This window comes from Limanda limanda, chromosome 3 (genome assembly GCF_963576545.1).
Source record: "Limanda limanda chromosome 3, fLimLim1.1, whole genome shotgun sequence".
In the NCBI taxonomy this organism is placed as follows: Eukaryota; Metazoa; Chordata; class Actinopteri; order Pleuronectiformes; family Pleuronectidae; genus Limanda; species Limanda limanda.
This window is the reverse complement of record NC_083638.1, coordinates 32996996-33068480: the sequence shown is the minus strand read 5'-3', so window position 1 is coordinate 33068480 and position 71485 is coordinate 32996996. Positions and strand designations below refer to the sequence as shown.

General features: G+C 41.6%; 3 protein-coding genes across 3 annotated transcripts in view; all 3 read right to left on the bottom strand.

Annotated features, from left to right (window-relative positions):
- Nucleotides 1-10752: 10752 nt before the first annotated feature.
- On the bottom strand, nt 10753-34298 carry tpcn2 (two pore segment channel 2). Its single transcript, XM_061068718.1, has 25 exons — nt 33999-34298; nt 26893-26948; nt 25789-25865; nt 24978-25155; nt 24694-24810; nt 23563-23669; nt 22667-22739; nt 22349-22448; nt 22189-22254; nt 21456-21520; nt 21049-21140; nt 19360-19441; nt 19144-19233; nt 18933-19052; nt 18409-18468; nt 18048-18176; nt 14314-14363; nt 14160-14226; nt 13902-13973; nt 13593-13666; nt 13295-13400; nt 12975-13057; nt 12809-12890; nt 12259-12350; nt 10753-12139 (listed from the first exon to the last, which is right to left on the bottom strand). The coding sequence occupies exons 1-25, from the start codon at nt 34147-34149 to the stop codon at nt 12064-12066; spliced, it is 2265 nt and encodes a 754-aa protein (XP_060924701.1). The 5' UTR covers nt 34150-34298; the 3' UTR covers nt 10753-12063.
- A 1200-nt stretch (nt 34299-35498) lies between these two features.
- nadsyn1 (NAD synthetase 1) lies at nt 35499-45992 on the bottom strand. Its single transcript, XM_061067905.1, has 21 exons — nt 45787-45992; nt 44366-44426; nt 43764-43880; nt 43616-43669; nt 43320-43409; nt 42985-43036; nt 42736-42824; nt 42527-42644; nt 40674-40805; nt 40283-40354; nt 39967-40091; nt 39823-39871; nt 39639-39741; nt 39104-39272; nt 38791-38926; nt 38249-38355; nt 37686-37817; nt 37336-37405; nt 36623-36751; nt 36031-36207; nt 35499-35879 (listed from the first exon to the last, which is right to left on the bottom strand). Exons 1-21 carry the CDS (start codon nt 45869-45871, stop codon nt 35844-35846), a joined length of 2103 nt encoding a protein of 700 aa, XP_060923888.1. The 5' UTR covers nt 45872-45992; the 3' UTR covers nt 35499-35843.
- A 9678-nt stretch (nt 45993-55670) lies between these two features.
- Nucleotides 55671-71485, bottom strand: part of dok4 (docking protein 4) — a 22949-nt gene continuing 7134 nt past the window's right edge. Inside the window, exons 2-8 of the mRNA XM_061068659.1 lie at nt 60762-60869; nt 60163-60277; nt 59360-59479; nt 58795-58984; nt 57584-57722; nt 56928-57045; nt 55671-56453 (exon numbers count right to left, since the gene is read on the bottom strand). Coding sequence (XP_060924642.1) covers nt 56320-56453; nt 56928-57045; nt 57584-57722; nt 58795-58984; nt 59360-59479; nt 60163-60277; nt 60762-60869 — 924 coding nt within the window. The 3' untranslated portion in view covers nt 55671-56319. The remainder of the gene's footprint in view (nt 56454-56927; nt 57046-57583; nt 57723-58794; nt 58985-59359; nt 59480-60162; nt 60278-60761; nt 60870-71485) is intronic.

Below are 71485 nucleotides of genomic sequence, written 5' to 3'. Positions count from 1 at the left end.
ATGGATGGTGACATCAGCAAATGTCCCTACTATGCTGCCAAAATGAGTAGGTTTTTAAACTTCTCTTTGTATGCATCATGCTTCTATGAAGAACTGTTGTGAGGTTGTTGTTGTCAACATTTGTTTTTCTCTTTTTGTGCATCCAGCAGCCTCGAGTGGAACGGCATATGCCAGTCAACTTGCCATGGCCGAACTCCGACACCCAACGGGACAGGTTCTGTTTGCAACTTGGATTGCTGCTCTGGCTGGATTCGCTGCATGGTTTCTGATGTGATCCCGCCTCCAGCCTGTCATTTTGCTGCTGAGAGAGGGAGAGGGGGAGACAGAGGATAAACAGCTGTTTTTCAAGACATAGCACACGTACACTTTGACAAGTGCATATTTTATTAAAACTATTTCATATAATTGAATGTCTACTAATGCATATTGAAATGATTTAATTTTTTGCTTTGGGTTTTTAAGCTATATTATGATTAAGGTGTAAACAGAGAAGTTTGAGAAGGAAATTTTCTTCTTCTAATATTAATGGTTTATCTAAATTCTTCTAATAGACCTGTAGTTTATCTACTTGACGGTTACTTATGTTCGAGGTAGGTCTTTTAACATCTCATTTGTTTTGAGTACACAAGTATCCACCATCGCTACAACTGGGTACCCATCATCCATATGACTTTGACGTAAGTTTTCTCCTGTTAGTACAAAATTATTATAATATAAAATTAATTACACTGCATGTGTAATGAATTTTCATCCTGACACAGTATGCTTGTTGCACACAGAGTATCAAAGGAGATGTGTTGATAGTAACATTTAAACCAGGATGTTGTGCTCTCAACGCATACTGCATGTGACTATGCAGTATTCTTTCATTAGCAAAGCTCATTCAGGACAACAGCTGGAGTGCAGCTGTTTGGTCACAGCCATGGAAACCTAAGTAATGATACTGATGTGTTATGTATTCTCGTTTCTCAGGTTCCTGCTGCAGAAAGATGGCAATATAGTATGTTGGGCATGGACCGCCTGATATTGTCACAGTCTGCTCATCTCCTGTCTGCTGGTATTTTTCCACTCCTCTGTCTCTGCTCCACTCTACCTGTTAGCCACGCCCCCTCATCAGGCCAACTCTCCACACCTGTGACAGCCCTGGCTGCATATAAGCCTGCTCCTGTCTCTGCTTCAGTGCCAGATTGTCTTGCGTAAATGCCTGACCTCCAGCATTTCTCTCTCTGGCCTGCTACCTGTTATCTGCCTGCTACCTGCTCCGGCCTGCTACCTGCTACCTGCCTGCTACCTGCCTGCTACCTGCTCCGGCCTGCTACCTGCTACCTGCCTGCTACCTGCCTGCTACCTGCTCCGGCCTGCTACCTGCTATCTGCCTGCTACCTGCCTGCTACCTGCTCCGGCCTGCTACCTGCTATCTGCCTGCTATCTGCCTGCTATCTGCCTGCTACCTGCCTGCCACCTGCTTGCTACCTGCTTGCTACCTGCTCCGGCCTGCTACACAGCTCACCACTGAACCTGTCTGCATCTAGGTAATCCTCCTGCTGTGGACCTTGCCTCCACTCAGCAACACCAGACTCACTCCTTGCCGGATCTCGCTGAAGATCACTGGGAACAAAGACTTTTCACCCTGCCACTGTTAAGAACTGTTTTAGACTGCAGTGAAAAATAAAGTTCATTACCAATTAAGATCTCGTCTGCCTGTGCTGCATTTGGGTCCTCACCATACCCGTGACAGTACAATCTGGCCAGACATGGACCCAGCGCACACGCCGATGGATCGCCTGGAGAAGGTAGAGGCGATGCTCCAGCACCACGAGGCGCTGCTGCTTTCGAACTCAGCAGATGTTCGACTGGCGGTGACTAAGCAGGAGCAGGCGTTTACCTTGCTAGCCTCGCAGGTCCAACAACTCGCCGCAGCTTTTGCTCAAGCTGTCCCTCTGCCTCCAGAACCAGTCCAGCCTCTACCAGTCCCGGCTGCCTCTGCTTCCGCCTCGGAGCCTCGTGTGGGGGTTCCTGAACGCTACGCCGGAGACGCGGAGGGCTGCCGCCCGTTCCTCACGAACTGTTCCATCCTGTTTGCCCTCCAGCCCCACACCTTCGCTTCGGAAGACGCCAGGGTGGTGTTCACCGTGAATCATCTGACGGGGCGCGCTCGGCTGTGGGGAACAGCCGAGTGGGAGCGTCGCACTCCAGCGTGCTCCACTTTCCAAGCCTTCGCCGCTGAGCTCCGCAAAGTGTTCGGAGAAGCTTCCCGAGGTCCGGACGCTTCTGGAGGGCTTCTGGGTCTGAAGCAAGGGTCTCGTTCAGTGGCCGATTACTCCATCCACTTCCGCACCCAGGCTAGCTCCAGTGAGTGGAACCAGGCTGCCCAGTGCGACGCATTCCTGATGGGGCTCGCTGACTACATTAAAGACGAACTGATTTCATACGACCTTCCCACCACTGTCGACGGCATAATTGAGCTGGCGTCCCGCATCAACCGTCGCATTCAAGCGAGACAGCGGGAGAAACATCAGGGGCTCGCAGGACGACGCCAGCCCGCCCCTTCACCAGCGGCTTCCGACGTATCGATGCTTTCTGGCTGCCGGTATTCAGGGGAGCCTGAACCCATGCAGGTGGGTCGGGCCAGTCTAACTCCAGAAGAGAGGAGGAGACGCCGCGAGGGGAGCCTCTGCCTGTATTGTGGCCAAGCGGGACACTTTATTTCCAGGTGCCCGCTAAAAGGTCGGGCTCATCAGGAAGGAAGGAGTTCCTGGTGAGTCATACATCTAGCTCCTCCTCCAGCCCACGATCCCTGTGCCAGGTCCGCCTGCTACTGCCTGAGGGATCCCAGACCCTCGCCACCCTCATTGACTCTGGCTCTGATGCCAACATTATGGACTCTAACCTAGCTCTGCAGCTGGGTGTCGGTCAGATTCCCCTGCCAGCTCCAGTTTCCACCAACGCTCTGGATGGCCGACTTCTGGGAACTGTGACCCACCTGACAGTGCCTATACGGATGTTAATTTCCGGGAACCACCATGAAACACTCCAGTTTCACATCCTGCACTCTCCTCGTCATCCTCTCCTTCTGGGGTTCCCATGGCTCCGACGTCACAATCCACACCTTGATTGGACCACAGGGGCGATCCTGGGGTGGAGTTCATCGTGTCACCAGGTCTGCCTCAAGCAAGCCGCCACACCACGACCTTCTGCCACGACCAGTTCTTCTACCGATGTGCTGGGGGTCCCGGCTGAGTATCTGGACTTCAGGGAGGTCTTCAGTAAGGCCAAGGCAACCTCCCTGCCCCCACATCGGCCCTATGACTGTGCCATCAGCCTCCAGCCCGGTGCCACGCCGCCCAGAGGACGCCTGTATTCCCTGTCCGTTCCTGAGAGGGGGGCGATGGAGACATATATCAATGACGGTCTAGCGGCAGGCATCATCCGCCCTTCCTCGTCTCCGGCTGGAGCAGGTTTCTTCTTCGTGGAGAAGAAAGACAAGACACTCCGCCCCTGCATTGATTATCGTGGATTGAATGACATTACCATCAAGAACCGGTACCCCCTGCCTCTCATCTCCTCAGCTTTCGAGCTCCTAGAGGGGGCCACCATATTCACCAAGCTTGACCTGCGCAACGCCTACCACCTGGTCCGGATCCGCGAGGGGGACGAGTGGAAGACGGCGTTCAATACCCCCACTGGTCACTACGAGTACCTGGTGATGCCCTTCGGCCTCACCAACGCTCCTGCTGTCTTCCAGGCTCTGGTCAACGACGTGCTCAGGGACATGCTCAACAAGGTCGTCTTCGTGTACCTTGATGACATTCTGATCTTCTCCCGCTCCAGAGAGGAACATGTACATCACGTCCAGAAGGTCCTCCAACGTCTGCTGGAAAACTCCCTGTTCATCAAGGCCGAGAAGTGTGAGTTTCACGTCTCGTCTGTCTCCTTCCTGGGGTACGTTGTAGGGAGAGGGACCGTGGAGATGGACTCAGCCAAGGTTTCTGCCGTCACCACTTGGCCCGCCCCTGATTCCCGCAAGCAGCTGCAACGTTTCCTGGGCTTCGCCAACTTCTACCGGAAGTTCATCAGGGGCTACAGTTCGGTGGCGGCCCCCCTCACAGCTCTTACCTCCTCCAAGGTTCCGTTTCTCTGGTCCACGGCCGCCAATGACTCTTTTCTGGCCCTGAAGACACGATTCACCTCGGCCCCCATCCTCCAAATACCGGACCCTGAACGGCAGTTCGTGGTCGAGGTGGACGCTTCCGACTCGGGAGTGGGGGCTGTCTTGTCCCAGAGAGCAGCCTCCGACCAGAGGTTGCACCCCTGCGCATTCTATTCCCGACGTTTGACCCCGGCAGAGAGGAATTATGACATTGGAAACCGAGAGCTCCTCGCCGTCAAGTTGGCTTTAGAAGAGTGGCGACACTGGCTCGAGGGGACTAAACTGCCGTTTCTGGTATGGACTGACCATAAAAACCTTGAGTACCTCCAGTCCGCCAAAAGACTGAACTCCCGCCAGGCTCGATGGGCACTCTTCCTGACCCGCTTCAACTTTTCCCTCTCCTATCGACCGGGGTCCCGCAACGTCAAGCCCGATGCCCTGTCCCGTCAGTTCTCGGAAAAGGAGGGGGACAGGACCGACCCAGACACTATCCTGCCTTCTTCCCGTCTGGTGGCCACACTCACCTGGGAGATAGAGGAGAAGGTCAGGGTCGCCGCCCAAGACCAGCCCGGACCAAGTGCTTGCCCTCCCAACTGTCTGTTCGTCCCGCCTGACCTCCGGTCCGAGGTTCTACAATGGGCCCACAGCTCTCAACTTACCTGTCATCCAGGGATCCAACGGACCAAGGACATGGTGCGGCGCCGGTTCTGGTGGACGTCACTGGATGAGGACATTCGGGGGTTCGTCAATGCCTGTCCCACCTGCAACCAGCACAAGCCGGCTCATCATGCCCCTGCCGGTCTTCTACATCCTCTGCCTGTGCCTCATCGTCCCTGGTCGCACATTTCTTTGGACTTTGTCACCGGTCTACCACCATCCAGCGGCAACACTACTATCCTGACGGTGGTAGATAGGTTCAGCAAGATGGCACATTTCGTGCCCCTGCCCAAACTCCCATCTGCCAAAGAGACGGCTAAACTACTCCTCCTCCACGTCATCCGTCTCCATGGCATCCCAGTGGACGTGGTCTCTGATCGGGGTCCCCAGTTCGCCTCAGTATTCTGGAGGGAGTTCTGCTCGCTCCTGGGAGCCACCGTCAGCCTGTCCTCGGGGTACCACCCCCAGTCCAACGGCCAGACCGAACGCAAGAATCAGGAGATGGAAACGGCACTACGCTGCATGACGTCTCAAGACCCTACTTCTTGGTCCGAACAGCTTCTATGGGTAGAATACGCCCACAACACCTTGACCAGCTCCGCCACCGGTCTCTCCCCCTTTGAGTGCACCTATGGGTTCCAACCACCGCTTTTTCCGGCACTTGAGAAAGAAACATCCTGCCCCTCTGTCCAGGACTTCATCCGCCGTTGTCGCAGGACTTGGACCCGAGCCAGGGCGGCTCTACTCCGGGCCGCTGACCGCTACACCGCGGCCGCCAATCGCCACCGCTCCAAGGCCCCAGACTACCAGCCGGGTCAGAAAGTTTGGCTTTCCACCCGTGATCTTCCCCTCCGGGTGGAATCCAAGAAACTGGCTCCTCGCTTCATCGGCCCGTTCGAGATCCAGGAGATCGTCAACCCAGTGGCAGTGAGGCTCAAACTCCCTAGATCCATGCGGGTTCATCCCACGTTTCATGTCTCCAAGGTTAAACCGGTCCAAGAGAGCGCCCTGGTTCCTGCCACGCCACCTCCCAGACCACATCCTCCGTCGGAGTCCCCAAACGACAGCGACGACAGTCTCCCCGGGACCAGGGTCTTGGAGATGGACACTGGGCTCTCGGACGAGTATTAGCCCTCCTCCAGGCCCCCGCCTACCACCCGGTTTGGTCCATTCGTCTTGGGACGTCGAGAGCCGTCCCTTGAGGGGGGGGTTCTGTCACAGTCTGCTCATCTCCTGTCTGCTGGTATTTTTCCACTCCTCTGTCTCTGCTCCACTCTACCTGTTAGCCACGCCCCCTCATCAGGCCAACTCTCCACACCTGTGACAGCCCTGGCTGCATATAAGCCTGCTCCTGTCTCTGCTTCAGTGCCAGATTGTCTTGCGTAAATGCCTGACCTCCAGCATTTCTCTCTCCGGCCTGCTACCTGCTACCTGCTCCGGCCTGCTACCTGCTACCTGCCTGCTACCTGCCTGCTACCTGCTCCGGCCTGCTACCTGCTACCTGCCTGCTACCTGCCTGCTACCTGCTCCGGCCTGCTACCTGCTATCTGCCTGCTACCTGCCTGCTACCTGCTCCGGCCTGCTACCTGCTATCTGCCTGCTATCTGCCTGCTATCTGCCTGCTATCTGCCTGGTACCTGCCTGCCACCTGCTTGCTACCTGCTTGCTACCTGCTCCGGCCTGCTACACAGCTCACCACTGAACCTGTCTGCATCTAGGTAATCCTCCTGCTGTGGACCTTGCCTCCACTCAGCAACACCAGACTCACTCCTTGCCGGATCTCGCTGAAGATCACTGGGAACAAAGACTTTTCACCCTGCCACTGTTAAGAACTGTTTTAGACTGCAGTGAAAAATAAAGTTCATTACCAATTAAGATCTCGTCTGCCTGTGCTGCATTTGGGTCCTCACCATACCCGTGACAGATATACCCCTATAGTGTCCATGTTTAATTAATTTTCATGCCAGTGGGTTTTTTTTAAATGCTAAAAGTGTTTTTGGAAATACAGAAGGGACACATACTTGAATTTCAGGGACGCAGGTTGAGTAAAACTTAGTGTTAGGTGGGGAGGAATAATTGTTGGTTTTGAATTCTCTTGCATTTTCATTAACCCCAGGGAATGTTTTTTGAGAGAGGATTCCAGATTCATTCACTAGACTGGCACACTAGAGCTCAACAGGGCCGTACAGGTTCATCTTTGATCCATGCAGCTTTCTTCTACCAAGTTTTGTGGTTATTGGTCCAGTAGTTTATTACATGTTGACTGACAAATCAGAGGTGAAAACATAACCTCCTTAGCAGATGTAATAAAACCTCCACAGATTTATCAAGGAAATGTCACCAACATTACTAATAATTAGAAACACAACAGGAAATTAAAAGTAGAATTAAATGATTAATTTATTAAAAGCTCATTTCCCCTGCTACTTAGTCTATAGGGTTTTTATATTGTGTTTTATTTACATTGTATATATTGGATATTTTTGTCGTGCACTGGTTGCTGGTTGTACATCAAATTGCCCTTGAAGGATAATAAAGATTTTCTTTTATGGACAGCTTTAGTTAATCACAAGCTGCACAAACCAAGCAAGAGCAGCAGAGGAACCCAGCAGCCAGCAGGGGGCAGCCTCAGGACATCACATGGAAACAAGCAGCAGCAGACTGTGATTCTTGTAAGGCGTCAGAAGACAAGTTTGGAAACTACTGGGTTATTCTCTAACAATAGGTTTTTAAAGCATGTTAAATCCTCCAGTATCTAAAATCCCCAAAAATATTTTTTCTGAAGTGTGTATAAAAAGCAGCATAAACACATACACGGACACACACACGATAATTTGTCCATCTTCATCACGGGAGTCAGCAGGCTGTTTGGCCTAGTGGGTAGAGTGGTCATCAACACTAAGGTCGCAGGTAATCCCCAATCTTTTTTATCTGCGTGCCAGCAATATACTGAACTCTTAAAATCGGCAGGATTTCAGTCACCTATTAATTCCAAAATATATTACACTATGTAGATTTAAATTAATTATATAAGAAAAAAGAAAAATTAAATGAATAAAAAAAAAAACTGCACACGCAAATTGTGCTCAATGGGCTTCTGCGCAGGATGTGCGCAGTAGGTTTCTTCGCAGGATGTGCGCAATAGGCTTCTGTGCAGGAGGTGCGCACGCAGTTTTAAAAGTTTTTTTTTAATTAAATTAAATAAAATTTTTTATTTAATTTGATTAATTAAATGTTTTTATATATATATTTAATTTGAAATGGTTATGGTTCATTTTTGTTTTTAAATTTACATATTATTCGATTTTGTGCAATGAATAGGTGGTTGAAGTCCTGCCAACACGACAGCCTGCCATACTTAGCCATGAGTTCAGATCCAGCTCCTGTGTCCACTGGTGTCCTGGTTCCACCCATGGCAGCGTAGTGGCGTGGGGCTGGCTCATCCCTGCGACCCAGGGAGCGCATTTCTCCGCACTGGTTCAGGGGTAAATGATACGTGTCTTTACAGGTGACTGACCTACGCAAGCCTGTAGCCACCCCCACCCCCCACAGGAGATTATGTGCTTGTGTGTGTGTGTGTGGCCGCGGCGCTTCCTGGTTCTTCCCGGCATTAAGCTGCCGGTGTGAACATGGGCGAGTAAATGAGGCGGACCGCTTTTGGCGGCGCTTCTACCTCCGGTGCGTCCCGGGGTTAGAGGATGATGGTGTGACGTTAATACAATGCTCAAAAAAAATTTAAGGAACACTTTGAAAACACATCAGATCTCATTGTGAAAAAAATTATGTTGGAGATTTATACTGATATGGACAGTTTAATGTCTTAGGAACAAAAGGATGCCACATCTTTGATGGAAATAAAAGTTTTCAGCCTACAGAGGGCTCAATTTTATAGACACCCCGAAAATCATAGTGAAAAAGTGATGTGGCAGGCTTGTCCATTTTGCCAAAATTCAATTTCTGCAACTCAAAATGCTACTCAATATCTTGTGTGACCCCACGTGCTTGTATGCATGCTTGACAACATCACGGCATGCTCCTAATGAGACAACGGATGGTGTCTTGTGGGATGTCCTCCCAGATCTGTCTGAGGGCATCAGTGAGCTCCTGTAAAGTCTGAGGAGCAACCTGGCAGCGTCTGATGGACCGAAACATAATGTCCCAGAGGTGTTCTATCGGGTTTAGGTCAGGTGATCGTGAGGGCCAATCAACTGCATCAATTTCTTCATCCTCCAGGTACTGCCTGCATACCCTTGCCCACATGAGGCCGGGCATTATCGTGCATCAGGAGGAACCAAGGACCTACTGCACCAGCGTAGGGTCTGACCATGGGTTCAAGGATTTCATCCCGATACCTAATGGCAGTAAGACTGCCGTTCTCTAGCCTGTAGAGGTCTGTGCGTCCCTCCATGGATACGCCTCCCCAGACCATCACTGACCCACCACCAAACCGGTCATGCTGAACGATGTTGCAGGCAGCAGAGCGTTCTCCTTGGTTTCTCCAGACCCTTTCACGTCTATCACAGGTGCTCAGGGTTAACCTGCTCTCATCTGTGAAAAGCACAGGGCGCCAGTGGCGGACATGCCAATTCTGGTGTTCTATAGCAAATGCCAATCGAGCTCCACGGTGCTGGGCAGTGAGCACAGGGCACACTACAGGACGTCGCGCCCTGAGGCCACCCTCATGAAGTCTGTTTCTGACTGTTTGGGCAGAGACATTCACACCAGTGGCCTGCTGGAGGTCATTCTGTAGGGCTGGAGGTCATTCTGTAGGGCTGGAGGTCATTCTGTAGGGCTGGAGGTCATTCTGTAGGGCTCGGGCAGTGCTCAACCTGTTCCTCCTTGTACAAAGCAGCAGGTATCGGTCCTGCTGATGGGTTGAGGACCTTCTACGGCCCTGTCCAGCTCTCCTAGAGTAACTGCCTGTCTCCTGGAATCTCCATGTTCTGGAGATTATGCTGTGAGACACATCAAATCTCCTTGCAACGGCACGCATGGATGTGCCATCCTGGAGGAGTTGGACAATCTGTGCAACTTCTGTAGGGTTAAAAAATCGCCTCATGCTCCCAGTAGAGCTAAAGCCAACACTAATGGAAAACCAGTCGAAGTGATCAAGAGGGAGAAACTTGAAATGGCCTCCACATGCAAAACCACTCCTATTTTGGGGGTCGTCTCATTGTTGCCCCTCTAATGCACCTGTTGTTAATTCCATCAACACCAATGCAGCTGAAACTGATTAACAACCCCCTCTGCTACTTAACTGACCAGATAATTATCAAAAAAGTGCAATTGAATTCATGCCATACCCTGATGAAAAGTGTTCCTTTAATTTTTTTGAGCAGTGTATATTGTTTTACATTGCATGTGTCACGTCATGATAATTCAGTCTCTTGTGCCGCCCTCTCTGCATTTTTCACCCTAGGCAACTGCCTACGTCGCCTGTACCAGGAGCCGCCCCTGCATCACTCACCCACTCAACTGGCACTTTTCAACAATGCCATCTGGACAAAGGTATAGGTTAAAAAGGTGTAACAGGGCTTCTAACCCCCTCTAACTAAATTCTGTTTTAAAACCATTCTTTTCTTATAATACATGGATTTTTATTTTATTTAATTAACATTCAATCAAACCTTGCAGCACAATTTCCCCTTTTTTTATACTACATGAATGAATATTTATATCAGTTATATTGTAGAAACGAAAAATACTGTGTGAAAGATGATGAATAAAATTACGTTATAATGAACTCAGGTCTGTGTTGTCACTGGAATTTTTATTTTCAGAATTTGTCTTTCTAATGTGATATTGTGTGGACTTCAGTAAATTGCTACTTAATCAACAACGGCCGTTTCTTAGGCTTCTGCTCCATGTGACCTTTGACTTCCCTATTGTTTATCAGGTTATAAACACATCTATATGCAGCAAACATTTAACACCACACAAGTATAATAAATAGTAAAATAGTAAAATATTTATTTAAAATTGTGGGACCATTTTTCACAAACAGTTGATAAAATGCAGAATTAAGTACAATCTACAAGTCACATATCAGAACATTTTCTCCCAGTGTCTTTTACATTCAAAATACAAAAATAGTATATAAATAGCACAAAGCACACTTGATCTTATCCCTTTTTATACGGAGAGACTGTCACATATTAACAGTCACATTGATAGACAAAAGGCACAATGTCCCCAGACATGAAATACTGTATATGTAAAAGACATAAACTGTATGCAAAAACATTTTAGTATGAAACATAAATGTACTTGCATCCTGATATTTGTTTTTATTGGTTCCGAGTGTTGCACTGTCAGCACGGTGTACCACACACCTGTTATCAGATTTCAATATGATGTGTGTGTTTGTGTTTGTGCATCGCAGGTCAACAAAAACATTAAGATCACAAATCTAAGATAATGATCGAGCACAACAGCATAAACTATAGCAAGTGAGCAAAGTGGCGATGAATTTAATAACAAGCAAGCTAATGGGATATTGTTTGTTAACATGGTTTAATGAGACTGAACAGCCAGTGGGTTTCGTGAAGCAGTCAACCTCCAATTAAAAATTGTAAAATGAGCAAATCGCAAAAAATCTAACGCTGAGAAGTTTGAGAATTTCTGTTTGTGTGTCATTGTTGTTCTTCAGCAGTGCAAAGTAACAAACACCCTGGACCACCTGGGATGATCCATCGTGTTGAAAAAGTTTAAACAACTATAACATGTGCCACATTGGAGGGAAGTCGTAGGTTGACTGTGCTCAAGTCCCTGGATCAGGATTTAATTGGATAAAAAGCTGGTGAAGCTTCATAATTTATGACTTAAGATAAAATCCCTTTTGTGTTTGTAAACAAGCACCCGATACGCTATTGTCCTTCTAAAGAATCAGTACTCAAGATAATCTTTGCTAACACATTCACCAGACTTTGATGAGACAAATGTAATGCCAAATCTAAAATATCAAGCAAACAATAGCAATAGCGAGTCCTTAACAATGAGAAATAGCAGTAGAGTAGTGATACACACAAGGAGCAGTTACATTTCCACACACCGATTCCTGCTTCTCTGACCCCTGCACAACTGAAACTGCAGCTCACAGTGGTTCTACTCATGAAAATATGAAAACATACTAGCTTCAGTAGTAGAAGAAACATATTCATATAATAAACATTCAATTAAACAAGTAGAATGGAACATTGACCTCTCAGTGCTATTCACTGCAGATTGGAGCTGGTGCTGTGTGTGTTTGTGTCTCACTAGTGTAGGTGCAAGTGGGGATGTAGGTGTAGTTGACAAAGTAACTCTTCCTCTGTTGGCTCCTGGATCTGCCCCCTGCAGAGAAAAGGGGACAAATCATGGAGAAAAGAGGAAAGTTGGAAAGGACGTTAGCTACAGCCTGAGAGGTTGATTTTTCCGTTATAGAATTTACAACGAGAGCAGTGCCAACTTACTTGAATATAAGCTGGACGGACGTTTCATACCGGATTCTTTCAACATCTGTTACAGAGCAGCTGTGGCTCCGGTCCCACTTGTAGGTGAAGTTCTGTTAGAGAACAAGGAACATATATGTTGTTAAATCTTTAATGAGTAGTTTACATATTAAAAGACACACCTTATTCTACATATCTGATTTCCCTACCTTTACCATTATTCTTTAGATGGATTTTGTTTTAAACTCCTCACAATATATATTGTATAAAAACAAGGGCTAATCAAAGTGAATAAAATATGTTTCTTGGGAGCTGCTTTTGGGTAAATATTAATCCTCAATGACAGCTCTTCCCTCATTTATGTATCCCTTCTTTTATCTCTTGCATGTCTTGTTCTGTGTAGGAAGGGCCTGTATTAAGCTCAGGTGGAATGATACCTGAGCTGGAACCCCCACTCTGAGTCTCCCTCCAACCCATCACCAACCACTTCATTTAAAGTCCATTCATTTTTCCTCAACATCCAATATATCAATTTCCATTCAAACCTTGTGGTCCTTGAAAGTGAACTGACCTCTAAGATGAGCGCCACAAACAAGTTGACCCACATGACAGAGGAGGTGAGCCACCAACACACAAAGTAGACCTTGGCCCAACTGGAAAAATAAATCATAATTATCATCATCATCATCATCATCATCATCATCATGATCGTGCATTTAAATTGTACTTGTTCTTACTCTGTGGTGTATCTACTGTATGCGTCCATGAAGGCCTGCCAGTTGTTAACTATCATGACATTATACAGCAACATGATGGATGCCTAAGAGAGAGGGAGGGAAAGATACTCTCTTTATACCACACTCATCTTCAGCCTTATTCTGATGTTCCTGGATTTTATTTTAATATAACAATGTTTTCATCACATATACATATATATATATATATACATATATATATATATATATCCGTAAAATATATTTTGACCTCAAATATCAAAATATGTGAGGTCTTGCTGAAAGGGAAATAGTAGCGAAACACACTTTTTCTTGTTACTCACAGCAAAGTCATCAAAGTTGTTTGGCCAGTATTCAAGCTGTTCATATGTGCCACACTCCATACTGAAGTTAGAGGTGATGTTATCCATGGAGGTATTGGAGATCACACTGGGACCCAAACACAAATTGAAGACATTTCCTAAGTGTGTTCCTGACATACTGTGTTCACAAAAATGTGATCGACGGTCAATCCAAAAGAATAATGACATTAGCCAAGGCTGACATCCACGCAGGGTAATAAAATCTTTATGTCATGAGTTTTGTCCTGTTTTGACAGACTATCACGTGTTCATACAGTACCTCATCTCTGGAGGAGGTTTAATGGCTCCTTCAAACAGCCAGATCCCAAACACAGCAAACACATAGTACACCACCTACACAGAGGGCATAAAGAGAACATCAGCCTTTCCCCACATTAGACCTGTAACCTTTCCATGTTAATTTACTAGCACAATGAGCACATCAATCTTGGTTGTACACGCTGAATGTACAACAAGAGTGCATAGATTTATTCAAGCACGAGCATGTCAAGGCAAAATGTGTTGACAGTGATAAATACATGACAAGTGTGGAACAGCTGGTTGAAGGAAGTATGCAGATGGCACTCACCACCAGTATCCCTGCAAAGGCTCGAAGATTTTTCACCAGGTCCAACAGAGTGCTTGCAACCAAAGCCATGAGCTGGAGAAAAAAATGGAACACATAAAAGATCAAATGAGTAAGTTGTTGCAGCAGCATATGTCTGATGTCAACCTACACTGATTTTACTCATTTGCTGAAAATAATTCTGGCATAAATTTTCTGTGCTTTAGTTTGAAGGCTGAAGTTGAATCAGCTGAACACTGTGCTCCTGTGTCTGCTTTGTACCTTGATATCTGGGATAATGCGCAGGAAGCGGAAGACGATCAGCATGTTGACCAAACGAATCATCTCCCTGTTGTGACACATGCATATAAACATTGCATGACATAGAAGCTGCAGCTGAATACAAAAACTCATGTTAAAATAGTTGGAAACCCACCACTTTGAATGAGGAAGCCAGTAGGTAACAAAAATAGTGATCTGTAGAGCCTGATGGGGAAAAAAATAAAAAACAAATGCTTAATACCGAAAGTGATAAATAGCAATAAATAACATGACATTTCACTTTGTGCACTTGCGATTAAAAATTGTTAATCTGTTAAATTCTATAATATTAACATTGTTAGTATGATCATTGTAAATAATATCTTCAGCACCATGTGATGTGATGTTAAACTCTGTTCATATCTGATTTACTAGGGACGGCTTCCCACTGGCTAAGTCAAGAGTTAAGTGATAATCGAACATGTAATAAATGCAGTGTATTTGCCATGAAGGAGGTGAGGTACGTCATTAGGATACAACATAGAATCTAAGTTGTTAGCCAGTCCCCACTACAGAGAAGTTGTTGGAGAGGGACTTTTTGGAACGAAATTCATAAACATTAAATATGGAGTCGTTTGAAAGATTGAATATTAGTGGTGCACCGATGTATCGGCCGTATATCGTTAGCGGCCGATATTCCCCTCGTTTACTGCCATCGGCGCATCTGTAATAAACCTGACTTTCATTGATGGCATTGGCCGATGTTTATTGGTATTGTAATGTCCCCGCCTCACAGACGACACAGAACTTCCTCTCTTATTTGTAACTTTATTAAAGTCAACACGAACATGTCGCACTCCTTGTTCCTTCTCTGACACTCCTCACATCAACAACCGTCTTCAACACTTTCTTCCTCATTCACCCCTGACCCCCAACAAACCAGCCAATGAGAACCTGTCATCCCACACAACCCCACCCCATTGGTCTAGAACTGTCACATGCCTCACCCCGACCTGTCCATTGACCCTCAGGATATCTCAATACAAGGTGTCTTAACTGAACATAAGTCATAACAAAACATAAGCACTCAAACATGTCAATCTGAGGAGGGCTGTTTTAGACAGGGTAAAAAGGGTGCTGTTTTAAATTATCCTTGTGGTATTTTGACCAAAATATGTTACAGACATTTCATTAAGACCCCAAGGAACCATATCAACTTGTGGTAAAATGGGCATAATATGTCTTCTTTAAATAAAGTTTAGTTAAACTAAAGATTGTTTCATGAATCTGATTGAATTTGTGCTCATTAAAAGATAAGAGTGATAAAGGGCTGAAATAATTTAAAATCGTGCCTTTTAAATAATTATTTAATTATTTTCCTGGCACAATAGAGTGAATGAATAACAACAAAAACAAATATCGGTATCGGCTAGATTGTTGTTTTAAACATCTGTATCGGCCAAGAATTTCCATATCGGTGCATCCCTATGGAATATCCATTATATGAAACTTCTGGTAGTAAATTTAAATATATTTCTATATATATGTGTGTGTGTGTTTGTGTGAGTATATAAATATATGCCACGATGACAAATTTGTTGGGCAATATATTGTTATTATCACAATGAATAAGACTAAAATGGATACTAATAACCCTTACTACATAAAACCAAACAATAAATAAGATTGACTCGCTGGCTCTGCCCTTAATAAATATGAAACAATTGGCAGGGGGATGTATGTAACCAGCTCAGTAAAGGATGGATGGTTATGATTTAGATGAGCTTTAAGGTTTGTATTTTGTTCCCTGAAGAATCCCTGTGTGTGAGTCTGTGTGTGTTTGTGTCTCCTCGTCTCTGTCGGATTTCAAACACAAACTGAAAGTCACATTGGGGATAATACTGAACCTGACGGGAACCTGACCAAAACGTTTTCACTTAATCTCATTTCATTCTCATGTCTGTTTCTCCCTGTGAAGTGTGGGCGTGGCTGGCCAAGGGCATGCGTGTTTGAATATATACTCTGCCTCGCTCCGACAGAGACGAGAAGAGTGAAGCAGCTCAACTCGCACCTCTCTGTTGCATACATACATATACAGTGGGGCAAAAAAGTATTTAGTCAGCCACCAATTGTGCAAATTTTCCCACTTAAAAAGATGAGAGGCCTGTAATTTTCATCATAGTTATACCTCAACTATGAGAGCCAAAATGAGAAAAAAAAAATCCAGAAAATCACATTGTCTGATTTTTAAAGAATTTATTTGCAATTATGGTGGAAAATAAATATCTCAATACTTTGTTATATACCCTTTGTTGGCAATGACCGAGGTCAAACGTTTTCTGTAAGTCTTCACAAGCTTTTCACACACTGCTGCTGGTATTTTGAACCATTCCTCTAAGCAGATCTCCTCTAGAGCAGTGATGTTTTGGGGCTGTCGCTGGGCTACACGGACTTTCAACTCCCTCCACAGATTTTCTATGGGGTTGAGATCTGGAGACTGGCTAGGCCACTCCAGGACCTTGAAATGCTTCTTACGAAGCCACTCCTTTGTTGCCCGGGCGGTGTGTTTGGGATCATTGTCATGCTGAAAGACCCAGCCATGTTTCATCTTCAATGCCCTTGCTGATGGAAGGTGGTTTTCACTCAAAATCTCACGATACATGGCCCCATTCATTCTTTCCTTTACACGGATCAGTCGTCCTGGTCCCCTTGCAGAAAAACAGCCCCAAATCATGATGTTTCCACCCCCATGCTTCACAGTAGGTATGGTGTTCTTTGGATGCAACTCGGCATTCTTTCTCCTCCAAACACGACGAGTTGAGTTTTTACAAAAAAGTTCTATTTTGGTTTCATCTGACCATATGACATTCTCCCAATCCTCTTCTGGATCATCCAAATGCTCTCTAGCAAACTTCAGACGGGCCTGGACATGTACTGGCTTAAGCAGGGGGACACGTTTGGCACTGCAGGATTTGAGTCCCTGGCGGCGTAGTGTGTTACTGATGGTAGCCTTTGTTACTTTGGTCTCAGCTCTCTGCAGGTCATTCACTAGGCCCCCCCCATGTGGTTCTGGGATTTTTGTTCACCGTTCTTGTGATCATTTTGACACCACGGGGTGAGATCTTGCGTGGAGCCCCAGATCGAGGGAGATTATCAGTGGTCTTGTATGTCTTCCATTTCCTAATAATTGCTCCCACAGTTGATTTCTTCACACCAAGCTGCTTACCTATTGCAGATTCAGTCTTCCCAGCCTGGTGCAGGTCTACAATTTGTTTCTGGTGTACTCTAAGATGAGTGTCCTAACTCTAAACCTAACCATAACCCTGGTCTTGGCCATAGTGGAGTTTGGAGTGTGACTGTTTGAGGTTGTGGACAGGTGTCTTTTATACTGATAACGAGTTCAAACAGGTGCCATTAATACAGGTAACGAGTGGAGGATAGAGGAGCCTCTTAAAGAAGAAGTTACAGGTCTGTGAGAGCCAGAAATCTTGCTTGTTTGTAGGTGACCAAATACTTATTTTACTGAGGAATTTACCAATTAATTCATTAAAAATCCTACAATGTGATTTCCTGGATTCTTTCCCCCCATTCTGTCTCTCATAGTTGAAGTGTACCTATGATGAAAATTACAGGCATCTCTCATCTTTTTAAGTGGGAGAACTTGCACAATTGGTGGCTGACTAAATACTTATTTGCCCCACTGTATATATATAAATGTGTGTGTACACATTAAATCTTTATGGGCAAACTTTAGGAGAATTATTCAAATAAATGAGTGACACAATAATAAAACTATTGGAATTTATTTGCTGTGATACTATGTCAACTTAATAAAATAATGCTTTTCCAAAGTAAATATAAAATTCTAAAAATTGAAATAATGCAAGTTTGAATGCAGAGCAGTTTTACCAGTAGCAGGATGGTAAGGCAGCCATCAAAGATGTTGTTCTTGTAGGAGAGGTACCCTCTCCAACCGAAGGCAAAGATCTTGACACTCATTTCAAACAAGTAGTAGAGGATGAAGCACAGGTTGATAATCTGATCGTTGGAGAGTGGAAAAGTCTGTTAGTTTCTGAAGCAGTTTCAACGATGTAATATTCATTCTATTGTATTCACTGTATAATGTTTAATTTTCATTTAACAGCACAAAAGCACTAGATCAAACGAGTGACCCACTGATGGTCCTGCACCTTTTGAATACCAGGACAATGAATCTGACTTTATTGAAGAGGTTGTCACAAATGTTTCCACTGGGTAAATCTATGCTCACCTCCAACAAGAAGGTGTCTCTCTCTGCTGTGGACATTTCAGAGTTTAATACAAGGACAGTCTGAAACAAAAACAAAGGTTATCTTAGGAAACGCTGGCCAGTGTGTGTGGGTGTTCACTTTCAATATATTATTCCTGAAATTTTAGCGACAAACAATATTATTGTCATGATTTCAAGACCATTTTATACCACTGATGTAATGATAAAAGCATAACAATGCAAAAACACCCTTTTCAAAAAGCAAAGAACTTTAACTTCCTAAGAATATTCAGTTTATGATTTGAATTAAAATTTAAAAAATATACAGTATATATATCCCAAATGAATAAAACATAAATAAAATACTAAGTGTGTTTAAACACAGTAGAGAGTTCCGTATTGGGACAAAAACGAAGTCCCCGTAACATAAATCACTTTACGGGGATTTAAGGAGTAATTCTCCAGTAAATTTGTCTAAGTCCATGTAATGTCTTCTGAAGTCACAGAGATACAATTATCTGTGTGTGTGTGTGTGTGTAACTTACACATATGCACATGACATTGGCTAGTGCCACTGCATTGCCAAGTATATTGAGATAGTAGTGACTGAAGATCAGCTGGAGCTTCTGCAGGACTGGAGAGTTGTACTGAGGCAAGGGAGGGTGCTGAGGACAGACACACACACACACACACACAAAGATGTAAAACAGATGTCCAAGTATAAAGCGATGATGAATGAAAGGGACACAGATTTACCTCCTTGATTCGATCTTTATCCAGCTCATCAAATATCTTTCTGAACTGCTCTCGATCCATCTGGCCGGCTTCTGCATACTGCTGTGCCTCCTGAGACGTTCATCAGATAAGATTAAAGAGTGGAAGGACCAGAGGATGGATGGATGGATGGATGGATGGATGCATATCTCCCTCCCTGAGTGTGTATGTGCAGAGTTGTGTTGTGTATGTTCTGACCGTAGTAATGGCTGCTTTGTAGTAGCTTTTCATCTGGACTCTGGACATCACCTCCAGCACCGAATCAACACCAACATGCTCCCTGACAGATCAAACACACAACTATGACATCTTAACAATAAACAAGTACTAGTGAACAGACTAAGTGACTATTTGTGATATCTGCAATGCACTTTTCAATGTTTTAAGGTCTAAAGCAGATGTCTTTAACAGGGGGTCCGCAGAAGTACTGCAGGGGGGTCGGTTTGGTTGATTATTATTTTTTATATATTTTTTATTTTGTATTTGTTTTTCCAACCCATTTTTCCCCACAAATTGAAATGTCTTTAAATACAAATTCACATGAATCCGACATATTGTAGCCAATGGATAAATGGCGGCAGAAGACGTTATCTTTCAGTGTATTATTTTAATAGCTTAGTATTGAATGCACAATAACAGGGTAGCTATGTTTATACATGGCACTAGGCCCAGTTTAATATGAAACACAATGTTATACAATATATATAGTAGGGGGTCCCTACTCTATCTCTACCCCTGGTGTAAAGGACTGAGATTTGTACCGAAATTCTTGGAAACAGTTAAGAATTATTATTAGATTACAGACCTTATTGTAATTATTATGTATTATATGAGACAAAAAGAGAGAGCAAGAGAATGAGAGCAGGAATAAGAGAGGCAGGAAGAGACATCAACATCCTATCTGTACAGAGCTATCAGCCATAAGAAAAGCGGAACGCAGCTTGAAGTCAGCCGGACACGAAGGCACAAGAGACCACTGAGCAAAGTTACGTCTCAAGCTGAAAAATCTACGTCTTGTGTGTGTCGTGTTGAGAGAAACCACCTTGGTAACATTTGAGGAATTTTTGACCATCCTCACACATTACTGTAAATGCCACTATATATTATGTATATATAGTATATTACATTATATCTGTACGGGAGAATAGTGCCTGTCTAAATTCCACAGATACTCTCTTCTCTCCATCAGTACCCAAGGTCAGGTTAAAGATAAAGGGCCAACCACAGCACATTGTAGTGTCTGCGCTCATGAACTTTATATCTAACTCAGATGCCCCAGACAGACAGACACCAACTTGAACTCTCACAAACTTGAACTCTTTTGCATATTTCACCAGTGGCAAGACGTAAGGACAAAATGTGATTTAGGAGACTTAACTATCCAATAGGATGCGAACACCTACATGTAACATAGAGAGTGACAGCAATTCAAGCCATTCATGGATGTGCTGTTAGAATGGGTGATGGAAGTAGGGGGAGATATACTGGGATGCAGTGGGAGACATCTTCAGATGTGGGGGAGACAATTGCTTATGCTACTCTGTTGGCGTTTGTATATTGTTCCTTCTGGTCTCCTTGATGCATCAAGTCTAGATTAAAATATTCTGCATAAGAAATCAGCTGCTGCCTGAGGTTGTACAAATGGTTTGAATGTGAGTTTTTTCAGTCTAGATCTACTTTTAACAAAAGAGTAAATATTTCTCAAATCTGACAGTATGAAAAATAATTGGAATCATGTCCATTTTTGTAATAAACATAACTCCAGGTACGTCGCTAAACACTTTGTCAAACTTTGGGCGTAAACCTTTTGCTTTACACTTGAATATATATATGTGTGTGTGTGTGTGTGTGTGTGTGTGTGTGTGGTTGTGGTTGTGTGTGTATTACTCAGTGGACTGTTTGGCTCCTTGGCAGCTGAGGACTTGGAAAGCAGCTCGGATCCCAAGTCGTCTCCTGATGATTGATGTTTGGACTGACATCTGGACAAAAACATAAACAGAAAGTTTCCATGGCTGCAGACTAAAACGGTGAATGTAGATCACCTATCACCAATATAATCCTGAAGGAACCTTTTTTTTTAACCAGCACTGTGACTTGGGTAACTGCTAATTCTGTTTCATATTATGTATTTCTCACACTGTCTGATACAGAGTTTGTTGATGTGAAAGTTGTGTCTGCTTTTAAAGTAGATGTAGGAGAGATGTATCAGGTTTCAATGCATTAAAAACAGATGAGTTTGAATGATATAGGAATTTACCAGGGTAGAAACAAATGCATGTGTGTGTGTGACTCACGAGTAAATATCCCCTGAACTGGTTATAAATGATAGCTGTCAGTAGATTCATCAAACAGTAGGTTCCTGCCAGGACACAAAAAAAATGTCCTTTGAATGATCTGCCTAAAACATTTATTTAAAAGGTGACATATTATGAAAATTCCACTTTTGTAGTGCTTCTACACATTAATTTGGGTATCTGGCATGTCTACCGTCCCAAAATCTCTGGAAAAAAACAACTCCTGCGATTTGTTGTGGTTCCTCTTTGTCAGAAACGATACGCTAGATGGCGTCGAATGGGATTAGAGGTAGAATTTACGTCATAGTCTCGCTACATGGCCCGACTCCACCGGCCCGTCTCTCCCCGGAGCCAGGCTTCGGCCCACCTGACTCTGGTTCAAAAGGATATGGTTGCAAGATTGTATCTTCGTCTCCAGTAGCCATATTTCTAAAGAGGTAATGGATAGCTAAAAATCTGGGCGCTTGTATCTCGTGGAGGAGGGAGGAGGGGTGAGGGCACTCAAAACAGGTCAATCTGAGGAGGGCTGCTTTAGACAGGGTAAAAAGGGTGCAGTTTTAAATGATTCTTGTGGTATTTTGACCAAAATATGTTTCAGACATTTCATTAAGACCCCAATGAACCATATCAACTGCGGTAAAATGGGCATAATATGTCATCTTTAATGGTCAAACAATAATGTTCTATCACGTCCCCTACAGCTGTCGCACTAACACTGAGAATAGCTTCTTACCGATTACACTGAACGTGACAAAGAAAATGGAGTATCCTCTGTTCAGAGAGTAGGCAGGAATCATCACTATAGAAATGTAGAGCAGATGATCAGACTTAAAAAATTACAGTTCAATCACCAAAATGTATAGCATTAACCAACAATAGGACTGATTGTGTACCATCTGGGTTATTGGCTGTGGTGAGAAGTACCAGCAGAGAGGTAAGAGACGTTGGCAGGTTTCTGAAATATATCTCCCACTCCCCGTTCTTCTTCGGATCCTGAACAGAAACACGGAAGTGACACACTGAATGCCTAACCCTAACCTTACACACGTCTTAGTCTTAACCCTCAAACAGCCCTTTGAAAGTGGGTCAGAAAGTGAGGACCGACAAAATGTCCTTACTCCGTAAATTCTAGGCTCCAAATGGTCCAAATTCTAGGCTCCAAATGGCGTCACAAGTGTGTATTTACCAGGGAATGACTACAATGAACTCACCTCAGTTTTAGCAAACAGCAACATGCCGATCATGGTGAAGAGGCAGAGGTGGAGCGCCAGCAACAGGATGACACTGCAGAAACAGGGACAACACATACACATTCAGACAGGCGTCGAAAAGCCTGTGGAGCCAGTGATGAGTAAAAATCTAGCTTTCCAGGTTCCCTACTTATTCAAGATACATTTCATTTAGTTAAAGAGGCACTACTGTGGGCGTGACTCAGGATTTGTGCAGGTCGTCCACTAACCAGAAGGTTGTGGTTTGTTGATCCCTGGCTCATCTATTCCGCATGTCTAAGAGACCACTGAATCCTAAATTGACCCCTGAAAACGAATAATGATGCTGCCAATAGTAGCTCTGTATGAAGGTGTGTGTGAATGGGTGAAGGTAACTTGAATAGTAAAGTGCTGTGATCATCAATTCTAGAAAAGCTGCTGTATAAATGAAGTCCATTTACAGTTTTTAGAACAATGTTCTCTCCTGCATCTTTCTATATAAAACATCATAGGACACATTGCCAAATGTTAACTAAACATTTGTGCACTTTTGTATTTGCAGTTACTGGGGCACACAGTGATTTTAAATATTGGTGGATGATCCTTGCAAACATGTTTCCCCCTTCCTTTACACATTTTAATGTTTTGAAATTGTATTCATTTTGGACATTTTAATACACTAGTGCAAGCACTGAATGCACTGACACACTAAATTGATGCAAACAATCAGCCAGGCTCCCTGCCCAATGGACATATAACTGTTTTGCAAGAGGATAGGGCACAATTTTTTTGACTAGTAATTACAAACCCTCACTCAGAGTGCAGATAATAAAGATAATACAGCTCTTTTTAAACCAGCATATCTTAGGTATGTCTGCCAGTGGAATGGATTAAAATACCTAGCAATCTCAGGCAGAGTCCTCTTGATGCACTTCAATGTCTTTTTCATCAGGGAGGAGTTTTGCAGGAGGAAAAAGGGCCGGAGGAGTCGTCGCACTCTCAGTTTCTGATAAATAATGACAATGCAAGATCACATTTTAAAACATATTGAGTGTGACTTATTGATTATCTGTTTGAATTCAGTTGTTTCTCATTACACACATTTAAATATTCCATTGTCACATCCAAAATACCAGTGTAAACTGCAGTTTGTTACAGAAAATACTGAATGAAGAACAGCAATGGTGAAAAGAGATTTCTTCTCTTGGGTCGACAAAGAGGTGGAACAGTTACTCTGCTTTCACCATTAGTTGAGTCTTGAGTAATAATAACCAATCAGAGAGTAGATATTGGCGTTTAAGTCAAAGTTTTTAAAAGTTTCCATTTTAAGCTTGTTTAATGAGCAGTATACTGGCACAACGAGCGTACTGCTATGGCTCCTAAATTCTGGAGGATGAATGCTCATTGTTTGTAAATTTAAGAACTTTTTGCTGATAGTAAAAAGAGTAACGGTTGGCAAGCAAATTTCAACCCATTATAATGCCTCCTGCGGGGGAAAGCCAGTGGGGGATTCTCTCAAATTTGGTAAAAATTTTCACTTGGACATAAGGATGAACTGGTTAGACTTTGGTGCTTGGAGGTCAAACAAAAGGACCTCACTTCCCTGTGAATGTGATTTATTAGGACTGCCTGTAGGTTATTTCATTATATCTGGTTCAATTCCCGTGGAATCACTGATTAACTGATATGATTTTGGTGGTCAAAGGTCAATGTCACAGTAGCCTCATAAAAAGTTTTTGATAATGAGATCACAAGACTGATTGAGGGAATTTCTTCAACTTTTGATCAGTTTACATTTGGACTAAGATTTTAAGATAAAGTGATTGAGTTTCAGAGGACAAAGATGCCAGTGATCTTATATGAATCTGGGAAAAAAGTGGTTGGCGGAGGCATACAACGGCAGTGCGGTAAATCTAGTTTTCTTTCTGCATGGGTTTTTATTTGACTTCTGTATTAGTAAACACTGCAGTATAATCAAGTAACCACTGAGCACGAAATGCTTCAAGAAGAATGAGAGAAGACTGCCTCACCTCATCACACACCATGCTGACAGACAGCATCCAGTCGATGATGGAGACTGAAAGGACAACAGTGTAGCCAATTAGCCATTTGTTCTTCCTGAATTCCTCCCAGCCAATCAGGTAGCTCTAAGGACAGAACAAATATTGTGAAGAAATGGTTCAATAGTGGGAAATAAAAGTTACGAGGTTATTAGAAACATAACATGGCAAATTTCATATGGAAAAGCCTTTTTTTCCTCCAGATAGCAGTCAATGTCATCTGAGTAAAAGCTTTCCACCCTGGCTCTGTTTACCTTGACAGTGAGGTCAAGAGAGAAAATAATGAGGCAGACCATCTCGAAGCTCTCAGTGAAGCCGCAAGGAGGCTCCCAAGACGGGGAGCGATGTCGGGGGTCTGAGGAGACAGACAAAGAGGAGGGACGCTCCACGAAGGCCAGCAACAACAACACTGCAATTGTCAGGCCCAAGCCCCTGAGACAGAATAAGATGGGTAAGTGGATGGACAAAAGGATGTAGGGGCACCAGAATAATGATTTAAACAATATGAAATTCACAGTATGAATAAGTTTCACTTAATTTTATTGAGAGATGATGTGCTGTACGAGATAGTTTAAACTTAGGTCTAGCCCCCAAAAAAGCCAAATTAACTGTGTGTATTTCACATCACGTATCATCTTAAAGTCCACATTGTTAAAGGAACTGTTTTGTAAGTACATTTATGCACTTAGAGTGAAGTGAGAAGATTAATATAACTCATGTCTGAGCCAGCATCCAACTAACTTAGCTTAGTATAAAGCCTGGGGGCAGCGTTAATGTCCTGGAAAACATACAAAAGTCATTGACATTGTCAATATATGAAAGGCTGAACAACGTATTCTTCTTATTGCTAACTAAATACCCATAGTTGGTATTGTAGGACATAGTGCTGAAAAGAATTAGGCACTCCTGGTTATTGTATCCGCTCAGTCAATAGTTGAATAGTGCCATGACAGACATTCTAGGTGCAGAGTGAGCACCTAGAAACGTCTTCATTCAAATGTAAACTCAGGTACATTTGAATTCATACATGATCTGGTCTCAGCACGCTAGAGTGTGAATACTTACCACTGGCATATACGGGAGTAGTACCATCGATAGAGGCAGAGTGAGCTGGCATCTACTCGGTGGTTGATGGACCGGTACTGTAAGCCAGTAGAGAAATATAAGTATGTATGACATAACTAAAAATGGAGACAGTAGCCAACTGTGATGCTATTGATTTAACTGCACGGTCAAAGGAAGTGTATTTAATGTTGATCAGATGTCGTCACAGCCAAAAGTGTTGCATCACTACATCTCTGTCCTTGAGTCTAGGACCAACAACTGCACTTGACCTTGGAACATCCACATGTCCACAATCCTCTACCCTGTGGGCAGAGTGGTCAGTACATTGAACACTTAAATGTTCAAAACAACATTTTTAAATCAATCCTAAAAGTAAGAGGTAACCAGTAGAGAGACACTCAAGCTAGTGTGACTGAATCAAGTGTTTAATTTTGGAGGACAACTAAAGTTACCGTCCTGTGGTTTTATGTGTCCTTTAGACAAAGTTTCAGTCCATCCAGGTGTTCCAGACATATTGCATTTCCAATAATATGAGGTGACTGTGACCTTTGATCACTGATACTTGAATCAATGTGTACAGTATGTTTGTACAGATGAAATGAGATTCCCGATTGGTGTTCATGATATATCCCTTTCACAAGAACATGAGGTCACCGTGACGTTGATCTTTGACCTTCAACTACTAAATCCAATCATTTCGTCTTTGTTTCTCAAGACGTTTTCCACAGTTTTTTGCCTTTTACAAATGCACAGGGAATGCACAGTGGGAGGTTATCTGCACATAAGAGAACCTCCCACTGTGCTTTCACCAGCACAGAGTCATAAAACACTGGCTGAGGTCTCCTGTTATAAAACGCTGAAGGATAATTTCCAAATCCTTACAGTCCTTATGTATCTTACTTTTACAATTCTTACTTAGCTAGAAAAATAAGAAATCAGGTAAACATTTCAACTTCAACAAAATTAAAAAACATTACACGGGACATAAAAAAGAAGTCTCTATGGTCAAGTCCTACCCAAATAGTATACTGCCTTTGCAGGTTAATTTACCTTTTCTTTTTATATACCTAAACAGAAATAAGAGAGGAAATTCCTTGCACTTACTTGTATGGCATCCTCAATGAAGACAACAGCTTGTTGGGTGTAGAGCTTGTCATCCTCTGTGGACAGTGAGAAAAAAGAGCGTAACAGGACCATCTGAAATGTTCCTTTGTCTCAGAAACAGACTAACAAAGACCTCTACAAATACCACAGGTGCTCTGAGCAATGTGAGGTTCAGTGTCCTGGATCACCAAGCGTATCATCACTGTGCATAAATATACAAGGATCCTGTATGGATCAGAGCCAGACTAACAAAGACAACAGGAACAGGAACGATGAGGAAGTCTGTGAAACAGGTTGGACTGGGAGCTGAGCTAAAGGTTTGTTTTTCTTTCTTGAGGCAAAACTAGGAAAACATGGGATCCGCCTTAGTACTGTGGTGAGGGTGTGGTTTACAACCCTAAAAATCCAAATTAAGAAATTACAGGCTGACAGCTTCATCATATCCAACACGAGGGGAGCCCCAGACAGAAGAAACACAACATACTGAAGATGTTATCATTTGACTCAATAAGATGAGTTAGTTTGTTAGAATAGGTTAAGTTGAGGCACTGATGATTCAATGACGCTTCCATTCAAAGGTTAGACATAATTTGCTGAACCCTCAGGGACATGAGCAATGTGAGGAGTTCGACATTTAAGCCACAGCCCAAATCTTAAGTCACATGATGCCCTGGGAACCAGATGGATTTTTCAAACCTACAAACTCATCACAGCCTTATTCAGACCTGATATTATTGCAAAGACCAAATCATATTGTTCTTAGTCATATGCTACTTGGGTCCGTTATCGTGTTTGTGTGTTTGTGTGTGTGTGTGTGTGTGTGTGTGTGTGCGTGCGTGCGTGCGTGCGTGCGTGCGTGCAGAAGAAAGACAGAGAAGTGGATTCTGAGGCGTCTACAAAATGTAATCGTAAATTTAAGATGAACCTCCTACCTGTGCATCATGCGCTTGTTATATAATATGTGGATATGTCAGGCAGACATATTATCTTATTTGACCCAGGGCTCTAACAGGGGTTCAGAACTGGATTATTTGATGGAAAAATTGTGTCGTGTTAAAAAAATATCAGTGAGCACAATACAGATTTCACCATTTTTTAACTATTTTAAAATTTGGAAAAAGCTGAGTGGCCACAGATGTCATCAACACTGGCTTAATGTGTTAATGAGAGACTTGGACTAATGTCTATCATACAGTACCAGCATGTTCTACAGCAGTCCGATGATTGAGTTCAGGGACTTTCCACCAAGAGGTTACAGATACAGACATGATGACTCAGTTGTGGCCGCGCACTCACACCCTTTTAGTGCTGATGGCTTCACAGGAGGATGTGTCATGACGGTTGTGGGAGATACTGACAGGGCAACACTGCTGAATCACTATAACACACACACCAGCGGAAGAACTAGTGTGAACCACATGGAAAACTAAAAACTGTCAGAAACTTCTGCCTTGACTCAATAAAGACTATGTTTGAATGTTGCTTTTATCTGTTACTTTTTTTTATTATTTTTGGAAACAACCACAATTCTTGCATTACATATGGTAAAGTGTAAAATTAATCTTATGCTGTTAACAACAACAACAATATTAGTAAAATCCCTTGCAATTTGTAAAAGTTACCTACAATCAATGTTCACAAGATACAATGTCTCATTACATCCCATTTGGAGAGTTATAAGTTTCAAGCTGCACGTTAGGGTTGCCATGGTAGTCAGTGTTACAAGTGTAACACAGTGTTAAGGCATACACCTATCACATAAGTTGCCCCCTGGTTACAATATCTATTTAATTTTGTATAGTCTTAAAAGCTCTATAGTTAATTTTCACGTACTCATCAAATTAACAAAATCCTGTTTGTAAAATTGGACTAAATCTAAACTTAGTCTGATGAGACAGTTTTAAACTGAAAGTGTGTGCTCCGTGCAACAGCAGAGTCACATCACAGAGTGGAGTCTTATCACGTGATGAGAAGAGAGTCGGAGGATTTGGGGGTCACAGTGAAAGAGCTAGAGTGAATATCTGGCATCATTTCAGATTGAAGCTGAAGTCAAAGGGGAACCTGGTAACAAAAATAAAGCCAACGGCAGTCAAGTACAACAATGTACACATCCCCCCTCGCTACTGTTGGAAACCTGGTTTGAAGCTTTGGAAGACGTTGGCATGTCTGCCTGCCCTGCACTGTCATTTGGAAATCTGGACTCAGGACCTTGGTTTACATGAACCTAATCTAAAATAACATCCAGTCTGCCAGCCTGATTTCATTCAGTTTTACCTAAAAAAGTTCAAAATTTTCCATCAGTCACTCATCTCAGAATACAGACATTTACATTGACTTGTGTGAAGCAACTTCAAATTGAGGTAATCAGCATTAATAGTGACAAAGGTCATATAAGTAGAAATCTACCACCAATACTCTGTTTTGGACTAAATATTAAAAACTTCCATGTGAAGGTTGTGTTTCCTGTAATTATATGAATAAAGCCTGAACTGTCTACATCTGAAACAATTGATGGAAAGATTTGCTGTATTTTCCTGTCTTTTATAATCGGAAAGTAAGTATATCTGAGGTTGAACAGTAGAAACATGACATTGGAAAATATCACCTACAACTGAGTCATGTCTACCACTGGGCCCCAAAGGCCCCAAAAAATGTATACAGTAGTTTTACATGTTTTGTAGTCAGAACTAGGTTGCAAAGGGGCGGAAAGTTTCCGGTAAATTTCCGGTAACTCTCCAGAAACTTTGCATGGGAAGTTAAGCTCGGGAATTTGGGGAATTTTGAAAATAAACAAAACTTCACAAATTAAACGCTGAGCAATAAAAACATCATTCAAAACTCTATTTTAAAGATGTATGGAATGCAGAACATGCTCCACGTTGAATTTCAACCCTCCACTGTGCATTCTTCCATCACATGCACAGATAACTCCCAGCATCCTGCACACTACAGCAGGGCTATTGAGGCCTGCTGTAGTGTGCAGGACTAGTCAGCTAAGTTTCAATGATATTACTGGGAAAATATATTAGCATGCTGATTGAGGATTGTTCATCTGTTAATCTAGCCTATTTCCATTCATTTATCCATCAATTGTAAAATATGTTTACAGACTATTCCAATAGTTTGGCTAACTATTTATATCTCTGGCATTGCATTAGTGTTTTTTTACAAACTTTTTTCTCATCTTATTCTACAGAACAATGCCACGTGCACTATCTCATGTGTGGAGGCATTTCACCCCATCCAATGTAGAAGGAGAGGCTGTGTACATTTGCAAATACTGTGCAAAGACCTATGTTAAGAATGACACAACGATGCAGAAGCATAAAGTCAAGTGCCCAAAGTTTCCTCAGGGCTCAAATCAGCCTATGACAAAACAAAATGTTTATATTTATGTCTGTATATGACAAGGTAAATACAGTTAGTATAAATTAACCACAACATTTCCAGTTTATTCCCGTATATTCCCGTTAATTCCCATGGAAAGTTTCCAACTTTGAATATTCCCGGAATTTTGCAACCCTAGTCAGAACCAAAATACATTTTATGTTTGCGAAATCCTTCATTCGTTTTTCCTTCATTAATTGAAGAATAATGATAGGCAGATAGGTTATGAGGATCACTATTAGTATGACATAAGCAGAGAGGAAGGGTGGGAGGTTATACTACATGCATCTCTTTATGGCCGATCTACATTTCTCAGCCATGGTGACACCGAGTCAAGCATGGTTATTATTATTGTTGACTTCTCACAAACGTCTCGCATGTGATGTTCCCATTCAAGGCTAAACATTAACATTATCTGTTGTCAGATGAAGCAGCTTAACGTACAGGGATGTTTAATTGGTATGCATGTTAATTTATCTTAATGTGATGCAACATCTAATAGTAAGGTCATTTTAGCAGATATTTGACCAATCTGGGAACTAAATCCTTACCAAGAAATTTCTTCACAATTGTGTTTAGGAAGGTGTGTAATATCATGTCTTAAAATGTTGAAATTCAACTCCCGTGGGAAACCTCCTAAAAAATTGCTCAAAGTTGGGGTACCTGTAACCGATTTTTGAAAAATCGAAAATGTTAAATTTGGCTTTAAGTAACTTGTGAGGGGTCAAACTAGGGGTTTTTCATGATCCTGAGTTGATTGCAAGCATTCGTTTTTCACCAAAACCACTCCTTAGTGCAAAAACAGCCACCCCCACTTTTCCCACTCACTGCATTTTCAGCCATAGTTAGTAGCTAGTGCTAGACATGCTGAAGCCATTTGCAACCGTCTTCGATGTGCGTCGTTGAGAGACACTACTTCTTCTGTCTGATATGTAAGAATTGTACATCCTTTTTTAACAACTTGAAATAATTCATGTCACTACATTGATAGGCTACTATGCAAGTAACATAAAAGTTGGCAACCTAGCTCACTTAGTTGGCTAACAGCAAATAACATGGTTAGCTATCTAACGTTAACTCCCAAATGGTCTAAGCCTTGTTAGCTGGGTAACTGTAAATAACATGGTCAGTTAGCCAACTCTTATGTGTGTATTAGACACTCCAAACTGCATCTGATGGCAAACTGCACCATTTTATTTTCTTGAATGCCTGCTGACTCCCTGATTAGCTATATAGCTAGGTTACAGCGGTGTATTTTCCTAGAGAGGATTTTTGCAGTTAATTTTACTGTAAAGCTGATCTCCTGTTTTCCTCTTCAATATAATATATTAGAGAGAAGTTATTCCTGCACATGACAGAGTTGTTTTTATTGTCACAAAAATACTTTACTACGTAATATTTAATATTTAATATAAATTATATTCTACCATTTTTTACTTTGTAGGACATTATAGTCTAGCAGTATGGATGAAGATGTTGCTCTTCCACCTATGCTCAATTGCTTCATCTGTGAAGGCCCAGAGACGCCAGCTCAGAGGCGCACACAGGCAACTCCTAAAGGCTACTCTACTTTTATGGAACATGCAGAAGCAGTTGGAAATGCTATGATTTTGGAGTGTATGAAAGAGGCTCAAAATGTAGGAAGACTCAGGTACCACATAAAGTGCAAAAATGATTTGTACAACAAGTTTGTCGAGGTCACCACAAAGTCAGCTCATGCATCAAAAGGAGAGAAAGAGTCAGCAAAGATGAAGAGAAGACGCACTTGCTCTGACTTCAGTGAATCTACTGCATGCAGTTCTACAAGTTCTCAGCCCATTCAGCTTCTGTATAAGAATGTATGCATTCTTTGCAACTAACCCGCCCATCTCTACATAAATAACCCAGAGGCTGCCAGAAAGAGATATAGAGTGCCGGATAATTTGACTGCAGATAGACTAAAGAAAAGCTTGCTGAAGACAGCACAGAGTCGTGGGGACGATTGGAGCACTGAAGTAGTTGGACGCCTGGAAGGGATCAATGACTTGGTGGCAGAGGAAACTCTGTATTATTTGCGCTGTAAAGTTCTTTTTGAGACAGGTAGTCATTACTCTTTACGTAATGCTGGTGCACCATAGCTCAAGCACAAACCATCCAATCTACTTGACCACATCTAAGGGCTCCTATGATGTCAGGAGGATCCGAGAAGCTCTCTCTGAAAGACAAAGATGCTACCTGCTCTTTTGTCATGCCTTTTCTGGTTGTGATACGGTTTCTGCAATCGCTGGCCATGGGAAAACAGCTCTATTTGACAGGTTATAATAATAATAATAATAATAATAATAATAATAATAAAAATAATACATTTTATTTCTATTGCACTTTGCATGTGAAACAAATCTCAAAGTGCATTTTTTGCAGGTTTTGTGCAGGGGATATTGATGAACACATGGACATCTTCCTTGACACACAGGCTTCTAAGGATGCAGTGATTCAAGCTGGTACAGCCATCTTTCCAAATTTTTGCACAGATTTTGGCTTTTAAAGGCTGTGGTCTTAAACTTTTGATCAGCTGATGAACAGCCTATTTGAGTTAAATTGTTGTTTTCAATAAATTGCCTGCTCACAACTTTTGGTCTCTTGTTCCCATTTTTTCTTTTTGCATTTTGAAGCTCTACTTAGAACCTTCCTAAGATCCAACAGTGCAAAATGCAAATTCATGCAATTTTTAACTGGTCTTAAGATTTTGATCAGGAGCGTATATACAAACCCGGGACTGGATCTTTCTTAAGAGCATGTGTTTGGACCCTAGTGACTAGGTGGACATTAGGTGTTCAGGGATATGAGCCAGTTCCAACACTAGACCCCATGGCTCCTGAGGAGCTTCTTCAGTTAACAGTCTGCAATTGCAATGGAGATTGCAGTGACCGCCGGTGCAGCTGCAAGAAGGATGGTGTCAAGTGTATCTCGGCATGTGGAGTTTGCAAAGGCATTACGTGCAAGAATTGTGTTCATGATGATGTTCAGTTTGGAGAAGACTCAGACATTGACACATGAAGCGTGTGGCAGAGTGGATCAGTATTATGCAAGATACTGAAATAAACAAATAACGCTACTTTTTTTTAAATTCAAATGTCTGTTTTTCCACTAAGGAGCAGTTTTGGTGAAAAACTAATGCTGCCCTGACAATTATTACCTTTCCATGAGGCTATTGCTTCAGACAAATAGAAAAAAGATAGAATTTTTCATGGTGTTAACTGGGTTATTTTTTTTTTTATTGTTTTTGGGGAGGCGGGGGGGTTTGGAACCCTTTATCCGTGAATAATGGCTGAAAATGCAGTGAGTGGGAAAAGTGGGGGTGGCTGTTTTTGCACTAAGGAGTGGTTTTGGTGAAAAACTAATGCTTGCAATCCACTCAGTATCATGAAAACCCCCTAGTTTGACCCCTCACAAGTTACTTAAAGCCAGATTTAACATGTTCGATTTTTCAAAAATCGGTTACAGGTACCCCAACTTTGAGCAATTTTTTAGGAGGTTTCCCACGGGAGTTGAATTTCAACATTTTAAGACATGATATTACACACCTTCCTAAACAAAATTGTGAAGAAATTTCTTGGTAAGGATTTAGTTCCCAGATTTTCATATGTTGCCCTCACTATAACCAGCAGCCGCTAATAAAGTAGTTTCAATAAGAGCTATATAAGCAGTGACCTGTGTGCACGTATCTCCCCTCCACTCACCTGCACCACTGTCAACGCTGCACGCCTCCCCTGCGACAGAATACGACATCCGTCTCCTGCCAGGGGCCCCTCCGTGCTCCGAGCCCGAAGAGGAGCCATAGTCCGCCCCGGCTCCGTTCACAGACCCGGTCACCAGACTGTCCGTCTCCATCCAGGAAATGAGCAGCTATGGCCTCCTGAAGGCTCCGCAGGTTAGAGTTAAGCAGCAGGCGTGGAGCTGGCTTCGCTCCGTCTTTTCAGTCACTGACGGCACAGAGTGGAACTTGTGTGCGACAACATAACAAACTTGGTTCACAGCATTCGGACTGTCTTTAGGAAGTAGCTGCTCGCTGCCCCCTCCCCTCCTGGTCTCCAGTGTCACTTTACACAGGAACACAAACTCCACCTACAGCTCGACGCTGCAGCTCACGCTGACAGCACAGGAACCTGACATGCGTCCGCCTGAGAGTAGAGAGCAGGCAGAGCAATCTGTACAGAAAGGGAAACCGCAGACCTAAGGTGCACAGACAGCGGTGGGATGTAATGAAGTACAGCTTTACATGTATCTGTACATTACTTAAGTAGATTTACTATCAGGTATTTCATATTTTTAATAAACTACACTTTAACAGCAGTATGCTACATGCTCACATTGATTTTAATATTTACACAGGTAATAGACGCAGCCTCATGCAGCAGCACCACTCGACTGGTGAAGACACAATTCAAATGGATTTAGGGGTTTCGTGGTAGATTATTGCATCAGTGAATAGGCTACACTAAGCAGGTACTTTCACTCATGTTTTGTAGTTTATTTAGTACTTTCACTCATCTATTTATTTGTACTTTTATTTAAGGTATGGAGTTTTGGGAGCAGAGGTCCCTTTCATGACTTATATGTAGCGTGTTTACTTAAATTCTGACATAATTCAGATTTATATCTTTTTTCCTTAAAATTCTGACTTTAAATTTAATTAGTAAATTAATTTCCCCACACAGAGGGAAAATTCCACTCAAAGATTGCTCTTCAGTTTGAGAGACACCCACAAACACACACAAGAACCTGAACCCAAAATGCTTCCCCCCCCCATGTTTAAAAATTGTTAATTTGTCCCCACCCCCAAATTACCTGAATTGTAAACTGAATAGTCACTATGAAACTTTGAAGGATTAAGGAGGTACGTTGTTGTGCAGCTCGTACACTATTTCTGGCAGCTCTGCATGAGGTTGGTCCAATATCTCTTTCCCACCAACTCAGGTTCCAGTTCCGGGCTGGTGCTCGTGCTGGCATTGTGGCCCTATTTTGTTTGCACATACAATACATCAAAAATTATCTTGTGTGTTAATAATGACTTGTGAGATTTTGGTCTCCCCCCCGCAAAGCTCACTTAATGATTACAGCCTTGATATAAATACAAACCATTTAGCACTTCTATTGCTGTATCACAATCTGTGGTTAAATAAACGACCATGGTTTTGACAGTGTGTCCTGTTTATAATACAAGACATTGAACACCTATGTGAAGATATATTCGTGCAATATTTATTAGAAATATACTTTGTGATTACAATTTAGAAAACTCTGAAAACCCTAACAGTGGATTTAGTTACACGGGTATAATCAGCTTAGGGTTTTAAATAGATTTGATAGAAAAAAATAGATTTAAGCTAGGACCAATCAAAGTTAAGGTCTATTTAATTGCACAATTGTTTCCTTACCACTTTTAAAATTAATTATATTCAGTGAACATGTAGTCAACTGTCACAATTGTACAGATTTTTAATCATGACTTGAGGAAAAGCTGTAGACAATCACAAGGAAAAATGCTGGATGGATCTTCGCTAGTCAGTCCGAACCTCAGGCTGTTATTGCTTTGGGGTATTTTCGGCCATCTGAGACACCTGTAAGCAAGAAAATTAAAAAAGCTTCTTAAAGATAATTTTTTTCCCTTTATGTTTATAATCATCGTCTTTCTCTTTTTACTTAGTTCAGTTTAGCCAACCTTTCTAATGCGAGAATGAAGTGAAGCAAAGTTTCTGCAATATTGTCTACCTGGTTGTCGATGCACCTGAACTGCCAGGGCCAGCGTGTGTTATAGAGGAAAGGTCGGAGGTCAAAGCGGTTGTCATCCGGACTGTAGCTCTCTGCGTGGTAAGATGGTGTCACCGTGGTCATCTTGTGGCGGTTCACTGAGTACATCCTGAAGAAGTGCTTCACTTTCTGGGCTACCTGGAGAAAGACAACAAAATAGTGCTGTTACTGACCATTATATGTTTACAACGTTTTTTTTATTTTCAGATCAAAATAAAAAAACAATTCACTATAATAAGCTACTGCTAAATGCACAATATTTATAAATAATACTGATAAGACATACATTATTATTCTGTACCTTCATGCCAATCACACAATTAGGAAAAGCTAGTGTATATATTCTTTGATAATTAACTAACAAGGGAAAAGCCAAAATATTATTACTGATTTATAGAAAATCTGGATTCTCCTTTGCATGGGAGAGCTTGTTGTAAACATAGACACCCTCAAACTTAAGAATGTATACACAAAATTCCTCTGACGGGATTCCACTGTCCTACAGCAGAGGAGAAGCAGGAAAATCTTCCACATGGCGAAGGAGCTGACTGACCTCCACAGGTGAGAGAGAGTCCTTCCACGTGTGAATGAGTTTACAGAACATGCTGAAAGGGCCGCACTTGGAGATCTTCCTCAGGCGCCCAATCACAGATAACTCTGAGTAGGTCATCCCCATATCTGCCTGAGGAGGGAGCAGTCATGGTGTTTAGAGTAGAGGAAAGAAAACAGGAAATACAGGAAATGGTAATTTACTAAAGAGCCCATGCAAAGAGTTTCTGAGCTGAACTTGTTTTGTTTGAACATACAAACATTGTATGTTTGTATGTTCAAACAAAAAAAGTTATGCATTTGGAAAATGTAATGCTGCTATCAAGAGTCAAGAGAAATTATCAAGAGTATAAAGTTTGTGTTATACCTGAAACCTGATATAATAGCATCCAGGACCAACTTCAACTGACAGTATTAAATCATAATTTAATGTCACATCTTTGAGGAAAGGGATAGTTTGCCCCATATGCTTGTTTTTTATGATATTCAGGGAGATCACATAGTAGAAGGGCGAAATGTTTTATCACCCATTTGGCCTTATCCTAATATTACTCTTGTGCAAATACTGCTTGAGTATTAGTACTGCAGTTTAAACAATATTCCCACCCTCAAACCAAATCAGGACCTACTGCAGTTTGCGAAGTCCAGTGAGTTACGTTTATGTAAAAATGCTAATTAGGGGAACAATATAAGTCTGTAGACAGTAGTCTGTCCTACCTCATCTGTCTGGGACACCTGTCCATCTGTGAGTGGCTCCAGTTCAGCTGTGGGTGGAGCAGCAAGGATTCTGCACGGAAAACCAAAACCCCTGGTAAAATGAAAACTATACAAGGTGCTCCTATTCCTTTTAGTAGTATACACAAAGCTTCACTGAAACAATGACTGCTGCATGAAACCTAAATACATGGTGTTTTCACATATTACCCATCAATGCTGGTGTAAAGTTGACAAGTTTTTTGGGGGAGAGGCTACATTACTGGGACTAATTTCTGCCTCAGACCTAAAGTCCTCCTTTCTGGTTTGGGGTTCTCAGTAGAAACAGATATGTCACCCAGCAGAGCCCTTACCCTCTCAGAGCAGTGAGCTGGAACTCCTCAACACAGTGAAGCAGGAAGCCTTTCAGGTCTGTCTTGCTGATGCCTCCTATTGGGTTGATGTCAGCACTGGAGCAGTCATACTTGGTGAAATAGCCTGTCAGGCTGAGCAAGAAACAGTGATTAAATGAATTTGCTTTAACTTACTAGATATGGTCCGAAGAAATAGAACATGTCTCTTTCAGTAGTTTGTGGCTGCAGTTTTGCCAGTGGACAAGTGAATTACCTCCATAAAGTACCATACCAAAGGTTTGCATCATCATTCGTGACATTTTACATTACCAACAACCAGAACTATGACAAAAGGCATATATCCAGATGCAATACTATTATGATACTTGGCATCCAATTAAAATGTTTAAGTATTGCACTGGCCAGTGTATTCTGCAGCATTTTGGTCAATAGATGAGTGTAGCTGCAGACTCATAGGAAGAATAAGGTCCTAAATTTCTGATTCAATTAGAATTTCAATGCAGGCTTTTCATTCATGTTGGTATAACAGCCAGTCTGTGGTCAGGTAATTGCTCCAGTAATACCTCTCATCTACATTGGCTGAGCCCAGAACCAGCAATCCACCTGGCTTACCCCTGGACCATAGACTCAGCTGGGCAAAGAGGTAGGCCAGGACCATTCTGACACGAGCCTGGTACATGAACACACAAACACACTACAGTTTGTACTTCTGTCTTAGTGAGGACACTCATTGACATAATGCATTCCAAAGCCCGGTGGTCCTCACAAAGATATAAGTACAGGAACGAACACGAACACGAACACACACACGAACACGAACACACACACGAACACGAACACGAACACACACACACACACACACACACACACACACACACACACACACACACACACACACACACACACACACACACACACACACACACACACACACACACACACACACACACACACACACACACACACACACAGGAAGCAAAGTCAAAACTGTCCATCTCTGCTGAGAAATGCTGTTGTGTTACTGATGCATCAGTGTGAAGACTGTGGTTAAACTGTCAGAACGCATGTGTGATGGTTAAAAAAACTGTGTGAGATGTTGTCTGACCTGCACGTTCTGCAGAGCCAGGTTTTCTCTGTGGCTTCCTCCATTGGTACGAAACTGAGGCCACCTTCCAGTGACTGCAGAGAAGATTCCCAGAATGCCTTTCACTGCCATGTCGATGTTAATATTCATGTGTGTGCTGCAAAGCAAAAAATAAATTAAAAAGGGATGAAAATTGACATACTTGAAATGAAATCTTTAGGTCATTTTGGTTTAAAGGAAATGGCGTCCCCCGTCATGTGCCTTAAATGTGCCTACTGGTTGTTGTTAAATTTACAGAGCACATAGTGACGTAGAATCTCCTGTTGAATACTACCTTCCTATCTGATTGGCCAGGTCTTTGGCCCTGTTGCAGGTGTCCTCAGAGGAGTTCTTGCTGGCCATGTAACATGTGGTGAGGATGCGACCACATAGCTCATTTGCATGTTGGGGACAGTAGGAATCATCCCCAACCACCCTTCGAATATCTTCAAGTACCTGGATGTCTGACAAACGGAAAGACAAACTGAGACAGGAGAGGGAGTGGAGAAGGAAAGTAACTAAAAATCTCCCGTTTTTTGCTGATGTAACTCATCATCATGTTTTATACATTTCATGATACTTTCCAAATTTCAGAGGCTTTCAGCTTCACAATGAAAATGTAAATCTTTAAAACCACTCACAAATATAGTTTTATTGATAAAAAGGTGCGCTGAGATTTCTTAACAGCTGGTCGCTGTAGTTTTTAACAAACAGTAGGATATACAGTTGTTGAAAAATTTGTGAAGGACATACACACAGTACTTGTTAGGGGGATACATCATTGGTCACAGAGTTTGTGTCTACAATTAAACCAACTGAATTATACTCACTGCCGTCCTCTACAGCCTGGCACAGCAGCACACACATAGAGTGGACAATACAGGCAGTGGAGGAGCTATCGACGCCTCCACTCAGAGGCAACAAGAAACCAGCCTGGAAGACACATTATCACAAACATCAATGTCATTTCCACACAGCACTGCAGCATTGTTTTCAGTGTACGCTCGTCCTCACCTGTCCACTCCTCCTCAGGTAGTCCCAGAGCCAGCAGGCCGGCCCTAGACTGAACAACACAGGTGACACCTGCTTTACAGTGGACTTCAATAAAGATCAATTCTCTTATTTTAAAAGGTGTAAAGAATAATACATATTATGTACCTGATCTCTTCTTCTGGTGTATGAAAGTGCCATTTTAATGGTTGGTGGGTAGGTAGGTAGAGATCATTATCAGTAGATAAGGAGAAGTCAACTTTGACCCTGTGGTAGGGTTTGTGTTCACTTTCCTACAGCAGAAAAGTAAGAGAAAACAGACAGGCACTAATGTGACACGCTCTAATGTGAAACAGCCAAACTATCAATCAGTAATTGTTATGCAGTCTTATACTTCAGATATGATTAAAAGCAACCAAATAATCAACCAAATAATATTGGCAACTTTATGCTTTAAAATGGCTGGAAGGTGGTGCTGTCTCACCATGTGTGGCTGGCATATTTCTCCTCTGTAGCTTCGCACATCTTCAAGGTCAACTGTGGCTATGATCACCTCCTACACACACACACACACACACACACACACACACACACACACACACACACACACACACACACACACACACACACACACACACACACACACACACACACACACACACACACACACACACACACACACACACACACACACACACACAAATGTTTATCTTTAGGCTCATGAATGACGTCTGCTTGCTCTCACACAGATCACCTGCCCAGTAACACATATCCAATTCCCCTGTGCACATTGTGTCTAGATAATCGGCTTTTACAGTAATGTCACATTAGTACATTTTGAGCTGGGTCTGACTCACTTAATGGCCTACACATACCACATCGTCAAGGGAGAACTGGGCTCCCTGTGCCACAATGTCTCCGTTGATGGCCACCATAGCACAGCCATCATAGTAGACACGGTCTCCATCACAGCCCCTCTGGTTGGCATACAGGTAGATACCTCCACTCTGAAACAACAAACACAAATTTGCGGATTAAGTCAACAGCAATGTTGAGTGCTTTTACTTTGAAATGGGTATTGAAAGCATTGTAACATTTAGGTTTGTGACACAACTGACAGATAGAAATATTGTAACTGTGGAGAAAGATAATTTTCCCTGTCATTTTGGCTTTGAACCACATGTGGCACGCAAAGATAACAATAGGGGTGGAAATTGGCAAAAATGTGACAATTCAATAGTATTGCGATATTTTGGCCACGAATCAATATTATTGCGATTCTTAACATATTGCGATACAGCAAGTATTGCGATTCGATTCTGCGATATATTGCGATTTATGTCCCCCATATTATTCAAAGGCATTACAAAAAATGAGGAAAATAAGACTGCTCACCTCACTTCAAATGTCACTTTTAATTCTGTGAACAACATTGTCTTCTACACATTAACTGAAGTGCAAAAACTTTGTCCTTGAACATTCAGGTCACAGGACCTTTGTAATTATTTTCTGAATAGGAGACCTCTCACATGAACGCTGAGCTCCCAGCACATAACTTAAAATTATTTAAATACAATACAGTAACATAAAGCAGACATAATAGAGTGACATAAACCTGAGAATAATCATATAAATAAGAGTAACCTAGAGCTTCAATCAAATTGAGAAAAATAAACAAATGTGTACTACTAGAGTCCAGTCCAGTTGGCTGCAAGGTCATGACCCAAAATGTTAAATTCATTGGGGAATATTGGCATTTTTGTTCAGAAAAGGAGTTGGTCAACATGCTCAGATGTTAAAGTTCCTCTAGGCCGTTACTATATCTCCTGCAGTGGAGAACATCCTTTCAGCAGACACACTAGGTATCTTTTAAACTCTGAAACTCTCCTCGTCATGCTTTGCCAGCCAGGGCCTGTCACATATATAATTAAATATTGCAAAAATTGTAAATAAAATATTTAAAGCAAAAAATGCAATACTTTGTGCTACTGTATCGATATAATCGCGTGCGCAAAATATCGCGATACTGAACAGAATCGATTCCCCCCCCCATTAGTAAATAGGCAGGACCCTGACTCTCTAGAAGACCAACGAGGCTTTTACACCTGAGACACGAGGCTCACAGGGTGCAGCCGCTCTAACCTGATCAAATGGGCACTGTGGCCGTGTACCAGGGTAATCAGTGAAAGAGCTGCCACAGCGAGAAGCTGACTGACATATGGAGGATCTGTGACAAAGATGAGTGGCACAGAGGCGGGCTGAGCGGGGACCTGAATGAGGTTATGTTGTTGGGGAATTTATCCTTGATTTTTGGAAATAAAACTTAAGTGGTGACTGGCTGTTGTGTGTGGAGACCCCCACGTGGCAAAGCCACAGGTGCCTATATGAAAAGCAAGCCGCTCCTGAGTGTTAAGTCACCACCAACTGTTATGGCGGTAATCTGTTCTACATTTGTGGTACAACACTGCCCTCTGGTGATCTCTATTTTGGATTTTCTGTGTCGGGTCAAATGGGTGACAAAAAAACATTTGTCTTGCCAAGGTGATGGTAGCACAGGACCATTTTTAAAATATATGTAATTGCTTGCTCTGATTAACATTGCTACTATGTTCTACACCCTGTGATAGTTTTTTTCGGAAAGAACATGCATCTGAACCAAGCATAAGCACCAACATATATCTTTCTACATGAACAGATGAAACCATGTCTGCTCCTGGTTTAAACATACCTTGGTGGTGGCTGACTTGACCAGGTTGACTCTTTGATCAGCTTTGCGCAGCTCATGGTGGCTAGCAGACGAATTGGTAAAGATCTCAACGCCATCGAGACCCATCCCTATATGAGGGCTAAGGAAAAGAGAAAGCATTCCGTCTGATGAGTTTCAAGCATTTTTGACATTGCGCAGATAACTACCCACACAACCCTCTGTTGCTCTACCTTCTGGGGCTCCAGAGCTCTGCACACATTTCAGTGCCAATACAGGTGTCCTTTGTGGAGAGCACACACTCACCAAATGGGACTGTATCCTGATGAAGACAAAAAAGACTGAACATTAAAATCACTGCCATTTTCTGTGGAGAGTAAATGTTATGTGTCCTCCTTCAGATGATCAGCAAAACACAGACTAATGATTTATTTGCACAGCACTTTTTAAAAACACACAATAATGACAGAGTTTTGTTTTACCTGCCCTGTTACCTCCTGGATCATTCTGGGCAGGAAATATTCCTCCACTTTCCTTAAGGATACAAACAAAAAGACAATCAAAAACAAGTGCATCAGGCTGCATGATGCTAATACAAGATTCTGTGATTTTTGCAGGTTGACTCATATCAGGAATCAAACGCCAGGATATGTTGACCTCTGCTGCACACATTTACACAATCTGTCTCTACAACTTCCTCCGACTTTTTGGAAGTGCAATATGAAACAGTTTGTATTCTCATAAAGATAGAGACATAACAATAATAAGTGGTTATAAAAGACTTTAAAACATCCATGACTTCTAAGTAAATACAAACCTTAACTGATTCCAAGGTGAGAACCAGCGTATCTCTCTGTAGTTCCCGTAGTTGGCCATGAGTATTTTAGGTCTGATCAGCAGTATCTTTCTACACAATGGAAGAAATACATTAACACACACACAAACACATAAATATCATATATATCTCAACATCAATATATGTTTATATGAGCCTGTATGTGGTATATCTATGTATCTAAATATTAATATATGAAAATGTTTGTGTGTGTGTGTGTGTGCGTGCGTGCGTGCGTGCGTGCGTGCGTGCGTGCGTGCAGCGGACTGCTGAAATACCTGTTGAGGAACAGAACCCTGCAGTTGTAGCGAACATTATGATGCATTACGGGCCTAAGGGTACAGAATACAAAACAATTAGAGAATTAAACTGAAAAAAGACTAATACTGTGGCTGGTCTGACTAACTATTTGAAGGTGATACTCACATTCCGACGTCACAGATGATGTCTTGGGTGATGGGAGATTCCAGAAGTTTCCTTAGGACCTGAAAGCTGTGGAGCAACGTGTCTGACTCATAGAAGTGGTCTGCACAGCCATACCCACTGTAAAATTGTAGTGAATTAGAAAAGAGATGCCAGGCGATTAAAACCGGAAACGTGAAGTTTTTAGCAACTTGTAAAGTACAAGTCACTTACAGAGTTTTTCTGGTGGTAATCCACTAAACAGTATTTTGGAACAGATTATTTGGCTGATATGCATTCGTCAAGCCCTTTTCTAGTCTTAACTATTCAATGGACTTACATTAGCAGTCACATTTGCTTATTCACACACCCTCCATACAGTACTACTATCTAGTGCTTCTCAATCAATCAAACATTCACACAAATCAGGGACAGATTAGGATTTAGTGTCTTTCCAAAGGACACAAGCAGACTGGAGGAGTCAGGGATCAAACCACCAACTTTCCAAATAATGGATGACCTGCTCTACCACCTGAGCACAAGCCAACCAGAATATGATCATGCTATAATGGTCAACTATAGGGATATACTAATGTTAGATACTAATAAATGCTTTCCCATCATACCATATCTCCAGCTCTGGGCCCAGTCTGTATTTGGCTCCACGATTCTTCGCAATCTCAATACCTGCAGTGAAACACACAGACAGTATTTTTTCCCCACATGAACAGACCCATATATATATATATATATATATATATATATATATATATATATATATATATATATAATTGCCTATTAAAAAGGCCTATATTAGGTGATGGCAATGCACAAACTTGGATGGAAATCCATGATAGGCTAATACTTCAAATATTCAATAATGGCATCTCATGATCTTGGTGATGAGAAAATAATGACATTATATTTACAATGACATCCAAGCCATCAATAAGTCTTGATAGTAACTTGATGGAATACCCTGGGATATTGATATTGTAAATTAATAAAAAATCCTTGACGTATAGAGAAAAGTTATTTCACTGCACCTATAATGTAGGCAGTGATATGATAATACGTAATGTGTGATATGAAAAGAGCAGTGTATATAAGGGCTATATGAGTGTGTGAATGGGTGAAATTAACTTGTACTGCGAACCGCTGTGATTGGTTGATAAGACTTATAAAATTACAGTCCACCTATCTTCATCTCTATGCTGGAAAGTCATCACATCAACACAATCTGACAAAATTCTTCTAAGATATAGGATTTTGCCAAGAGGAATTATTAAGAAAACATTGGATAACGTTCACGTAAGATGCTCTCAGAAAAGTTTGGTCAAAACTGGTGCTGCAATTAGATGTAACACACACACATGTTAATCCCATTTGTTTTGTTTCATTACTTTATAAGTTTATTCCGTGTCCCTGTGACATGCACAGACAAGGAGTTCGAATGATTGACTTCATTGTGTTGGAAATATCTGCTTGTCTCTTTCCAGGATGACTAATGTTTTTGTAAGTGTTTCTCTAATCAGCCTAAACTTGGCTCACATGCAAATGACTATCTTCTTAACTCACAAAACCTGAAGTGGGTGCAATGCGCTGCGAATGGAGGAGGAGTCAACTAGAGCGCAGGACATTTGTGCAGCAACAACACAACTGTGCACAGGTTTGAACCATAGGAGCAGGGGCAACATTTGAGTTGTGAAATCCGGCTGTAGATTCATCACTGAGAACAACTAAGTTAAAGTGTTGTCACAGAGTATCAAAATTACTCTCAAATAGTTGTACCTGCACAATCAGCCAATCAGCATGGTTGTCTTTCTGTTCAGGTGCTGTCACACTGATGTTGTCTGTTCATTTTGATGAGGGAGGGGAACAATGTGACAACAACGATGTGAGGTTTCCCTTCTGTCCACTAGTTTTTGTTTAAGATTGGTGGCACTTCATTTGATGGTCAGTGACATGACATATGTCATGGAAAATGCAGCAAAATTTACGAATACCAGTATTGTATCAGTGTAGTATTAGTATTAGTTCCACCTACTCTTCAGGATTCTCTCCAAGTTGCCTTCAAAGTCCAGTGCCCATTGATTTAACGAGCAAGTTGCCACAGTCACCTTCCGTCCCATTCTCGTGTCAGTGAGCAGATAGAAGACTGAGTGCACAGAGTAATGTCAACGATGACAAAAGGAGCAGTTGTACACTGCGGTTCTATTTGACGTGTGTACGCTTAAAGTAGAGTCTGCTGCCTCGACCCCTAGCCTACACTGTCTTCTTCTGATGTTGCTATTGTGCGGTTCTACCTGAGCGGGTTGTACTGCCCCCTGCAGGAGAACAGCCACATTACAACTACTACTATTACTACTACTACTAATACTACTTCTAATTTGGGGTAATCTGGGACACTGGTAAATGTGGGACACTTCAAATTCAGTCTGTTGTTTTCCTGCTGTAACAACAGGACCTTTACTACAAGTTAGCAGGGACATCATGTGACTGAAATCACATGACTTCCGGGGGCGAGGTCACAGAATTGGGGGGTCTGCAGTTGATAGGCAGGAGTTTATGGTAAATAGACTCTGTCCCTGTCTGTTTAAACTGATTGTCTGGTCAGATAAGCAGCAGATAATCAGTTAGTTCTCTAGGACAATGATGATCCAAAAAGCACAGAAGAGTCGGTCCTGTGATCTGCAGCCATTGGTTTCACCAAACATGTGGAGAGGACGATGGGCTGAGCGATAATGATGAGTCTCTCAGCTGCAAGGAGTGGACCCAATAGTATGATGAATTACTGTGTAGCCGAAAGGAGAAACCTAAAAGGACAGAATAGCCCTTTACTCCTCAGCAGGAAAAGGAGGGGCGAGGGAGATGATAAAGGTGACACGCCTGTGAGTCAAGATGGAGGGAAACTCAAACAAAGGCAGCATGGAGTGGAAGCATGTGAAGCACAAAACAGATAAACTTGTTTCTGGAAAGTTAATCCAATAACCAATTACTTTACCTTTTCCTTGGACCCTAACTCCCCTCTACAACCCCCCCCCCCCCCCTCCCCGCCCACACACACACACACACAAACTCACACTTGATCTGATATCGAAGTATACTCATCATGAACACTTAATGTAAGCTTCTTTCATATGTTTATTGAATGGACGGTTAATTGTTCTTATTTGGAAAAAGAATTTGTTTGCATTGATTACTGGATATTATGGTCAAAAAGAGTTCTTCGTCTGTTTAGCCATCATAACTATTTGATTTGATTGTTAACTTGATTGAATAATTCAATTGAATATATATTGATTAACCGAATTGATTGTTTGTGATTTGTTTTTCTTTGATGCCTTTTGTAGTTAAGTAAATAAGCTATCCGGGTTAACTCTCGCACCGGGAGATGTTACAATTTTTGACAGGTTAAGAATCCCTGTCTGGATCCCAACTCTTTTATTTTTTCAATTTAGAAAACCTACGCTACAACTGAATGAATAATCTGTTATTGTTGCTCGTGTTTGATATAATTTTATTTGTTTCAAAAAAGAGATTCACCTTTATTCGAACTTTTTAAATTAATTTCATAGTTTCTTTATGTAGGATAGGGTTCTTTATGAAAAAAAATTACTTTTACATTTTAATATGAATTCATTAAATTTTTTAGTCCTTTTTGCATCATGGTAATATTCAGCGTGACATGCATAAAGCAAGGTGATTTAGACTATGCAATTTTGTATACAAGTGTCCCAGGCTACAAAGTGACCTGTCCCAGATTGTCAAATCAGGCATAACTTTCTTTTTTTGGCACAAAGAACACTAAAAAGCTGTGTCATGACTCATGTCTCAGAATTATGTAATCTCCATTCTTTCTCCTGTTGTGGTTAGAAAATGTCTTAAGGAATACAGAAAGGTACAACATGTTGATCCAATGTGTAAAACAGATATCGTAATCAATCACTGAATGCCTCCTCCTCCTCCTTTTTCTTCTTCTTTTTCTTCTTCTTCAATTAATATGAAATCTATATTGAAATGTGATTCGTATAGTAAAGGCATTTTGTTTGTAAATTATCTATTGGATTGCAATCCCTTTATCGCTAATGCAGTTAATCCTGAACACCTCTGTGTATTGTAATTTTATATTTTGTATTGTCAAATTTAGTAAGCTAAGATTGTGACTTAAATATTCATTAAAATAATAATTAAGTACTGCTGTTATATATGATTATACCTAAGTGTTACAATTTTACAAAATAGAGACCCTGTATAGTATGGATACTTTTCCTAAGTGTGATATATGGCCTATTTCCCACAGGGTCAATGAGTCTCACTTTAAAATAATTCCCAAGGTTTACCCAGTGGCAGAATTTCTTTAAAAAATTGTTTAATTTTGAGGTGGACCTTTATACCTTTTGAAATAATATATGTTACATTAGAACACATGTTGTTTTCAAGCCCTGTTTTTTGCAAACATAATATAAATTGGTTATCACTTAAAGTAAACAACACTATAACCTATTTCTATTTGGATAATTTAAATTCATCTGCTGACTTCTATGACTTGTTTAACATTATAATCCCTATGGATGAATGATATAGCCATTGTAGTAAATGGAGAAATTGCTACCCCCTCTTTTGAATGATTTATAAATGATTTTAATTATTTTCTGCATCACTAAAGGGAATGCACTGTGTCAGACATTTGATAAGGAAATATGTAAATCCTTATTTTGAGTCATGCAGGTCCCCCCTTTTAGAGGTCTAGTGTGTGGAGGTTGGTAATCATGAGTGTGTTTTTAAGTATTTGCTGTCTAGTTGTGTGTGTGTCTGGTTTCCTATATATGTCTCAATGTGAGTGTTTTGTATTTTTTTTCCAGAAAAAAAACTTCTTCTCTTCTGTCACAGTTCTCCTCCTCACCTTCAAGGCCCTTAATAATATATGACGCCATTATACCTTAAAGAGCTGTTAGAACCTTATCACCCCACTAGAGCACTGCTCTCCCAGAATTCAGGCTTATGTGTCGTCCCTAAAGTCTCTAAAAGTGGGAGCCAGAACTTTCAGCTATCAAGTTCCTCTCCTGTGGAGTCATCTCCCACTTTCAGTTCGGGAGGCAGACTCCCTCTGTAAGTTTAAGAGTAGGCTTAAAACCTTCCTTTTTGATAAAGCTTATAGTTAGAGCTGGTACAGCAGTCTTGGACCTCCTCTTAGTTATGCTGCTATAGGTCTAGAAGGTCGGGGGACACATGACACACGGAGCTTCTCTTTCCAGCTACTCCTTCCTCTTCTCAAATCATATTACTGTCTTGACTTCTTCCCCGGAGTCCCTTTGCCTTAGCGTCCGCAGATCAAGGGCGGCAGCTGCGGCCACATCAACTGTAGTGTGAAACAGGTCATTTATGAAAAGGAAATAACATTTTGTCTTTGCTTTGTCTTTCATAAAAACAAGGTTTTGTTAAATGTTGCCTTACTTTCCCTTATCCTTTCGCTTGTCATATAAAGCTTTTACACCCAACCCGTCCTTACATTACTTCCTAATTAACTTACTTCCGGTTGAGAGATTTTTATGTTGCTGAATCAGCTTCCTCACTCCCCTGTAATACAGTTTACCGAAAATTACACTTGTGTAAATCTGTATAGGGACTCAAATTCTGCCCCAGGTTAAACCTCTTAGAGTCTATGCTTAAAGTGCGTAAATGTGGATTCATGCCCCACAATACTCAAAATATGTTTCATTTACATTTTTCCACATAGCATCCTGGATATATTCTCTCCAGCACATCTGACACCTTGGTTTCTGCTCTATACTGAGCTGCTATATGTCCTATTCACCGACATTTGTAAACATCGCAGTGGTATGGTTTTCAAGGGAAACTCATGTATCCAGTCAATACTTTCTCTTGTCCATTGATTCAATCTCCAATAATTTGGAACTGACATTTTTATGTAGCACAACCATTGTCAAAGTCATTTTTTTTTCACCTATTCACTAAAATGGCTTAAATTTACTATATGAACTGGCACATTTGGTTCAGACCTTCATTGTTCCCAGATGATGTATCCATCTAACTATGCTGATCCTCTCCAGTGCCTCCAAGATCTGGAAATGTGTTAAGTCACATTTCTTTACTTCTTTTGTAAGGCATTCCTGTTAACACTTGTTAGTCTCTGTCAGTATCATTGTTAGACCTCAATTCAATTTTTTTCCAAACAACAAAAATTGAATACCTGCAACTAAAAGAATCCATTAGCCTAAACTGTACTTTATTTTGATCAGTAATAAGCTGGCATGTTAGGATGACACCCAGAAATACTTAAATAAATTGTGACGTGCCTTTCATAGTTTTACAGACTTTTTGGATCCTTATTTCTTGTTTTATTTTGATATCACTTACCTTATGTATCTTTTTTTGGCTTTATTGCCTGTCCTGACCTTCAGTTGTCTGCCTACACCTGAGGTTTCACATGGGTCCTATAATCCCTATTTCCCTTGTGTATGTAGTGTGCGCTTTCCGTCCTCCTGGTTAGCTCATGTGCTCAGCTCTGTAGTGTAACCAGCCAAAGCAACTGTAAGCCTGTGCACTATATTAAATTCTTCTCTGCACCTTCTTGCCACCTATATGAAAGCCTCTGAGTCCAGTCATCATCAAATCCATAAAAGAGACAAAAGGTGTGAAGGTATTTAATCTGTTCTTCCACCATATGAATGATATGACACTTGTACAAACCAAGTAAAGTAGAATAATTCAACTTAACCTTTGCTCTTGAACTGCAAATAATCTTATTGTGGATCCTCTTTCATATATAGGTTTTATACACATCACACAATATCAGTTTTGCCAAAACATTTCATAGGGTGGGATCTGTGCTTGATGTTTCAGGACCTTTTAAAAGTAATGTACTAAACCAGATTAGACTTGGTCTGATTTCATTAGCTCTTTGTTGGTTCAATAAAACAGCTTCAAGCTGGTTCTGTTTGTTGTGCTCATTCTAAACAGATTTTACACATTTCAAGTTTTCATGAAACAACCATATGAAGGATTCTTCCTGCGAAAATGTTTGTCTTATACAAAGAGAGAAAAATGGCAGCATGGCAGAGGCAGAGCAGGGAGGATGTGAATGTGATAATCTAAGGCCAACAAGATTCACCCTGTGAGAGGCGGTGGTGCAGAAGACAGGTTGTTAAATGTGTTCTTCTTGTTCATTCAATTGCAGATTTCTTTGTAAAGTATCCCGCTGATACAGTTTGGACAGGCTATACCAACCAACAATAAATGGTGTAAAAAACTGATGAGTGTCTGTGATTAAAATTAACACATGTTACATTAATCATCTCTCTTTCACTCTCTCTCTCTCTTTCTCTCTCACACACACACACGTCATACAAAATAAATAGCAATATATACAAGATTCTCTTAAGAGGGCAGCAAACTCAGGCTATACAGCATGTAACTTCACAAAAAAACATCTACACCCAATGCATAACCTGCATGATGTATTGTGCATAACCAACAAAATGCATGTTAACAAAATGTAAAAAACATAAAACATGACATGTAAATTAGACAAGGTTTTGAGCATTAATTGAGCTACATCAGACCAAGACACAAGGACACTGTAAAGGTGGCCAGTGTGTTCCCAGACGTCTCCCTGCGTTGGTAAAATCTCCACGGTCAGAACAGTTAAACCCTTGTGAAAGAATCAAAAGAGAGCTATGAAGAGATGATGACCCCGCATAGAAAAACATGATCTAACCTTTCTAGTTATGGCTGCCTTCCTGGGACAATTATCCCTCCCCCCACTCAAACACCCCCAAAATCCCAAAAAAATGGATAGAGCAAAGCTCTTTGTTGTAATGTAATAGAAGGCAAAGGCAGTATGTAGAAAAGTCAAGCTGTCAAACATAATCCTCTATCTTTGTCTTTGTCTCCTTTTTGGTCTGCTGAAATGGTCAAACAGACAGTTTTTGGTGATTCTCAAGGCCAGTGGTGGGAAGTGGAGCAGATGAAGAATATGTTTAATGTTTCCATTGGAAGAGCAGGACTAATTACCCCAAGAATCTCTCATGCTGTTGTGCCACAGGAGCAGGTATGTTTTGGATTTCACCCATATCTTGTATGGACGTAGTTCTGGTTCAGTACCATCCCCTAATTATGATACACTATGACACCAGCAGAGTTTGGTCATTACCTCTTTTATGGGAAGACTTTGACCAAGGATACAAATAATGCAATATCCTTTTGTGAATGAGGATGTTACTGACAGGTAATCCTGCTTTCTTACAATTTGAGTCTTTTATACTTCAAGACATATTTAAAGGGGACATATTATGAAAAAATTCCACTTTTGTAGTGCTTCTACACGTTAATTTGGGTATCTGGCATGTCTACCGTCCCAAAAACTCTGGAAAAAAACAACTCACGTAATATGTTGTGGTTCCTCTCTGTCAGAAACGCTAAGCTAGAGTGCGTCCTCTGGGATTATGGCATTTTCCTACGTCACTTCTCGCCATAGGCCCCCCCCCCGGAGGTGGAGATCTGGCGGAGGAGAAGACCAGGGTAAAATCCTCAACTCGAGGGGGGGGGCTGGGGCTTAGCTGGGGAGCTAACCAGCCAGGGAGCTGGGTGCGAGGCGGAGGAAACAGAGCCTGCGGTAGGGGTGGGTTACCTGCCACAGCTCCCTCCTCAGCTCGGGCTCGCTGGGGGGCTGCTGGCTCCATGTCAGCTGCTCGCTTCTGGTGGATGTGTCCGACCGGTGGATGTGTCCGACTTCTCCCCGCTCCGGCCGGAGCTCCGACCGGACCTCCGCTCCGCGCTCCGACCGGACCTCCGGCCGGAGCTCCGCTCCGCGCTCCGGCAGCCCGGGATCCCGGCAGCGCGAGCCGGGAGCTCCCGGCAGCCGGGAACATGTTGGTGTTTTTTCAGGTAGGAGGTCGGAGCTGCTTCACTGTGTTGATGTGACTCTGTTTGACTGTGTGTCACTCCTGTGCCTCTGCTGCCTCAGCTGGCTGTGACTTTTGTCCAGGTGGGACGTGTTTGTTTACGGGGCAGCACCGAGCTAACGCTAGCTGCTGTGTGTGTCTGTCTTTGTTAGAAAATAGCACCGGAACGTGTTCCAGGACCCCCCCCCCGTCTCGGGCTTGTACCCGTGCTTGGGCGCTCGCTCAGCGGACAGCCTCTCCTGTGATGCCCGGGTGGCGAAGCGGAGGAGGAGGAGGGGGGAAGAGAGCTGCCCCTTATAACTTTTGTGGCTCCTACAGATTTGCTCCACGCAGCCCGAGCTGCACGACCCGGTGCCGGTCAGCAGCAGCTCGCTGCCGCCTCCGTCGCTCGCTTTATAATAGACTCATACCCGGGGTTTTAAGTGCATTTCGCCGCAGAAGTTGCAGCAGTGTTAGCTTCCAAGGCTAGCCCCCACATCCCTTTGTCTGCCTGTGTGTGTGTCTGTGTCTATCTGTGTGTGCGTGTGTGTGTCTGTGTGTGTGCATGTGTGTGTGTCTGTGTCTATCTGTGTGTGTGCGTGTGTCTGTGTCTGCGTGTGTGTCTGTGTGTGTGTGCGTGTGTGTCTGTGTGTGTGTGTGTGCGTGTGTGTGTGTCTCTGTGTCTATCTGTGTGCGTGTCTGTCTGTGTGTGTGTGTCTGTGTGTGTGTCTGTCTGTGTCTATCTGTGTGTGTGCGTGTGTCTGTGTATATATGCCCTGTATGAATAAATATACACATACAATTATATACTGTATACACACATATGTAATGCATGTATTTAAATAAATGTACATCCTTATCAGAAGGTGTAGTAGTTTTAAAATTGTAGCTTCAATGAAGAAACACAACAAACTGATACAGAAATATATTTGTAGGACAGTGACTTAAAATGATTTTAACAACCTTAAATATGCTAAGGGGAGATTTAAGATGTGAAAGTGGATGTGTGTGTGAGTGACAGGGGGGGGCGGGGGGGTGAGAGAGGGGCGGGGCGTTGAGAGAGGGGGGGGGCCGGGCACTCAAAACAGGTCAATCTGAGTAGGGCTGTTTTAGACAGGGTAACAAGGTGCTGTTTTAAATGATCCTTGTGGTATTTTGACCAAAAAATGTTACAGACATTTCATTAAGACCCCAAGGAACCATATCAACTTGTGGTAAAATGGGCATAATATGTCTCCTTTAAAATGTTCAACGTTGTAGCTGAAATTTGTGTGTTGATTGGAACACACCAACAGAGTAAAACTAGATTTACCACACTGCGGTTGTATGCCTCCACCAGCCACTGCAGTTTCTGTGTAAATATTTCCAAAAAAATAATTCCGGATTCATATAAGGTCATTGTGACCTTTGACAACTGACACTTAAAAAAATATCTTTGAGTCTTAGTGACAACTTATTGAACATTGACCACCAGAATGTAATCCTTTAATCACTGGGTCCAAGTGAACGTTTGTACCAGTTTGAAGACACTGCCTAAAGCTGATCTTAAGATATCATGTTCAAGAAAAACATTACATACTTTGTGAGGCCCCCTAACCTTTGACCTGCGTTACCAAAATCAAGAGTCCCAGTTAATGTGAAAGGATTCCTTGACAGCGATCCAGAGATATCACCTTCACAAGGCTAAAAATGTGCTTTGACCTTGACCACCAAAATCGAATCAGTTTATCCTTGAGTCTAAATGAGTATTTGTACCGATTTTGAAGAAATTCCCACAAGGCATTCTTAAGATATTGCGTTCCCGAGAATGTGTTCGACAGATGTAAGAACATACGGACGGACATCCTGAAAACTTACTGCCTCCAGCCACTGGCCCTGCAGACGAGAGTGATAAATAAAAGTCAGCAGATGAACCAGGGGTGCTACAGGGTTAATCAAACCACTTTTGTTGGTGGTCAAACCTAAAGTTTCAGGAATTGTTGCTAATTCGACAAGAAAACTTTGTGTGGATAACTAAACTAAGCCTAAAACTGCAAACAGACACCAGCCTTTACCCATGTCTTTCCGAGTGCCTGATTGGTACTACTAAATTGGAAACAGCAAACCCAAGACCCACAACGTGCTTTATGACTTTCACTCCTAACTCATTAGCTGCAAAATGCATTGGGAGACCAAAAGTGGTGATGTGCAATCCAACAGTTGGGGCTATCAAAAATCATTGAACTCTCCACTTTACGCCCCTTCTTCACTTCTAACCTGTAAATAACCTAAGAAGATAACAGGATTGCGCAAACATGGCTCAACAGAAGCATGTGAAAACCAGCAAACTGAGATACCGCTAAGTCCCATCAACTGTCAGAATATCCAAAGGCATTGATCAAAATGCACACACAGGGAAATGACCAATCTTAGTGGTACACTGGGAATTCCCGATGTCAATGTTTTGGTTCAGTCCATGTGGCGCTGTTAAGGCACCATGCAGCCTGGTCCCCACAGAGTTATATTTATAGGTTGGTCTGTAAAGACATTATTATACTTCAAAAAACTAGTTACTATGATTTGTCATCCAATACATTGCTAAAATGTTTATACCTATCCTGAATGGCCATGTCCAAGACGAGATGAAAAAACTGCCTTATAGTCTCCCTTATTTTTGTGGTCTTGAAATTTTATGGACGTGATTAATCATGCAAACGAATACTGCACACTTTCTCACAAGCTCTCCTTAAAGGCATCCATGGTGTAACAATAAGTCTCAAATGGAAACTGACTAATTTTTGGATTACAATTGAGCATTTCATTCAAGAAAATTCCTAATTTCCCCCTTTAATAAGGACCAAATGATATAACTCTCTTGGAAATTTGCGAGAAAAATTATTTGCTAATTATTGGGAAATTATGACTGTGAAATTATGATTGTGACTTTTGTAATGAAGCCTTATAGTTTAAACAATAATTTATTCACACCTGTTTTCATATTTTCCTAAGAAATTGCATGTGATATACATAAGGGAAAGCTGCCAAGCAATAATAAATAATAAATATGGATCCCAGTGAAAGTTGTGATACTCAAGGGGTTGAAAATGCACATCTGTATGCATATGAAAATGACAAAAAACAGTAGAGAGTTGGGTAGGTGTCTTGATGACTATCAAACATGTGCTGATGACAGCCAAAGCTGCATCTAATGTTTGAATTACATGTATAAAATTGTATAAATTCAGTAGATAAAATTCCCCTAAAAGGGCTCATGAAGGCTTTAGAGGGACCAGTTAGAACAGGTATAAACATTCTGTCTTTAGATGTAGTTGGACAACATGCATACAGCCTAGGTGGTTTTAAAACATGCTGAGAGCATTCAGTCCGTACTTTAACTGGTAGGCAACACATGCCAATGTGAGTCTACAAAAATGTCAAATTTCTCCTGTCTGTATAGAACTGTGGGTGCTGCACCACCTTGTAGTCTTCAGCAGAGTTAACTTGACTTCTTGTGCATTCAAGACGCTCTGTTGGCCAGTGTGAGTCCTGCTGCCAACGCGTCCTGTGAGGTGCGACGTTGGGCTGCCAAACATATACAAGAGCAGACAATGTTGCTCCCTCAGTGTGTAGATTGTGTGTGAATGCATGCATGTGGTTATGTGTTTGCATGTAATTCAGCATCCACGTTGTGTGTGTCACTGTCCAGGGTAGGTGGGGTAGTGTGTGTGTACAGGTGGCTGGGACTGTTCATGTGCATTTGCCATTGGCAGCGTCGCATGGTAGTCAGAAGGCAAGCAGGTAGACAAAAGGTGGTCTTCTGATAAGTCACCTACAGACAGAGGAGAAAGACAGCTGTTAGTACAGCATAAAGACGCTTTTATGTATGTTCATGTTTATGTCTATGTGTATATTTATCTAGCTTCCCCAAGCCAGGCTAACTATTTCCCCCCCTGCTTCCAGTTTCGATGTTACCCATGCTAACAAGCTTTTCCTCAATTGCAGACAATAGACTGATGGTCAATCTGTTCATCTGATTTTCAGAAAGAAAAGCAATTTGAGAAAATATGGTATTTATTAGAGAATAGCATAGATAACATAAATTACATACAGACGTAACACACATCATTGTGATATGGAGAGTGTGACACCATGTTGGCGTGTGGAGCTAGAACTTTAGGTACACCTAAATTGAAGATGGACAAATGGAGACATGGTTGTGAACCACAGTTATGGGAAACTATAAAATGTCTACAAATGGAAAGAAAATGAACAGAAACTGTCTTAAAGCTAATGTGTATCCTACCAGAACCAGGATCCATGCTGGTCTGATTCCCAGTGATGTGGTGCCAGTAGGCGGATCGGGGCAGAATGGCAGTGGGGGTAGAGGGGTAGGAGCCAGGCTCTGAACTCTTGGACATTGACTGGGAGTCATATACACACATCATTAGGTATTTAAAAAAAGTACTTTCAAATATTATCAAGAAGGTTCAGTATTAAAAGTAACATTTCCTCACTTACAGATTCTTTTTACATCCCAGTCAGACTGTGTACTAAACTGTGTACTGTGAACTGTGGTGCTCCTGAACAGTTATGTATGAACATTTTAATGTTTTGATTTTAAATTTTCTTCATCTTATGTTGTTGCTTTGGAGGGTAATCCTTCAGGTCATGCTGGACTTACTTTTAGCTCTGTTTTGTTCTCTGTCGTCTCCTGAGAAAAATAGTTTTAGCTGTTATATATTCCCTAGCTAACTGCAAACGTTTTTAGAGGTGTATAATATCCACAGCATCATTGACTCTGTAGAGCCACATTCTAAATACATCTATTAATATTATAAATTGTTAAATACAAAGTTGACAATTGCATCCTTTGCCTCTCCATGATACATGATGATGGTTTCTGCACTGGACAATGAGAAAAAATTTGATTCTTAAACTTGAAATTAGCCATTCTCTCACCCTGCTGTTCTTCTCCATCTCTAGCAGGACCTTCTTGTGCTGCTCAGCGATGGCCAGTGTTGAGGAGTGAACCCTTAGGTAGATTTGCTCTCCCTCTCTGGTCTGGAAGGTGTAAAGGCCTTCACCACTGTCACACATCCTACACACAAAACAGCACACAAGTCCATGTGAAGCTAGTGCATAGAACTAGCACAAGCTGCCATATTGACCAGCAAAGTATCATGGAGGATTGTACTCTGCAGTGTGGAGAGCTGCAGTAACGTCTACCTCACTGCCTTTATGGTTCCCACTAACCTAATTGCCACTAATAGAATCTGTTGAGTGTGGGATTTCAGGGAGGGGTTCATCAATTCATCTAAAAGCTGCTTCATCGTGACAGGAACACACATTCGATGGTAACAGGGAATCATGGTCTATATTCCAGTGTCCAAAAACAATGTAAAAATGAGCGTGGAACTGAAGCCTCACTGGATTTATGTGAGCTGATATAACACGGCAGGTGCTGGTCAGTAGATATAATCCAATCTAGAGCTTGTATTTGGGCAATTTTCATCCTCTTGTCTACACCATGAATAATTACAGCCACAGATTTTCTTTGGTTTCCCTCTAATCTTCAAATGTATCTTTTCTCCACATTAAGGCCTGGCTGTCATGCTTTTTAATGAGCTCACTTTGAACTTTTGTTGGAAAATGAATTAAGTCAACAATAATTTAGCCACTTGTTTGTTCAACAACATGCAGACACCAACATACAGGTGTATTTGGGAATCTGGAAAGAAGTGGAGCCTCTGAGTGACTCTGATCTGACAATTCAATGTTGTGTCAATCACATCCTGTCAACCATAAATGAGTTCAAATATCTGTTTCTATTAGGTTTTTGATAATGCACTCTGTTCATACTGTGGGCCTCATCACAAATGTTTGCATAATGAAATGCAAACTGGCTATAAACTAGCTGTAAATAAATTGATTAGAAATTAGACTTGATGCAGTACAAAACAGTCACAGCCAGAGGGCTCTCTTGCTATTTGGTCTCGCCTCTCTCCCTCTGACACACATACACACACACACACATTCAATCATAGCTCATCAGGTTTTATCAAAGACAAAGAGATAAGATCTGGCCCAGCATTTATTCATCATTTCATCTTTTCAACCAATCTCTTCATGGGGCTCGGCCTAACACATCTCCACTCTATTCCAAGCCTCACCGTCCGGCTTCGAAGGTGAAGCGGGTCGCGTCGCGTCCATAGCGCCGCAGGGAGCAGAGGGGCCAGGTGACTAGCTTTGTGCGAGGGTTGTGAATGTCCCAAAGGTAAATGTTCTCATGGGTGATCTGCATCATGCACTCGCCATAGATGTCCAGGTTGGGACAGGGGAGAAGGAACACGTTGAAACGCTCTTAGGAGACACAGAATGACAGGAACAATGTAAAGAACATTGATGCTTGAGTTGCTTCAAAAATCTAAAATAAATTAAATATTAAGAGAGAACAACTATCCAGCCTTCTTTGCTCTGCCTTTTATTGCTACTTGTCATTGATATTATCTTGAATTTGATAGGTAGAAACAACAAAAGTCCAAATGAAAGCATTGTATTACATTGTAAGGGGAAGGATGTGTAAATAGGCAACGGTAAGTATCAGTGCTTATCATATTATTCACCAAGCAAACAACAATGAAAATAAACAAATTTATCATCCAGACTTATGTGGCTCATGGGGGCTAATAGGATATGTTGTGTATGTGTGTGTGCGTGAGTGAGAAGGAGAATTACCTGTGTGTTCACATTGTACGCCAGCAGCCAGCAGGTCAGGCTCTCCCATACTGATGTCACTGGGCCGCATGCCAAGACACTCAATTGACAGCGTCTTGAACCAATCTTCTGCCTCCAGCTCTGTAGAAACACACACACACACACACACATAACACACACACACAGCAGGAGATAAATTACATAAATAATGTGGCAACAAATAAAGATGTATTACCACCCCTTAAAATGTATGCTAGTCTGTTAATGGATAGATTACACAACAAACATACAACAGTGAGCTTTGGGAGTTCATAAGTGGACTAATTCACTTGATCTCTTAGCCCAGGTTTTCCGTCTCTTTGCTATTGGCCATATATCCTGACCCCAGATCTGTACTGCAGCCCAGTGAGGCATTAGTTGATACAAATATCTGTGTATGTCAGGCAACAACTGAGAAGAAATTGAATAACTGTACATATATGCCAAAGATATGTCTTGCAACAATGTTGTATTTTTATAGTTTCACCACCAGAGTTTATCTATCAGGTGTAGCTAAAATACCCTGCCAGTACATTATATCTAACAAGGGACCTTATCAAAAAATATTATGTTTTGTGTTGTGTTAAGACAATTATTAGACAATTAATCATCATGGATCTTTTTCCATCTTTCAAATATCAAAATCATATTAGCCTCTAGTCTTGCATCAGTCAGAGAAAACTCTTACTTAACAGTCAACTCTCCCCCTGCACCAGCAGAAAGTATCCACAATTAAACTTTGGCAGCACTTATGTTCTTTAATATTGAATGAGTGTGTACATTACCTGATTCACAAGTGAAGGTACGTGAGGTGTCGTCTGTAAACACAATAGCCACGGCCTGTCGCTTGGTATCTCGAGGCAACCGCGTGACATTCTTGACATTACTAATTTCTGTCACCTAGGCAGCAGATTGGGGATAAAACAGTTAAGGAGGCCGAGTTCAGGGCTGATTATTGTAGTTGTTTTATTACAATGATGATTGATATCTCAGCAAAATACATTTGATGTTGTATGTGTTATATCCTTGCACTGGTCGCACAGTCTCATGACATAACGTTTAGTTGTTGAAATGAAATGTTTCCACAGACTTCATGTGTCAGAGCTGGTTCAGGAAACACAAATGTTAAGGTCATCTTTGTTGTTATGTGTTGTGCTGTTCATCTTTTCTGTCCACATGTTAAGAGTGTTGAAGTGTATCTTTGACACTTTTGTACACTTCCTAAAAATACACACATTATGACATCCTTGAATGTGCTAAATGATAAAGTAAAGACAGGAGGTTGAGTAAAAGAGGTGATAATGATGAACAATGAGTAGTGTGTGTGTGTGTGTGTGTGTGTGTGTGTGTGTGTGTGTTTGTTGCCTCTCTCTCTCTCTCTCACCTTGGGACAGACTCTGATGTAGGCAGACTTCTCATCTGGGTATTTCTCCAGGCGACGAGGTCCTTTACTGGATGACTTCTTAAATACCAGCCAGCAACGCCGATAGATCTATAACACACACACACACACTCACAACTTAGATCTGCTGTGTATCTTATTTTAAATCAATTTTCAACTGTTCAACTTAATGTTTTTTTAAAATTGCAAAAACTGCACATTTCGAAATTCATGGACTGTTGTAAAACACTGTTACGGAATTTTAGTTGAATCAAGACACAAATGTTTGAAATAACCAGCATTATTCAAAATGCCTGAGGATTCATTCTGTCTGCAGAGCAATAACTTTAAGCTTACACTAACACTATGCCTGTCCTAATAAAATCATTTCCTTGTGCTTTTATGTGAGCAAACCCCACTGGAACGACAGAAGCTCTGAATTGATTCACATCAGTTTCATCTTTGAAGCTGTGAGAAGGGCGCAATTAGCACTTTCTGTTTTCCAGGTCCCTCCCACCCCCTCATCTGCCTCCTGTCTTTAACTTCACTAAGCGCTCCTCAGCTAGTTTGTTTGCTTAGAGCATATTACTTCAAACAGAATGTTGAAGCGATATGGGAAGAATAGATGAAAAGGAGGAGGGAAAAGGAGGATGGCTCCTCATCAAAACAACATTTAAACCTAGACCTCACAATATAAACAAGTTCAGTTGAGATCAAGTTGCTACATCAATATTGTCTCAATTCTGAATATCAGACGATAATTCTACTGCTTAATATGCAAGTATAATTTTAAATTTGCATATTAAAATACTCTATTACACTGTAAGAGTATGAATGCACTTAATTAACATTTACTTTGAAAGTCTGTTTTGTGGTTTGGGTTTCACCTACACGTCATTTCAACTTGGGAATGATTGTGCCAAAGACCTGCTTCTAACTAAGCCTTCAATAAGCTGATCACTGTACAAATCTTCAGGCAGTTTCCTGCACATATCACTAGTCCAATACAAATTATGAATAACACTGCCTCTCAAGTCATCTATTTATTTAACTACATGTCACTGACTTGACTTTCTTCCTAGTCCTTGTGATTTATCAATGCAGATTCACGATCATGGCTGTGGCCGCATTATGGATTGTGATCAAGGTGGCAGCTGATCATAGATTATGATTACAACTAGATCGCTTCGACATACAAAAAGCCTCACATATACCATTTTTGGCAATATCATTACAATTGACATTACTGCTCCCCTTATCTCTGTAAGACTTTAAATTTTGTATTGATACTATGAATGCATTTAACAATTTATGTTGCACACTTTTGGAAATATAGTACAACCTAGATGATTTTTACATTCACCTATTCACCCATTCACATTCATACAGGGCATCTACGCGAAGAACTTTTCTCTATGAGAAGGGGCAATTTGGGATTCTTGCCCAAGGACACTTGCATGCGGAAGACCATGATTGAACTGCCGACCTTCTGGTTAGAGAAGGACCACTCTAAGACATGAAAATTCTGAAGTTACTCTGAAGCATTATTAACATAAGACAAGCAAAGAGTCCATTACAAACAGGCAGGTTTAGAACAGGCACTGCACAGGTTAATATAATACTTCTGAAAAAAATAAGAAGTTGAGGAAGGGGCCAATGATATCAGGCATAACATGTTTACAGTTTGGCTTAAAGGGGACATATTATGTCCATGTTACCACAAGTTGGTATGGTTCCTTGGGGTCTTGATGAAATGTCTGTAACATACTTTGGTCAAAATACTACAAGGATCATTTAAAACAGCACCCTTTTTACCCTGTCTAAAACAGCCCTCCTCAGAGTGACCTGTTTTGAGTGCCTGTTCATTTAAATGCTAATGAGCCAGCTCCAACCTGCCCCCTGCTAAACGAGTAAAGCTCCATCTGTAAAGTAAAATGTTATCTGACTCAGATCTGTAGCGGAACACAGAGGTTTTTAAAGTAATGGAACATCCAGACTCTTCCCCCGTGGGACCCGGCGGGAGGGTCGGGTCAGGGGCAGCGGATCGAACGCTCCCCCACCGGCACGGCCCCAGACGTTGTTCCGTTATTGCCCTGTCTGTCCTAAGCTCCGTGGCTTCTGTGTCCGTTGTTGGTTGCTTGTGCGCCTTCATCTACCCCCTACTGAAAGGTAATGCGTGTCACGTTGGCGCGTGATCGTGATTTGAAACTTTTAATAACTATCAGGTAACTTTGTGGAAGTTTTTCTTGGCTATTGGGGCCCCAAGAAGATCTGTGCGGATCTGTGCAGCCGACCACAGCGCATCTTGAGTGCTTCATTTGCTTCATGCTGCTTGCTAGTTATTCCAGGTGAATCCGAGGTTTGCAAAAACGAAGTGCAATTTCGTATCTATAATGAGTGTAGGGGGGGGGGCAAGGCCATGTAAGAGAGACTTCCATTTCATTGTGACAAGAGAATGATACGGAAGCTCATTCACAGTCACCCAAGCAAGCGCATTTCTGACTTAGAGGAACCATAAAAAATCGCGGGAGTTGTTTTTTCCCAGAGTTTATGGGTCAGTAGACATGCCAGTTACCCAAATTAACGTGTAGAAGCACTAAAAAAAGTGGAATTTTCATAATTTATCCCCTTTAAGACACAACTAATATAAGTCAATGTTAAAGATGCTAGCTTTGATTAAATCCTAAATGAACAAAGGGTGTCTGAAGTCATTGTGAACATGACAAGGATATTTCACAGTCACCTTAAACGGATGGTTAACGAAAAATGTAAAGTCACTCATTATCAACTCACCACTATGCCAATGGAAGCGTTTGAGTCCACAAAACACTTCCGGAGTTTCAGGGGTAAACAGCGCTGCAGCCAAATCCAATATTGTTTAAGAAACTGGTGACCAATTCTTCAAACGTAATAAAACGTAATAAAACTACACAACATGCCTCCATGCTGCTCGTGTGGTGTCATCCAAGTATACGGAAGCCTCGACATCATATCCTCGGAGCCGCGTTCACCTTCGCAAACACACCGGAATTAAGCACACACTGCACACAATCTGTCGCCCAAGGGCACGTGCGGGGTGGGCATTAGCATCACTACATCCGCAAGCATCGCCGTTTTCCAGTTGTGGACATTAAGTCTTAAAACACAGTGTAAATGATTTCGAATCAAATAGGAATATCGGGCTTCTGGACACTTGCATGACATCACACGAGCGGTATGGAGGCATGTTTTTTTTCTGTTGTTTTATTTTGTATGAAATATTTATCACCAGTACTTCATTTGAGTTGGATTAATAATGGGTTATAATTGAAATAAAATAATTAAAATTCTAAAAGTCAAGAGATTCTTGAGGAGACACATGGACTTTCTGGACATGACTGGTCTGGATAATAAATCAGTTCCACCCTTTGCTTTCATTAAAGCCTCATTCCATTGTGGCCATGATAACACAAGATGTTGGAAACTTTCCACTGAGAATCTTCTCCATGTTGACATATTGACTGTATCACATCATCTCAACTGCACATTCATGCGGCCAACCTCCTGTTCTACCACATCGCAAGGGTTCTACTGGATTCACATCTACTGACTGAGGAGGTCAATGACGTTCACTGAACTCACTGTCATAAACCAGTCTGAGACTACTTTTGGAAAGCACACAAATAACAACACTAATATGCTGTGTCAAACCATGATTTAATGGTATAATGGTCCAAAGTGACACCATCATACCACTACCTTCAGCCACAGGTGATGACTGTTGAGCCCGGTCCCTTCTGGACCAGACAGCGTGTTCGTTGATTCGAGGTTCAAGTGGGAAAGGTTAATAATTTAGACAAGTTCAGTGTTCAAAAGTTTTACAGTAATACGTTTATTGTATAAGAACAATACTTACAGAGAGTCTCTGGAGTTCTCCAGGACACGTCACCAGGTCACTGGATCATGTCGAGAAGAAGCCCCCACTTTCCCAAGTCCACAGTATTTGTAAGAGACAAAGCGTGCAACACAGAGGCGGTTCTTTTCTTGAGCGCACTCAGCAATTGGCCAGATGTGAACTGTCTCTCAAAGAGCAGTTTTTTGCAAGCACATCATTGTGAGAGAAGGTCCACTCCACCAGGTGTCTCTATCAAGAAGGGAGTTTTTTACAGTGGAGAGACCAAGCAGATTAGACCTTAGAGGAGGATTTCATATGTTTTCCCCATAATAATTCATGAAATGGTTCTTTGTTTTAGTCCGGGCACATCCTCTCTCCTTCCTGAGAATCCGTGCTTTCATTATCTCAAATCTCAAGATGAATTTCCTTCTCACGCTTTCCCCAAGTTGCACTTTGCAGTCAGTTTGACACTCAGATGGTTGCGCTCTGTGTTTGACCCTGTATTTGAGTCCAGAAATTATACATTACTCCAGATGAAAGAAACAGTTGTAATATTGTTAATTCTATAGACTACACAGCTAATATTGATTCATAGGATATAAATGTAGGTAAAATATAGTAAAATATATTCATAAGATAGAGAACAAAACATAGATATCTCAACATGACACAAGGCTGTAGTCTATGCTGTTGACTTCAGATTGTGACTCAACTGGAACTCCTGACCTGTGTTTGCAGTATTTGATTCAATGTTCAGCTAGCACATGATGGATCATTGGATAAGTGCACTAATAAGCAAGTGTTTGTGTTTGCTCATGATAATTACTTTTATTGATGTCATTCTGACTTTGGATTTCTTGCATTATGAGATCGCTAAATTGTTAGCCTCTGTGGCCTCTAAAGATAGCGTCCACGTTGCTGTTACCCAGCGATGATGTCTTCATTACTTAACCAGTGGAATGCCAAGTATACCATATGTGTGACCTTCAACATCGTAATAATTCTCTGTCAAATTTTTAAACTTTCTAAACAGGTCAACTGACACTAAGCAATAACTGTGTTGTTGTTTGACATTGATTTCGGCATTTAGACTACCAATCTTAAATCCAAAGATGCCATTTCTGCATTGAGAGCTGGATTTAATAAAATAAAATAAACATACCGTTTTATCTACAGTTATTGATAATACACCACTGTTCACACACATACACACACTTTAACGTGTGGTCAGATACTTCATACCATGTCCTTTGAGCATTAACTACACACACACACACACACACACACAAGGCAGAGGCCCAACATCTTCAGGGAGGTGAGGCAGATACGAACAGACCTCCCTCCCTCACACACACACACAGTGGACAGATTAGACTAGAGGTTTTCATGCCTTTCTCACAGTTTTCCATGAATCACTTCATTATATTAATTTCTAAAACGTCCTCTCTCCTGTTAAATTATCAGTCTTAGAATGCTTTGAGGCCGGGACACTATGACCTCACTTCACTTCACTTCACACACACATAAAATAAGCACACACACCGAGGCAATATGCTTATGAACTCTAGTAACCGCGACTCAGCGTGCACGTCATCCCGCAACGCCAGGAGGACGACCCGACGAGATCCGACCAATCCCAATCCAAGAAGAACCTCTGTCATGCCCAGTATCAATATATAAGCTTTGTGCGTACTCTGCCTCAGCGCCATTTTTCCTGACCAGGATCAGTGGACCATGCATGATCATTTGCTAGACACCGCAGTTTCCTGACCTGTGACCTCTGAATAAACCTGCTTAATTTTAACTTGAGAACGACGCCTCCTGCCTTTGATTTCCACCCGCAACAAAATGGTAGCAGAGGGGATGGTTTTAGACGATTCAAAGAGCTGAGTGGAAACAACCAGTCGGGGAGGAGGCCGTCTCTCAGACGGGAAAGAACCGTCCTGAAGTGACTTGTCTCTCCTTGGGAAACTGATCAAAGCAGCGCTGTAATACTAAAAGGTAAGCAGTGCCTATTTAATTGAAATCTGCATATTGTCATGATAGAGAAAACCTAAATTTTTGATCAGAAGTCCTGAGGGTGAGTACAAGTTACATATGATAGATTTAACAAAGTAATTAAATGGTCTGAAACTGCTGTGTATTGTGCAAATTGTGTTTTTTTATTTTAATAACGAAGTGCCGGCAGCTTACACTGTAAAATAGGTCTAAATGAGTTGGTGTAGGTAGTAGCTGAGGAAAAAGTCTCCCACTTAAAAAGAACCCGAGTTAAAATTCAACCAGGCGCCCATCGGAAAATTGCTCCGCGACGGCGGTTGATGGGTGAGTTGGCGTGAAGACGCACACTGTAAAAACAAAAACCCTGATCTGCAGGTTGGTGTGTGAGTATTAGCTACGAATTTAACTCAAATTCGATCTCCCACCCAAAAAAGAAAAGGGTTAAAATTCATCCAGGCGCCCATCGGAAAATTGCTCCGCGACAGCGGTTGATGGAGGGGTTGGCGTGAAGAAGCACACTGTAAAACAAAAGGCCTGAGTACACAGGTTGGTGTGGGGGTAGTAGCTAGGAATTTAACCCACATCTTAGAAGATGATAGAGGGAAATGGAAAGACCTAGCAATTGGATTACTAAAGTAGAATCAGATGAAGAAAAAAAAAAAAAGAAAGAATACCCAGGGATGGAGGTCACGTGCCACCCCTGGATGTTTTTGAGATTGAAATGTCAAGTTATATGAAGATTCTAACTGCTCTTACTGCAGCTCTCTCCAATCAGGTCTCCAGGGCCCTGGCGACTGATCCGGAGGAAGCTGCAGAACCGAAGGTAAAAGTTGGTGACTGGGTAAGAGTGAAGGTTCACAAGAGAAAGTGGCCAGAACCCAGGTGGACTGGACCGTACGAAGTGAAGGAGGTTACTTCACACTCGGCCCAGGTCAAAGGTAAATCAGGCGCACCTTGGCACCACCTGACACATTGTACCCCAGCACCTTCACCTTCCCGCTCATTGGCTGAAATAAGAACTGATTTGAATAATGCAACAGGAGCTTTACAAACCAGACACACCATTGTTTCAATTGGGCACAAATAACGGAAGGATGTTACGAATAAGGATTTGAAAGAGGAAATTACTTATATAAAAATTATTATACTACTATTGATTATATAATATAGAGAGGATGTGAAGTAACAAGTATGAATGGAAGTGTGTGGCTGTTGGACTGAGTGACTGGTAGAAAACGTTGGGGCGCGGCCCGTTGTATCTCAAAAGAGGGAGTGCGGTCTCTGCCCGTAATTTAAAAAACGTGGCAGAGAGCACGCTTGGCTGTGAATGTTCGTGTGCTTGTGTGCAGGGAGAACTCCCAGATGTGTGTGGGAGTAGGAGTGTTTGTGTGTGTAACGGGAGAGAGTAAAAAGTGTGTCAAGGTCGAACGAATGAGAGACAGAATAGAAAAAATAGGAATTAGACTATAGAGGTGATATATGCGCTTGCCATCTGATATATGTTGTATGTATGGGTAAATGTGTTTAGGACTTGCCAAAGAAAGATTAAGACTTGCACAGCAGAGGATGAAAAGGGGGAGGGCCAGAAGCCTTACAGCTAACAACTGGCGTTAAGATCACAAAGAGGCTTGGTTGTTTGTTTCTATGTTATTTGTTTGTTTGTTTGTTTTTAATATTGCTTCATTCAGAAGTAATGAATTCCAGAGGGAATTGTTAAAATTACACTTTTTGGCACAAATTTGTTCTTTCAGATATTTCCAAAATATATCTTATCCATTAGAGGAAAGGAGAAAGGTTCTGGCCTCCAAAGTTCTATATAAAACCCAATCATTTGATCTTATTTTATTTATTACCTGACACAGGAGGGATAATAGTAGACACCAGTTTAATACTTCACAAGTTATTAATTTGATTCGTAATATAAATTCAAGGATGAGTGATTAACAAAATCACATTAAGGTGTCTTTTTAAAGCCCATCTCTAAGTACAGTTAATGTGCAATGTTTTTTCTTTTCTTTCTGTTTTTATTTAATTTTTGAGCCATCTTACAAAAGTTTCATCCTCAGCTGTTGGTTTGTGAGAATAAATGTGATAACAATGTTTTTTGTTTTTTTTTTTAGTCTGGAGAAGTTGAAATGCTGTTTTACTTACTTTTATATCAAGCTGAAAATCATTTATGTGCTTTATTCCACATTTAAATCATCCATTTAAAATTTAATAGTCAAGACATGTTAAATCTATTTACAGTTGGATTTTAAACTAGAAGTTTGATTCAACCCCATGTAACTCTTGAGAGTCCTAAAAATAAATATGTTTCACCATTGGGAAGACGAATAAATTAAAATCCAGTTAAAGGTCAGAGGTCAAATACAATTTAACTCATAGCGTGTTTCATCTTAAATGAAAAGCACAAGCCATAATACAAGCCCCTCTGTTTACACAGTTTATAGAATGTCATATCTTTAATTGTATTTAATTTATTTTGGACCCTTTAATTTTTTAATTCAGGGAAGAAGATTTTTGTTTTGTTTTATACATTATCTTAACATCTAAGGCTCTTAATTTGAAAGGTGTTGTTAAGCTCCAATTATTGATTTTTATTTCATCATGAAGAAAATATTGGCAGAATAACTTTTAAATTGTTTTGATCTGTTTCAGCTGTCAACTCTGTCCTTTGTATGTGATTCCTGTTTTATCACAGGACAGTTTGAATTTTGGAAAATGGTTTGAACTCAAATACTCAAACGCTGTCATATCTGCTGCTTATGAAAATTCAACTTGTTTAACCTTTTATTTTAATGTCCACTGATTTGGCCGACCACACCTCAAAAGTTTATGAAATTGTTGAATACCAAAAGAGGGTATGTGTGTTTTGATTCGATTATTTAGTTTGTTTCTTTTCTTTTATAAGCTTATATAATCTACTTTAATCTCAATTACGCATCGCAGTAAATTAATCACTTTTCTGTTTGTTTTCCTTTCAAACTCTGGAATCTGGGCTTCATGATTTCAAGGCCAACTCCCATCCGGTGTTAACTCCACCTCCTCCATCACGACCGACTGTACGCCCTGCGCCTGGCTTGGCACAGTGCAAGCTGAAGCACATGGCCAGTAGGCGAGTATTAATTCCACGAAAGGATCTTTACAAGGCTAAGATCCAGCTCTACGCACCATGACATGACATGGCTGTAGACTCTGCTCTGATGAAGGAAAACGTGCCTCACCCCCAGCTGTTCTGTGGATGCTGAACTGGGGATGGGTGCTGTGGATGCTGTGGATGCTGAAGGGGAAACTGATGCTGTGAAGCTGAAGCTAAGGACGATGACGCGACGATGAGGATGAGGGGGGGGATGGGTTTGCACTGGATGGGATAAAGGTTGAGGGGTACATGAACTCGCCAGTAAGTGGTCACACCCTAAAGGGGGATTAAGAGAGAGTCTGGAGGGATTTCAAACTTTTAACTATAGTCTGTGTCTGAACTCTAAAGCAACAAAGATAGGAAAAGTTTTAGCTAGATATTATACTTCATACAAATGATTTCAATAACTGTTGCTGCTTAGTGTTAATAATTAATCTTTCACCTGTTCTCACTTCTCGTTCTGTATTAAAGCAAAATTTCCTTAGCTGCATTAGACATCAAACAGAGTTCCAGGAGCTGCCTCTCCTGAGGCAAAGTCAGTGTGACATTGTTTGGGTTCAGTTTGTTCCGAATGTTTACAGTCAGGTATGTTTTGAGATTTTGTATTGCTGTGATTCTTTTAATCACAGCGTGCACGTCATCACGCAATGCCAGGAGGACGACCCGACGAGATCCGACCAATCCCAATCCAAGAAGAACCTCTGTCATGCCCAGTATCTATATATAAGCTTTGTGCGTACTCTGCCTCAGCGCCATTTTTCCTGACCAGGATCAGTGGACCATGCATGATCATTTACTAGACACTGCAGTTTCCTGACCTGTGACCTCTGAATAAACCTGCTTAATTTTAACTTGAGAACGACGCCTCCTGCCTTTGATTTCTACCTGCAACACAGTCTATGATTATAACCTGTAATTGCAAACACAAAGAGGGAGAGAGGGCGGGGCAAGCAGATATACAGTACTGTAGTATATAGTGAAAAATAATGAAGCTACAAGGAAGAAGACAAATGGATGAGAAGTAAGACAATGTTCAAGAAGAATAGAGGACAGGAACATAAATCAGCCCCGTATTTTCAGTTTATAACACAAGGCTGTAGTCTATGCTGTTGACTTCAGATTGTGACTCTACTGGAACTCCTGACCTGTGTTTGCAGTATTTGATTCAATGTTCAGCTGGCACATGATGGATCATTGGATAAGTGCACTAATAAGCAAGTGTTTGTGTTTGCTCATGATAATTACTTTTATTGATGTCATTCTGACTTTGGATTTCTTGCATTATGAGATCGCTTAATTGTTAGCCTCTGTGGCCTCTAAACACAGTAGAATAGGAGTTCAATAGGAGATTAAAGCATTTAACAAATGTTAAAAAGTAATAATTTTACACTAATTGGTATCTTGCCTAGTGACATGCTGACAGAGGGACCTATGTTAGCCACAGCACCTACTGTATGTCAGCTGAAACCTTGTTGATGAAAATATTCCTGTGTCTGAGACTGGAATAAAACATTCCCTGTCTGCCAATTAAAATGAGACTTTATGTCAAACAAATATAACACAAGCTTTTCCTCCGCTGGTTCCTCTGCTCTAAAATAAGAGTTAGTGTTTAAATAAAGTTTAATGTTATGTTATGTTTATTTTAGCCAAGTATTAGCACTGCTGAAACTACCCAGTGTAGGCAGTATGTGTTGCAGGTCACATGACACACAATGA

Coding starts and splice junctions, on each gene's coding strand:
- tpcn2 (XM_061068718.1), bottom strand. CDS start 34,149: ATGGAGACGGACAGTCTGGTGACCGGGTCTGTGAACGGAGCCGGGGCG. Junction 19,234..19,359: donor ACAAAGCAGCCATTACTACG/GTCAGAACATAC, acceptor TGAACGTCTCAG/GAGGCACAGCAGTATGCAGA. Junction 19,053..19,143: donor ATAAAGATCGAATCAAGGAG/GTAAATCTGTGT, acceptor GTCTGTCCTCAG/CACCCTCCCTTGCCTCAGTA.
- nadsyn1 (XM_061067905.1), bottom strand. CDS start 45,871: ATGGGACGGAAGGTGACTGTGGCAACTTGCTCGTTAAATCAATGGGCA. Junction 37,406..37,685: donor CAGCTCACTGCTCTGAGAGG/GTAAGGGCTCTG, acceptor TTTTCCGTGCAG/AATCCTTGCTGCTCCACCCA. Junction 36,208..36,622: donor ACTCTCTCTCACCTGTGGAG/GTCAGTCAGCTC, acceptor GTCTTTCTCCAG/GTAGCCCAGAAAGTGAAGCA.